The sequence below is a fragment of the Notolepis coatsorum genome, assembly GCF_963971535.1.
Source record: "Notolepis coatsorum genome assembly, chromosome: 5".
NCBI classification, from domain to species: Eukaryota; Metazoa; Chordata; class Actinopteri; order Aulopiformes; family Paralepididae; genus Notolepis; species Notolepis coatsorum.
This window is the reverse complement of record NC_140169.1, coordinates 57637489-57709577: the sequence shown is the minus strand read 5'-3', so window position 1 is coordinate 57709577 and position 72089 is coordinate 57637489. Positions and strand designations below refer to the sequence as shown.

General features: G+C 44.6%; 1 protein-coding gene across 2 annotated transcripts; it reads right to left on the bottom strand.

The window, feature by feature from the left end:
* Positions 1 to 18497: 18497 nt before the first annotated feature.
* On the bottom strand, positions 18498 to 51697 carry LOC311229356 (serine/threonine-protein kinase pdik1l-B). 2 transcript variants are annotated; one of them, XM_084315443.1, is made up of 5 exons: positions 48023 to 48111; positions 38051 to 38080; positions 33916 to 34635; positions 32727 to 32961; positions 18498 to 19575 (listed from the first exon to the last, which is right to left on the bottom strand). In XM_084315443.1, the coding sequence occupies exons 3-5, from the start codon at positions 34588 to 34590 to the stop codon at positions 19313 to 19315; spliced, it is 1173 nt and encodes a 390-aa protein (XP_084171569.1). In that variant the 5' UTR covers positions 34591 to 34635; positions 38051 to 38080; positions 48023 to 48111; the 3' UTR covers positions 18498 to 19312. The 2 variants fall into 2 exon arrangements, with proteins under 2 accessions (XP_084171569.1, XP_084171568.1); XM_084315442.1 differs by lacking the exons at positions 38051 to 38080; positions 48023 to 48111 and adding an exon at positions 51625 to 51697.
* Between the last annotated feature and the right edge of the window lie 20392 nt (positions 51698 to 72089).

The following is a 72089-nucleotide window of genomic DNA, read 5'->3' as shown; positions in this document are numbered from 1 at the left end:
TGTAGAAATACTATACATGGAAACATGTGTTGTTTGCACGTTCCGGTATCTCTGTGTCCAGAACGGACTCTGTAGAGTTATGTGGGACCTCGACCGTCTGAATCACTGCAGGGTTAGACGGTCGGTTCCGCTGACGGAGGAGGAGGGGGAGACAGGAGGTGCTGGGACGTGCAAACAATGATTACGAGTTAGCACAGTGGCAATACTTGTCAACAAAGTAGTAATACAACCAAGCTTTCAATTGAGCAGTATTACAAGCCCTGTCGTAAAATAATAATGATGATGATAATAACAAAATAATTGTTTTTATAGTCTATAAGAGTTCTCCTAGACAATACATTCGGTTTATTACAAACAAGAAGAGATTAACAACTCTTCATGATTACATTTCATATCAACTGGATATAACTAGACCAGTGACTTGAAGTAATCTAGACAGAAATAGTAATTGACTCGAAGAACTTGGCGAGTTTAGCACCTCGCCGGGGGATATCGAGCGGCCGCGGGTTTTATATCTCGAGTAGGTGATTGAGATATATAGAGGCGACCTGTAGCTTTTCAAGTAATAACAATAATAAACAGCAATAATAGACAGGACTTCACATGACAACAACAATGACAACAAATTAAAATAACAAGAATAATAATAAAAACCAAGTATGAAATAAAATAAGTTGCCACAAAATATACCAGTAAAGGAATAGGGAAAATAAAACATTTACTATATAACAGGCTTCCTGAGCCCCCTCCATCTCCAGACCCGGCAGCTGCGAACCCCAACCCCGGAGGACCCACAGTCCGGCGCCCCCAAGAGCCAAAGCATCACACCTCTTTAATGCCTCGACCCGCAGAGCCCCTGAACCACGCCCCCCCCCCAGTCCGAGCCCACGACCACCAGACCCACAGCTAAAGGGGCTAAAAAAAATATACATATTTAAAATTACAAAAAAAAAGAAAAAACAAGTGGACATGGGCACTCGCTCGCTCTCCCCCCCCTCACCCCAGGACCTCAACATGAGTTAAATACATAATATATAATATATTATCCAGCAATCGAAAGTTATATGCGCTCTTTACGTTTTTCAACTGCTGCCAACCAGATTGCAATATTCGACTCGTTAACCCCTAAAACCCGTGCAGTGGATATCTCCAGATATATCACATCGAGATAAGTGAGAATCCATACCTTTGGGCATAGCTTGTCTGGGTGTATCCATCGTGAAGCAATACATTTTTTGGCGGCTGTGAGGCCGGCTAAAATGAGTCTTCACATGTGTAGAGGTCGGTAAGTGAGAAACCTCATTCAATAATAATACAGAAGGCAGAACAGGTATGGTCAGAGAGAAAATATCGGATAGCTGGATGGTAATCTCTTCCCAAAAGAGCTCAACAGGAGGACATTCCCAGTACATATGCATAAATGTTCCGATGGCACCGTTTGGACATAAGGTACATCGAGAGTCAGGTCTGAGACCCATTAGATTCAATCGTCTAGGGGTCAAATAAGTCCTATGAACAAAATTTAGATGAATCTGTTGGTGATCTGGGTTGTGTGAGGACAGCCGGACATTTTCCCATACTGCATCCCAATCAAAATCTACATCCAACTCCGGGACATCCTTTCTCCAAATCGTATCCAGGGGGAGGTCCTTATACGAGGACGTAAGTAAATGGCAATAAAAGTCAGAAACTAAGCCTCTCGATGTCTCTTTGTCATAAAATAATTTGTGAAAGCGGTGACGCTCCAGTGGAACATCCCATGGAAACACCATGAGCCCTCAGGGCTGCTCTTATTTGTAAATAAAAGGAGGTTCCGGGGAGATCATATTCGTTGGATAGATCTTGGAATGAACGGAGACCAGAGTTATCGAAGATATCCCCCAACGTGTGCAATGGTTCTCGAGCCAGCTTGATGTACAATTATACAACGGCATGCAAATTTCTCGATTCTGATTGGCTGAAACAGTCATTTTACACGTCTTTATTGGCAACAATTCCACGCTGCTGGCCCAGGACCCGCCCACAACCGAACCACATCACATCACTCCGCCGGATCACAAGAAGGTGGACAATAATCTTTACAAATGGATATGTTGATAGCGACTAAACGACTAAATATCAAGCGATTCTGTCACAGCGAATGTCTTAGTCGTTTAAACAATGTTGGATGATGTAATTGATGGGTCTTGAATCATTCTGTAACTAAAGAAAAATCGGGAAAAAATGATTGATTGATTAATTTTCAATTTTTTTTTCAATTTTTTTTTCCTTTCGACTGTCAGCGCTCGCTCTAGTCTCCACCCACCGCCACACACCCCCCCCCCACACACACACACACACACACACACACACACACACACACACACTCTGCCTGCAACACGGGGGATAGTCAGAGAGCTGGGTGCTGCGCTGTTCTAAGTGAGCATGGCCTATTGAGTTGATTGATTGATTGATTGATTGCTAATTTTATTACTGTACGCTTGGTTTCCAACTGGTTATGTTTAGGCCCTCTACAGTAGGTTTAAAAAAATAAATAAAAGAATAGGGCGAAGAAAACGTTTTTTTCCTATAGGGCAAAGAAAACTTTTTAATTTGTTTTACCTACTTTATATAGAAGCATCTAAGAATGAAGTTCTATGGAAAGTAGGTCTGCATTCCCTTAACAATTGTGTGTATTGAGCCGTACTGTATTGTACCCATTCTGCATCTGGTAATAAAATTTTCAATCAATCATTCCAATAATACACAGTTGGATGTGTTAGTTGGTTGGATGCACTTCAAGCTGCTTCCACATGAGGCAACTTCTCTCAATCATTCCAATAATACACAGTTGGATGTGTTAGTTTGGTTGGATGCACTTCAAGCTGCTTCCACATGGAGGCAACTTGTCTTTTTTGTAGTTGTGGGAACTACTTTTTCTGGCGGATGGTTTTTTCAATAAATCTTCGATTAATGTGTGTTTATTGTATAGAAATAAGGTTGGATGAATCTGGCAGTTGTATAAAAGCTTTACACCACTTGCAGTCGTGATTTGTGAACAATAAACCATGCCTAGGGGGGTCTAACGACCCTCGGCTGCGCCTCGGGCCTAACGACCACCCCTAGGCATGGTTTATTGTTCACAAACCACTCCTGCGCGTGATGTAATGCTTAAGTACACCCCTTGGACATGACGCTAGTATGTCGCAAGGACTTCCCCCCAAACCAACCCTTGATGCTGAGTGTCAAGCAGGGAGGCTATGGGTACCATTTTTTAAATAGTCTTTGGTATGACTCGGCCAGGGCTTGAACTCCCAGCCTCCCGAACTCAAGGCGGACACTCTACCCACGAGGCCACTGAGCCGGTAGGAATTCAGTGAGCTTCTCTTTAAATTGCAAGTTAAACTCCCCGTTTTTCAGTGTAGAGTTAAAGCGCCATCTAGGGGCATGGGACGTTATTTTACTGAGTGAAACCTTAAGTAGGATACCTTCGTGGTCTGAAAGTGCTATGGGTAATAAGTCAACATCAAAGCTATCAAAGAGTCGTGGGGAAGAAAAAACATAATCAATCCTGGAAAAAGTCTTATGTCTCGATGAGAAGAAGGGATAATCTCTCACGGATGGGTTGAGCGATCGCCACATATCGATTACCCCCGTGTCCTTAGACCAGGCCTGTAGGGCCGTGGTAGCTTGCTTCTGATCAGAGGTTTCAGCGTGACTGGACCTATCAATCAATGGATCCCAAACTGCATTAAAATCCGCTCCTACTATTAATGAGTAATCAGTTAGTTTCAGCATTGCTGCAGTGAGTACATCATAAAAGTTAGCGTCATACAAATTAGGGGCGTAAGCAGGAATTTTTGGTTCGAACATTCTATTTTACCAATAGAGATTCGGCCATCTGCATCGGACCACACATCTAACAGTTTAATATTCAATTTCCGCTTCGCCATTATGGCTACCCCACGGGCCTTGGTGTCAAAAGAAGAATAACTTATGTTATGGTAACATTTATTTACCAGTCTTGCGATATCCGCCAACAAAAGGTGTGTTTCACTCAGTAGTGCAAGGTCCACTTCCTTCCTTTTTAGCCATGTTAGTACACTTGTGCGTTTATGCGGTATATTGAGACCCCCTGTATTCCAGATCAATATATTCAAATTAGCCATAGTCTAAAAAGGCTGCAGTATGACTGAATGTAATTCGTTTGGAGTAGCACATCATAACAGATATATATCCATTTGTTAAGGTCCTATTGAGATCCGAGCGTGAGCATGAAAACAAACATAAACCAGAGCGAGTCGACTGGAAAGAAAAACAAAAAACCACACAATCCCCCATTCCCACCCCCCTCTCCCCCTTCCAAATACTTGTCCGGTATCGATCAAACATCAGTTGGTCAACCCTGACCGAGCACAGCAACCACAACAACAATATGTATCTTAACCATACTAATAACTTGTAAGGTATATTGTAACAAATTAGAGAAGAAGAACCCACTTCACTCAACTGAGAGAAGAAATCTATGCAACGTTCAATGTGCAGTTTAAAGTGCAGACGGTAACAACGGGTGCATTAAAACACAATTCGTCTGAGATGAACTAGAGCAGACAATAAAAAGGCAAATGCGTTAAAAAGCACAGGTCGTCTGAATTATACTTGAAAAAAGTCAGTGTGCAACCGGAGCAAAAGAGCCACAGTAAACACGTGGCGATGGTAATGTTAGCTAGGAGAGCTGGTCAACCGGCAAGCCTTGAGTTTAGCTTAATCAGGCTAAGGCCTGTTAGCCTGATTCACGTAGATATCTCCGCCAAGAGAGGGCCATCCCTCTCGACCGGCAGATACGTTAGCACATAGCTTGTTCGAGTGAAAACTATGAAGTACAGTTCGTCCAAATACAAACTCGAAAAAAGACAATATGCATAACAGTCAATGCGAAGTCCAGTTGCGAAGTTCAATGCTCAGACAATAAAAAGACCAATGCGTTAAAAAGCACAAGTCGTCTGAATTATACTTGAAAATAGTCAATGTGCATACCCATTTCTGGAAATATACAGCATAGATAAACCATGAATGTTACCGTTCTGTTGGACCGAAAGGCCGTGGAGGGCAAGTGGAACGTTAGAGTTAGCTGAAAGAGCCCGATAGTTAGCATAACTTGCGCTTAGCAAACCAAGGCCCCGAGTCCTGTCACTCCCCGGTGCCCGCAGCCTGCCCCGCCGGGGGCGGCTCACCATCCTCGGTCGGGTGGTTGCAGGAGACAGCTCCGCAGCCCTCCTTGATCTTCAGAGTCGCAGGGTATAATAGGTACACTTCTATGCCCCTCTCCCGAGCAATCCCCATAGCCTTAGAGAAGGCCCTGCGACGCCTGGCGGTATGGTCGCTGAAGTCCGCAGCGAATCTGAGGGTATAGTTACCCATTTTTGGAGGGTGTTTTCTGGCCTCGTAGAATAGCCTGACGTGTAGGGAACCGCAGGCAGCAAAAGATGAAAGCGTGTGGACGTCCGGCCTTCTCCGGGGGGCCATTCCTAAAAATTCTATGTGCCCGCTCAATCTCCGGTTTAGGGATGGACGGAAACCAATGTGGAATCATCTTTTCGAGGTATAGAATCGTCGCATCTTCTTCAATGTCCTCAGGCAAGCCGTAAATTCTAACGTTGCACCTTCTATTCCGGTCCTCCAGGTCAGCGATCTTATTTTCGTAAAAAAGCAATTTATCCTCGATCTCAAATCTCCATGGAATTGGTTTCAGTTACGCTTGCCACCTCTGCCACCCTTTCTTCCACCATAGAGAGCCACGTGGTCGCGCTAGCTACCTCCTCCTGGAGCAGCGAGTCCAGTCTGTTGGTTAGCTGGAGCATGCTAGCATCAAGCTCAGCACGGAACAAAGTCCTGATGAATTCACCGGCCACCTCATTTAATGTCCCCTTCTTATTCGATATTTGATTCACCATCTCTGTGAAGTATTATGTGAATGTATGTTGTGAAATTAACGTCGTAATTAATATATAAGTGGAGTGGTCGCTGAGCTCGGAGAAATGACGCCGCAATCCGATCTGAACGTAAACCGCTTCAATCAATAGCTGAAATGAAAAAATTATAATAACCTTCTTATTGTCTTATACTATCATGCACTCTTCCTACTATACTATGTATTTGACTACTATGCACTCAACACTGCAGCACCCAAGTTTCAGCACTGTTTGATTGTTACTCCGCTGAAAGAGTTGTACCCTTCCTGCTGACTTGTCGTACAGAACTTGTAATGTCGCTTTGGATAAAAGCGTCAGCTAAATTACTAAATGTAAATGTAAACAAATGTCAACAAATATTGAACTTGATAACAAATAAAGAATTCTAAGGATCACAGTTGCTCCTCTTCATCCAGAAAAAACAGTCCAGTTTCTCAAAGGATTTTGTCAGTACTATCTTTATTTCATAAGGTCATAATTCGAGTTTCACAGTGGCTCGGAAGCAGTGGCGTCGTTAGCACTGGGCTTCCGGGGCTTTAGCCCCGGATGTTTTTCTCCTCATTTGATCCTATAATTTTTTCATTCACCGATTTGTGGACTTTTTTTTTAGTGTCCTGAAAGGCGCCTTATAAATCAAATGCATTATTATTATTATTATCATCCAGGAGGGAAAAGACACTTTGGATAGTAGGGACTGCATCTCTGCCTGTCCTGACCAGGAAACACTTTGCAACTGTGATCTCCTCTGGCAATAGTTGGATATTGTAATGTGTGGCGAGGGGTTGCAGCAATTCCACTGAGAGAAACTGGTCTGAGGCTGGATAACATGCCTGTATGCCTCTCATAAGTTGTTATCCAACTCATGAGAACCTGCTCTCAAGCTCTTGCAGCATTCTGTCAAGGACTGGATAGAACAGTCTCTGAGCGGAGGTCTGAGCTTGTGCCACAAGATGACTCAACTACATACTCGTCCATCCTTTTCTGCTTCCTCCTTTGGCTGGTAGTATGTTCCTCAATCCAAAGGCCATTACATATGTGATAACCTTTGAGTGTGTCCTGCACTGTGCTTTTAAATAGTACAGATATTGAAGATGTGCACTTTAACGCAGCAGCACCTGGAGCCATCCATACCCATGTCCAGTGTCCTATAATAAGCTTTAATCGAACCTCGGATAGTCCGGTTGGTTTGGGGTGGTGTGAAAGCTCATTCACTCTTGCAAGTGAACCCTGCTGCGGTTCATTTGAGATGTGAATGCAAAGCGGACCAAAGGCAGGAAAAGACCCAAAGATCTAATCTTTTTTTTATGAGAAGACTGAAACATATGTATATAATGAAACACACAATACAGTTTTTTTTCGATTGCCTAAGCATGATTGTGAAAACGGGGCCCGGTGTTTCAAAACACACAATTAGCACAACCACACACACAATTATCAGAACACCTCAGATCCTTTGCTAAATTAAACACTTGTCAAAACCATACACTAATTTTGTTACCATATGAAACACACGTTTCATATGACTTAATTCTGTTTGAACCAGTTACACACACTGCTGTGCTTAACCTAAAACACATTTAGCAATTCTACATCTCAGTGATTAGAGTACTGTAAGTGAAGTACGCAGAGAATGTGCAAATATACAATACATTCACCAAACACTACACAAGACCAATGCTGTAGACTGATGAAAATATAATTTATGTATCTACATATACCCAAATCAATGATGCAGACTGATGAAAAAAATAACATTTTCTCTCCATATACCCAAATCAATGATGCAGACTGATGAAAATATAAATGTTCTCTCCATATAACCAAATCAGTCAACATTTCAACATGGAGAATCACAACAATACATGTCCCAGTTTTCATGCTACTATGTGCATAACACTGTAAGCTCAGCAAATAGACAAACGTAAAATACTGTATCCAGTACAGGTTAAAATTACAGTAACACAATTTTTTTGTTGAAAAAATTTAAACAGAAAATACTAGACATTATCTCTTTGCCTAGCTGGATCTGGCAAGATAATTTTTTGTTGCGATTCTCCATGTTGACATGTTGACTGATTTGGGAAAATGGGAGAAAATGTATATTTTCATCAGTCTGCATCATTGGTTGTCTTGTGTAGTGTTTGGTGAATGTATTGTATATTTTCACGTTCTCTGTGTACAGTACTTCACTCTCCTTCCATTTTGGTTGAAGACAGGTGAACTCACCTGCTGCATTTTTATAGTGCTTAAACCTGATTGGTGTATCTACAATATATGATGTATCTACAAGCAATGGTGTGTTTGTGCATCTGATGGCTGTGTTTAACCAATTGGCTCATATGTGTGGTAATTTGACATTCTGTGTCTATTCTAATGTAATGCAAGTGTGTTTAGTGTTTTGCAAATCACTGTGTATTGTTTTGCAAAAAGTGAGGCTGACATTGTAGGGGTGCAAATCTGGGCCTATATTTTGCTCCTTGAGTGTAAGGTTTTGATAATTGTGTAATACTTTTGATTTGAGTGTTTATGCAATTGAAGAAAACTGTAAAGACTAGAGATGAACTGTTTATTTATTTTGTACATAGGCTGTGCATATGTTTGTTTGTTTGTTTATTTGCTTATGTGTATGATTCTTAACTGTGTTTTTATTTTGTTATTGGTGTATACGTGTATGTATGTACAGTATATGTATATATATTATATATGTATATATATGTGTATATATGTATATTTGTACTCCTGTTGGGGCTTCTTGGACCAGATCAATGTTTTATCTGGCTAAATAAATAAATAAATAAATAAATAAATAAATAAATAAATAAGAAACTGATGATTTGGTCCTGTTAACTTTGAATTTTCTATGGGGACTGCCCAGATCCCTCTCATGGACCTGGACCTCACTTTGAGAACCTCTAATGATTCTAGTTATTCAGTATTCATCTCTAATTACTCTAAAATTGCGTATTTTAAATAAAATGTTATAAAATGTTTTCTAACCCTAAAAACGCCCCTGCTCGGGAGGTAGAGCATGAGTCGTCTGGTAATCCGGAGGTTCCCGATTCGATTCCCGCTCCTCCCGGGCAGCGTGTCGGAAGTGTGCTTGAGCAAGACACTTAACCCCTAACTGCTCCCGATGAGCAGGTTGGCACCTCGCCTCTGCCGTCGGTGTGTGAATGTGAGGAACAAATTGTAAACCACTTTGGATAAAAGCCGTTATATAAATGCACCATTGACCTCGAAAAAAAAAAAAAAAAAGTGCCACAAAGTTCAAAACAAACTCAAAGAGAAAAGATGCCACCCTGGTCAGAGCCAGCGGAGTGCCATCGAGGACACGAAATACCCGGTGGAGAGGTCAAAGGGCACCCGGGGGTGTTATTGGCAAGTCAGTGGAGCGTGAGACAAAAGGCCAGAAGTCGCTCACCAGTAAATGTCAGAGGCCGTTCTTTAAGGACTCACTCGATCAGCAGAGAGCCGGGTGCCGACGCTGGCTGACCTCCTGCCTCTGGCTCTCAACTAACCTGACAGCTGGGGCAGCAGGAGGTTCACCAAGCCATTTATTTGGCAGTTTTATTTCTCTCTTTCAAAATGTTCTAGGGCAGTTGTTGGATCAGATTAAACCGAATATATATATTTATTACTCGATATATATTGTATAATATTTGTATATCGTCTGATATCCTTTGTATATTCTTTGTACATATACACGGAATATCCCTTTACCTAGTACAGACCATAATATTTCGTTCTCCTGGCGGCTAGGTGGTGTAGTGGGCAAGGCACTCGCCACCAGTGTGGAGACGCTAGGATTCGCGTGTTCGAATCCAGCTCTCCACATTGTTTTCAGTTTAGCTGGTCGTCCGCAGTAATACACATTGGCCGTATTACGGGGAGGGAAAACTGAAGGGTGGGGATCGAACGTTGTGAACAAGCGACTCCTACAAGTCGGTTGGTGCGCCTGCGCAGTAGAATCAGGAAGTGTCGGGGGCAGCGTGAGCCTCCCACGCGTTACTCCTCGACACTGAGAGATCGAGCTGCGCAGGTGAAAAGATGCGACTGCTGTTACCTCAAGTACCGGAGGGGACTTGTGCTATGTATGACTTAGTCCACATTGCAGCCGGCTTGTGGGAGGCAAGAAACAGCGTTCGTGACAGGGGAGGGTTGAATTGGATGATACGCAATTGGGATGGGAGAAAATATAGAAAAATGGGAGAAAAAGTGGATAAAAAAAAAATATATAATTCGTTCTCCTATTGGACAGCGGTCCCTTAGGCGCCACTGCCATACCCCCAAGGTCTAGTTCAAAGTCACCGCCAAAGACATGCCTGGACATGACCGGCTCTGCGCAAGAATACGAGACAGGAATAAGGCTGGTACTAGTTTGTTCACCTAACGTATAAATACGGCGCAGGTGAATACAGAAGTAGAGTTACCCAATAAGTGAAGCCTCACACCACGATACAACGTGCTGTGAAGTAGGGCCCGTTTGGCCCCAAAATAGAGCCTTGAGACCGCGTGCGAATTGATAGCTGAAGTATCAGAGTTTAACGCTGTACCGTCGAGTTCGACCTATTCTATTATTTCAGTAATAGTCTATTTATGTATAGTGTATCGTGCGGCTACCGTTCTACAGTGACCAGCATTACCAACGCTTCCTCGTACCAGCTAGTGTGCTTATCCAGGCTGGGCGGCTTAACCTGGTGCCGTCATCCGAGGAGCCCTAGACGAGGACCGTGTGGATATGTACACTGGATAACCTACCCGACGACTACATAGCCCTTTTCGGCTGGATTATATTTGCTTTGGTCCTGTAGCTGATGGAGCGGAGAATCGTCTACACCCACAATTGTGTGGGATTTACCCTGTGAGGAGCAACGTCGAGCCCGCCTCTAGGACGCCTGAGGCTGGCTAGCTTTCTTCCATGCGGAGCTGCATACCGGAGAATAGCTGTTATTCGTCTGCGGATCAAGAGATTATTGCACCGTCTCCTGTACCTGGAGTCTCCTTATTCTTCGTTGACCCAGACTTTCGTTACCGACAAATCCTCCCCCCTGCTGGCCTACAACCGGAGGGACCCTACTAGTATCTCCCGCTGCCCTACTAGTGTACCATAGATATAATTCCTAAGATACAGGTGGTATTCATTATCTCCTGCGTAATATTCTAATGGACTTACGCTCTTGACTTACTCACGCACATTCTTCGCCTTACAAGCGCGACTCTAAGTAAAGTAATGTAATATACTATTATTGCTGCTAATAAATATTATTCTAACCAAGATTTGTGTGGAACCGTGTCATTGTGGAGGTGTTCATCTCATATACCTGTGTACTGTATGGCCAGTAGTAATGTAACGTCACGGTGACCAATTGCAGCCACTCTTATTGTCTGGGACCAAATACGGCCACGCCCCACTCCCAGCAAAAAGTGGGAATCTCTAGAATGGGTTTGGGGCGGCGCTGTATACGGAAGTAGCTCTCAAGGTGACGATTAGACAACACTTTTTTGTTGTCAGTAGATGGCAGCATTGGTTTAAAATTAAAGGCTGAAAATGTTGAGAACTACAACACTGCATTTCCCAAGAGCGTTAGCACAGGTCGCAGGTCACTGGGATGGGTCTATATTCTCCGTCGTGATCTGAACAGCGTTAAACTATTACTGCGACCTCGGTATAGCGACCGCGAATGGCCAACTAATTATCTTAACAAAAGTGCGCTGGTAGCATTACATATGTTGTCTAAAGGGGGACATATGGTACAATTTAAGATTCTAATGATAATCGGCATATAAAGGACAAGATAAAGCATCGTTAATTTGTAAGAAACCTCAATGAAAACGGCGCAGGGTGCTATTGTTATGAAAATGTGATAGAATCCTATAAAAATGTGGACGCACTTGGCCTACGTTCCGTTACATAAGACAGTAGTGGTTTAATGATACCATACTTATTTAATACAGTCAGGGAATTGTACCCCTCAGTTACAGCAGTGGTTCTCAATGTGGGGTCTGGGGGCTCCCAGAGGTCCTTGGGGGCATTAGGCTCAGTTAGCATAGTGATTTCATCACCTCAAAAGCCCAGTTTTTCAAAAAACAACAGGGCTTTTGAGGTGATGAAATCACTGCGCCCAGGCAGCAGTGGTTCGGCAAAAAAGATTTTTCAGAGTATATATCTGCTTAGAAAACAAATGTATTCTCATGTGGTAAATACACAGATCACAACATGTTTACGGGAACGTTTTCGAGTTGTATTTGGAGTGTATTTCGTGACTGTTGGGAACTAGGCTACACTGGCACACCTACTTCCAGTGAATGACGCTAAGCTAGGCTAACGGTGCGGCGGCTGTTCCCTAAGCCTAATGCAGGCACAGAGAAGAAAAGGGTATGCATCTGCTCGTCTAACTCCAGGGTAGATGGCAAATAAGCTAATTTCCCAAAAAGTTGGCGTGTTCCTTTAAGTTTATCTCCGACAAGGCAGTGTATGAAACACAGAAAGCAACCTCGTCAACTGGTCGGTATGAAGAGCACCAGCTGTAGATCTCCATCAGGGTTCCCACAGACATTGCAAAATGAAATTCAAGGACTTTCAAGTACTTTTCCAAGCACTATTTTTCATTTTAAAAGGGCATTTAAAAGGATACAATTCACTTTTAATAAATGCTGTTTTTTTTATAGGAAAATCTGATCCAATACACTTTAAATAAAAAAAGTATATGTATTGATTGAGAAAAATTTCATCATGGATGAACAAAACTTTCAATGCAAAGGGTTGATTTGAATTTCAATTACTTTTTAACCACCTTGTTAAAGAATTGGCTGTTTTCAAGGAATTCCAGGCGTCGACTTTTTTTTGTAAAAAATCAAGCACTTTAATTTAAGCACTTCAAGGACCTTGTGCGAACCCTGCGCAGCGTTTGTGTGTCAAGGTGGTGGCGTGTAGATTAGTCATACCGTAGTAATTACATGAGCAGATGTCTTGGTACGCCGACGACAGGCGACTGTAATCGAACAACAGGCGGTTGTTTGCGAAATGGCATCCGTGAGCGCTGATCCGCGTTTTACGGCATCGCGTCACGTGTCACGAGAATACTATGAATATCAAATAATAATTCACACGCCTGCAGAGTGACGTATGCACTGCTAATCTCACAAGGTGACACACGGCCACCGTTAAACCGTTCCGGGAACACCCGGGATTCTTAACAGCGACGTGAATGACACACTGCTTCTGGGTAACGCTGCGTGGGTGATACAGTACAAGTCCTTGGTTAAGGTCTTGGTATACGAGGAGAGAGGAGGTATAGAGAAGGTTCCCGGTTCGATTCCAGCTCCTCCTGGCAGCGTGTCGAAGTGTCCTTGAGCATGACACTTTCAGGTCTCCCCTGTAAAAGAGATCCTGGATCTCAATTGGGACAAACCTGGTTAAATAAAGGCTAAGAAGAAGAATGGGTGAATGTGAGGCATAAGTTGTAAAGCGCTTTGGATAAAAGCGGTTATATAAATGCAGTCCATTTACCATACTGTATGAAATCTGTGTGGTCATGTGACCCTGGCTGTGCGGCTGAGCGTGACCGATGGCCTGTAATAATAAAGATTATATAAAACTAAAAAGTAACCTAAATGCCTGGCTTTAATTTCCTGTTCATGGATGGATGGTTTAAAAAAAAATATATATATATAAAGAAAAGAAATACCCTTTACAGTATTATGGGCAAAAGACAGAACTAGCATTGTGGGAAAGATTGATTGATTGAACATTTTATTAACAGATTGGAGAATGGGGGCGGCTACATGGTGCAGTGGGCAAGGCGCTCACCACAAATACTGGAGACGCTGGGTTCGCCTGTTCGAGCCCAGCGCTCCACATTGCTTTCAGTTTAGCTGGTCGTTCGTACTAATACACATTGGCCGTATTAGGGGGTGGGAAACTGATGGGTGGGGATCGGGCGTTGTGGACAGCGACTCCTACAGGTCGGTTGGTGCGCCTGCACAGTAGAATCAGGAAGCGATTGGGCCGGCGCCCCTCCAAAGCACAGACCCCTGACGCTGAAAGATCGAGCCGCGCAGGTGGAAAGATGCGACTGCTGTTACCTCGAGTATCGGAGGGGACTCGTGCTATGTATGACTTAGTCCACATTGCAGCCGGCTTGTGGGAGGCAAGAAACGGCGTTCGAGACAGGGGAGGGTTGAATTGGATGATACAAAATTGGGATGGGAGAAAAATAGAAAATGGGAGAAAAAGTGGATAAAAAAAAAAACAGATTGGAGAATGGGTACAAATTCTGACTAGTTATTTTGTATGTTACAAGAGCCTTTTAAGTTTAAGTCGAGCACTTTCATATAATGTTGTTTAAGTTTAAGTCAAGCACTTTGATATATGTTATGTTTAAGTTTAAGAAAGAGTGCAATAAATGATTTTTGAAGAAATAAGAATCGTGTGAGAATCGTGATCTCAATTCTTAGAGAAAAATCGTGATTCACATTTTAGCAAGAATCGTGCAGCCCTAGCTCAGAGTACAGTAGGTTCTACTGATGTAGCTCACAGTACAGTAGGTTCTCCTGACGTAGCTCACAGTACGTTCTCCTGACGTAGCTCACAGTACAGTAGGTTCTCCTGACGTAGCTCACAGTACAGTAGGTTCTCCTGACGCAGCTCACAGTACGTTCTCCTGACGTAGCTCACAGTACGTTCTCCTGACGCAGCTCACAGTACAGTAAGTTCTCCTGACGCAGCTCACAGTACAGTAGGTTCTCCTGACGCAGCTCACAGTACGTTCTCCTGACGCAGCTCACAGTACAGTACGTTCTCCTGACGCAGCTCACAGTACAGTAGGTTCTCCTGACACAGCTCACAGTAGGTTCTCCTGACGTAGCTCACAGTAGGTTCTCCTGACGTAGCTCACAGTAGGTTCTCCTGACACAGCTCACAGTACGTTCTCCTGACACAGCTCACAGTAGGTTCTCCTGACGTAGCTCACAGTACAGTAGGTTCTCCTGACGTAGCTCACAGTACAGTAGGTTCTCCTGACGTAGCTCACAGTACAGTACGTTCTCCTGACGTAGCTCACAGTACGTTCTCCTGACGTAGCTCACAGTACGTTCTCCTGACGTAGCTCACAGTACAGTAGGTTCTCCTGACGTAGCTCACAGTACGTTCTCCTGACGTAGCTCACAGTACGTTCTCCTGACGTAGCTCACAGTACAGTAGGTTCTCCTGACGCAGCTCACAGTACAGTAAGTTCTCCTGACGCAGCTCACAGTACAGTAAGTTCTCCTGACGCAGCTCACAGTACAGTAGGTTCTCCTGACGTAGCTCACAGTACAGTAAGTTCTCCTGACGCAGCTCACAGTACAGTAAGTTCTCCTGACGTAGCTCACAGTACAGTAAGTTCTCCTGACGCAGCTCACAGTACAGTAGGTTCTCCTGACGCAGCTCACAGTACAGTATGTGCTCCTGACGTAGCTCACAGTACAAGTCGAGTAGTTGAAGGAAAAATGTATGGGATGCGAGAGACTCAGAAAATACAGTATTCAGCATTTATTCAAATACATTTTTCTCTGGAATCAAGCCGGAAAATGCCTCCAAATACATCCTTTACAAGACAAGTTGCAGCAGGTATTAATTAACTTCAAGTAGTTTACATGGATGAACATTGGATCAGTGAAATGTTTTTACATGTTGTCATCATGGATCTTAACATAATGGGATAAAAAAACACAATTTTGTAGTCTTAAATTAATCATTAAATAAATATTAAGTCAGATTTATCATTAAATGATTTCTGAAATGATACTGCGCCATGACCCTGCAGGCCAGGATAACAACACCTCCACAACCCACCCCCCGTGACACCCTAATGAGCACCCAGGCCTAATGAGCACCCAGGCTGGTGACTTCTTAAAGCACCGTGGGCAAAAGCAAAAAAAAAAACTCCCATTAAAGTTAATATCAAAAACAACATTTGTCCACTTTAAGCAGCAGCAGCAGTAGTAGCATCCCTCCCTGTATGAGTCAAAGTGCGTCTTTACCCGATCAAGTCCAGTGCTGACAAAATGGGGGGGTTGTCCGTTCAATTCAAGCGAGCTCCATCCACCAAAACACACACAATAAGGATACGACTTTTTTGTTCACTAGTATCACTAACAACGCAGCACTGCAAATCTTTTTCTCAATTTAATCCCTTCCATATAAAGCAGTCTGAATGCCAATGGGCCGTGACAAGAAGAGGACCCAGGAACAATCTCTGGGGTTTTTAAATCAGACGCAATAATGTTTTTAAAATGAAATGCAAACCATTTTAATCCCAAGGTGGCTGTAGTCGTCTAGCACAGTGGTTCTCAAACTACGGGTCGCGACCCAAATTGGGGTCGCGGGTAGGTGACAGTGGGGTTGCGCATTGGAAAGTAAAACAAATTATAATTATTTATTTTTTTACTGTTCTGGCAACATATTTTGGCCAAATATGCCTCGTTTTATAAATGTGTATTGATAAGTGCTGTAATTACATTTTCTAATAAATAATATGCACGATCAAGTTCAACGTGTGCTTTTATTTTGATATTCCTTAATTTGACGCTGAAATTACGCAATGTGGGGTCCCCAAAGAAAATCCTAAATAAAATGGGGTCATGGTATGAAAAGATTTGAGAACCGCTAGCAGGTGGCCGTTACTCCTCTAGCAGGTGGCCGTTACTCGTCTAGCAGGTGGCCGTTACTCGTCTAGCAGGTGGCCGTTACTCATCTAGCAGGTGGCCGTTACTCGTCTAGCAGGTGGCCGTTACTCGTCTAGCAGGTGGCTGTTACTCGTCTAGCAGGTGGCCGTTACTCGTCTAGCAGGTGGCTGTTACTCGTCTAGCAGGTGGCCGTTACTCGTCTAGCAGGTGGCCGTTACTCCTCTAGCAGGTGGCCGTTACTCGTCTAGCAGGTGGCCGTTACTCGTCTAGCAGGTGGCCGTTACTCCTCTAGCAGGTGGCCGTTACTCGTCTAGCAGGTGGCCGTTACTCGTCTAGCAGGTGGCCGTTACTCGTCTAGCAGGTGGCCGTTACTCCTCTAGCAGGTGGCCGTTACTCATCTAGCAGGTGGCCGTTACTCGTCTAGCAGGTGGCCGTTACTCGTCTAGCAGGTGGCCGTTACTCGTCTAGCAGGTGGCCGTTACTCGTCTAGCAGGTGGCCGTTACTCGTCTAGCACAGTGGTTCCCAAAGTCGGGGTCGCGACCCAAAGGTGGGCCGCGAGCAGCCACGGGTGGGCCGCGAACTGATTTAAAAATATTTTTTTTATTTTTTTATTATAATTTTTTTGTCAGGCCACTGAACTTAGAATCAGGCCAGGACAGTGTTTCTAGTTGTATTCTAAAATTCTATTCTATTGTATTCTAAAATGTGACTATATGGTTTTATATTAAGTTAATAAATAAACAAAAATGAAAAATCTACTTATTTCAACGAACATTTCAAACTAAATAACAGATTATGCACATAAAACGCTGAAAACAACCGAAGCAACAATAGTATTTTAATGAGGCTATTATTATTATCATTATTATTTTGCAACAAGTTAGCCCTCTCATAAATAGCACATATAAATGAATAACTAACTTGAACTAACTTAATAGGATTGAAGTGATATTTGGCTTAAAAAATCGGTCGCCTGGCAAAAAAAAAAAAAAAAAAAAGCCTGACGATGTGCATTGGGCCGCGGCTCTCTGACGCCTTATTTTCTGGGCCCTGGCCTGAAAAGTTTGGGAACCCCTGGTCTAGCAGGTGGCCGTTACTCGTCTAGCAGGTGGCCGTTACTCGTCTAGCAGGGCTGGCCGTCATACTGACTCAATTGGCAGAGTCAGTGGGAGGGGAGTCGATGGGTGGTAGTCTGGTCGTTGTAAACAGCGACTCCTACAGGGCGGTCAGGGCGCCTGCACAGCAAAGACAGGAGATGGCGGGGGCAGTGTGAGCCTCCCACACGTTACACCGCGCCAACGAGAGTCCGCGGTGGCAGGTGAAAAGAAGCGACTGGCTACCTTCACATGTATCGGAGGGGACATGCGATGGGCTTCTATCCTCCCTACGACCGGCCAGTGGGGGGGCACATGCGAGCAACGATCAGGACAGGGAGAATTGGCACGAGAGGAAATTGGGATGGGAGAAAAATCACCGAAAAAAGGAGGAGAAAAAGTAGGCAAAAAAATATATATATATATCGAAATCGTGGCACAAAATACATCACCGGTAATATCAAATGAGGGATTCAAATGGTTTAGATTCCAAGCTAACGGTAAAGAAAACGTGTCAGAAGTTGAACCCCATTCAACCGAAGAGTAGTCTCAGTTTGGTGTAGACTAATGGGGATCCACAATAAAACAATAACCGAGACGGCTGCTGGGTCCTCCGCCCGACCTCCCCCCCCGGTCACGACTCACACAGGCTGCAGTCAGTAATGGCCTGCTTTCCGCTCAGGGACCTTTTACAGGGTGAACTATTTAAATTCCCTTCTAAACATTTTTCCTTTTTCTTTGGTGACCTTTCCCCTCCCCTCCCCCCCCTCCCCATGCGTTTGCCTACAAATATTATTCCTATAAGCTGGGCTATCGTTTCAAATAAACCAATAATACTTCTAAATGTTGTCTTCCAAACGTTCCGAGCCACTTAGCACCGGCCCCCCTGCTGAGGGGGAAAGTGGGCTGTATATCGCGTGCGTCTGTATTGGCTGCAGTAGCAGGGGTCCACCACGGGCCCGAGGGGGTGGTATAGCAATGGTGGACAGTAAGTAAATATTTTTACTAGGGATGTCCGATATTATCGGCCGATATTGGCATAAAAATGTGATATCGGAAAATAGCGGTAGGCTATCGGTTTAATTTTTTTTTATTTATTTTTTTACATTTAACCTTTATTTACCCAGGCAAGCAAGTAAGAACTAATTATTATTTTATTTATTGTCAAAGTATGCATAATGTTGTGTTAATTCCACGACAAGATATATGTAATGTTAATTACCTGAAATTATTCAGTTTTGGTGGGGGGAAACCCTGCATATATCGGTATCGGTTGATATCGGTATCAGAAATTACGAGTTGGACAATATCGGTATATCGGTATCGGTAAAAAAGCCAATATCGAGCATCCCTAATTTTTACTCAAGTAATGTTAAGTACAATTTCGAGTATTTTCATTCTAGGGAACTTTACTTTACTCCACTACATTTTCAAAGGAAATATTGTATTTCTTACTCCACTACATTCCGTCTGAACTCGTCAGGTGCCCGTGGACCCGTGGACCCCTGCTGCCGCAGCCAATACAGACACGCGATACAGCCACTTTCCCACAGCGGGGGGGGGGGGCCTCTGCTGCAGCACAACGCACAACACATTTATTAATCCGTGGCCCAACAGCCGTCCTCCTTGGCGGCGGAGCGGACGCGCGCCTCCAGCTGCCCCGCGGTGGGCCTGGCGTCCGGGTCGCAGGCCAGCATGTCCAGCAGCAGGAGGCTGGTGGCCGGGCCCGGCGGGGGGGGCAGCGGGGGGGCCCTGCGGCTGCGGCCCTTCATGGGGATGCTCAGCCGAAGCTTGGGGTTCTCGCACAGCGCCTCGCCCAGCGGGACCAGCCAGCCGGAACCGGCCTTCCACACGTAGCCGCCTGGGGGAGGGGGGGGGGAGAGAGGGGCATTAGTAGGGAACCCCCAGCAGGCAGGACGGCAGCAGCAAACATGGAAACTGCATCCGCCGTGTCGTGAGAGGGGATCACGGGGTCGGTGGGAATAACAACCTCCTATTGGTCAGTGTGGGAAACTAAGGGGTTAAATTGTCGGGGGGGGGGGGGGGGGGGTTCCCCAAAATCTTCCCAGATATTAACACTAGTCTGATATTTTAATTCAGTCATTTCATGCTAATTAAAGATCTCATTTGCCACACAAAACATCCCAACAACAATATTACAGAATGTGAAACTGAGGTATGCCAATCATAATCTCTGGATACTTTTTTTTTATACTAAAAGTATTTGAAGCGCGGAAAAGGATTTACGCTATATTTGTGTTACAAATATAAGCTAATTGCCCCACCAGGACCAGTAACCCTATACCAGGGGATGAATGAGCCTGGCTTAACAACGTATACCAGGAGAATGGGTCACCCAGGGACAGAATCTGCCCCTCAACAATGTTTCTAAAGTCCCTACCCTGCAATAGATCAATGACGTCATGTCGCGAAGTGTATAGAGAGAAACCATCCAGTGCAAGTAGTAAGCATGACCGGACCGAAGTCCCATCAGTGACTTCCTAACTAGATGAATGAGTAACGAACCCTAAAGCCGTTTTTTTTTAACTGCCTCTTGGTAATAGGACCAAAGATCTCACGGCTGGACTGTAATAATCACGCCTCCGACTGGACCAATAAATGAGTCCGCCTGCGGGTCTGAGTCAGGACAATGGAGAATAATGGACCCTTTGAACCAGACCTGGGCATTGTACGGCCCGCGGGATGATTCTGACCGGCCCGCGAAAGATTACATGATAATAAAAAAAAATTTAAAAAAAATTAAAAAATATTTTTTTTTTAATATTTTTTTTAAATTTTTTTTTTACTTTTTTCTTTTCATGTCAACGTTCACACGCTTTTCATGTCAACGTTCACACACTTATACTTATATATACGCTTACCTAGGATTTGACTTGATTCAACAACAAAGCAGTCAGGGCAAGCCGAAAACGGTGGAAAGTGTGGTTATTTGAAGTTTGGATTTCTTTTTTCACAACTGAGGTAGGTAGATTAAATTTTTAGAGACTAAAGTACAGAAAAAAGGTACCGTTGGGTACCGGTATCAATTCACAGGTACCGGTACCGTATCGGTTCAAATGTTAACGGTACCCATCCCTACTGAACACACAACTGCAGGGCAAGGGCATTTTTGCTCATGAAATGCATAGCCATGTGAAAGCCTTCATGACAAAGTTGCAATTAATTTCAAGGCAACTAGGCAGCAACAATCTTAAATACATGAAAACCCTGAAAGAAGTCAAACCATCAGCTGATCACCGGCACAGGTACTCATCCATGTTGGGAGCACTGCATGATGAATTTTCAAGGCGTTTTCAAGATTTCAAAAAGGTTGAGGATGAAATGCAGCTGGTTTCCTCTCCCTTTACCTGCAGTGTTGATAGTGCACCCACTGATGTTCAGCTTGAACTCATTGACCTGCAGTCTGATTCACTTGAAAGAGCACTTTAAGTCAGCATCACTGCTAGAGTTCTACTCTGCTCTCAAGGAGGAGAACTTTCCAAACATGAGGAGACATGCTCAGAAAAGTAAAAAAGGCTACTGGGACACTTTTCTTTACACAGTTCAGTGACATGTCTTGTTTATTTTGGCTATAAGATGATGTGATGTCTTTAGAAAGCTAAGAAAATCCTTGTTTCAATAGTATATGAAACTCAAAATAATAACTTTATTTGTATAGCACCTTTTCATACATGCCCTTTGTTATTAATGTTTCACATTTTGTTTATCATTTTGGAAATAAATTCTATTTGAATAAATTATATTTTTGAAAGCTAACCTCACCTTTTAATTGCCAAATAATAACATACACTCTTACCAGGGGTCAAAACAATGCCATTTACTGCTTTTTATATAGAAATTAAATTTATATTATGCATAATTGAGTTTGGAATTTTGGCCCGGCCCTCCAACATATTTTCAGTTGCTCATTCGGCCCCCCGGGAAAAATAATTGCCCACCCCTGCTTTGAACAGTCTGTGAAACATCTCTCTCTCTCTCCCCCGTTTCACTACCAAAAGATGAGGACTAGGCCCCATTTATTTATTTATTTTCTGTTATTATTATTATTATTATTATTATTATTATTATTATTATTATTATTATTATTATTATTCAGATCCGCCAATAAGTCTTTGGGTCGACTCTTACCCACTTTCCACATTTACATTTAGTTGAACGCTTTTATCCAAAGTGACTTACAAGTTGTGTACAAGTCAGCAGGAAGGGTAAGTAAGGTAACATTGTTCATCAAACAGTGTTGAACTTGAGTGCTACAGTCTTGAGTGTATATTAGCATAGTAGGCAAGGTAGATTGCTTAGTAGCAGACTTACTTGTAAAAGACAGTACAAGGTTCGTTTTTTTCCCTTCAGGTATTGGCTAAAGAAGTGTGTTTTTAGGTCAACAACGGAAGATTGGGCGGGTTTGGGCCGTGGCGGGAAGTTCGGTCCACCGTTGTGGAGCGAGGACTGAGAATAGCCTGCTTCTCTTCTCTTTCAGCCAAACGGAGTAGCGAACAAGGTGGGGAAGGTTCTGAAGGACTAACAGCCTGGGTGTAGATTTTTTTAAAGATGTATTTTTTTGCGTTCATCGCTTTTCATGACCGACAGATGAGGAGGGGATGAACGGGAGAAGAGGCGGGGAAGACATGCGACAAACGGGAGTCACCGGGAGTGGGAAGCGAACCCGGGACGGCCGCTTCGCGACGCAGCGCGATACATGGCGTGCTACTAGAGCGCCCCAGGGTGTAGATATTTTTAAACAAGGTGGGGAAGGTTCTGAAGGACTAAAACCTGGGTGTAGATCTTTTAAGTCAAGGTGGGGAAGGTTCTGAAGGACTAAAACCTGGGTGTAGATCTTTTAAGTCAAGGTGGGGAAGGTTCTAAAGGACTAAAACCTGGGTGTAAAGCTTTTAAGTCAAGGTGGGGAAGGTTTTGAAGGACTAAAACCTGGGTGTAGATCTTTTAAGTCAAGGTGGGGAAGGTTTTGAAGGACTAAAACCTGGGTGTAGATCTTTTAAGTCAAGGTGGGGAAGGTTTTGAAGGACTAAAACCTGGGTGTAGATCTTTTAAGTCAAGGTGGGGAAGGTTTTGAAGGACTAAAAACCTGGGTGTAGATCTTTTAAGTCAAGGTGGGGAAGGTTTTGAAGGACTAAAAACCTGGGTGTAGATATTTTAAAACAAGGTGGGGAAGGTTCTGAAGGACTAAAAACCTGGGTGTAGATATTTTAAAACAAGGTGGGTAAGGTTCTGAAGGACTAAAACCTGGGTGTAGATCTTTTAAAACAAGGTGGGGAAGGTTTTGAAGGACTAAAACCTGGGTGTAGATCTTTTAAAACCGGCACCAGTGCCTGGTCGGGCCCATTGATGTGAATAAAATCGTGTGCATTAGGAGCCATTTTCTTATTGTCCTGCCAGCGGGGGAGGAGGTGGATCCCAGATGGGCCCCTACGCACTCCTGCATTAAGACGCCTCGCCTCCTATCCCCAGCCACCCGGGGTCCTTCTGACAGGCGGACAGGAAAACGTTAATGGTCTTTTTGCCACTATGCCCCCTGGCCAGACATCCCGTGTCTCCCGGAGAGAGGATCTCTTATCTTTCACGTTGCACCCGACTAAGGAGCAGACAGGGTTTATGGGTCCAATCGGCCGTGGAAGCAGAGCTCCGTCGCTGCCGCCTAAACGTCACTTAGAAACAAAAGACGAGCGGCAAAAAGATCAAATCAAGAACCCAGAAGAACGGGGCCGCTTTCAACTCAGAGCCATTTAGACTGTTTTAAAGAATACACTTCTGAACCCATTAAGAGTGCAATGCATCATCACCTGAGCCTGATTTATACCATAGCTCAACCTTGCTGCAGGGATACACATGACTCACCAGCATAGGAACATATAACCCAGTCTAGTGACCACATAGAAACATATAACATAGACCAGTGACCACATAGGAACATATAACATAGACCAGTGACCACATAGGAACATATAACATAGACCAGTGACGACATAGAAACATATAACATAGACCAGTGACGACATAGAAACATATAACATAGACCAGTGACGACATAGAAACATATAACATAGACCAGTGACCACATAGAAACATATAACATAGACCAGTGACCACATAGAAACATATAACATAGACCAGTGACCACATAGAAACATATAACATAGGGGGCGGTTAGGTGGCCGAGCGGAGATTGCGTTCGTCACCAACCCCGGAGCTGTGAGCTGGATTCGCCTGTTCGAATCCAGCTCACAGCTCCGGGGTTGTCACCAGCTTGGCTGGCCGTCTGCACTAATACAATTGGCTGTATTAGAGGGTGGGAGAAGCTGGCGGGGTGGGTCCGGGTCGTTGTAAACAGCGACTCCTACAGTTCGGTCGGGGCGCCTGCTAAGCGCGGATAGGACTTGAGGGGGATAGTGTGGTCCTCCCACACGCTACGCCCTCTCGATGAGAATCCGCGCTGCCAGGTGAAAAGAAGCGGTGATTGGCTGGACGTGTGTCGGAGGAAGCACGTGGTAGCCTCCACTCTCCCAGATGATCTGACTGTGGGGGGTAAGTGCGCAGCGACCAGGAAGGGACTGGGAATTGGCATACGACTAACATTGGGATGGGAGAAAATCGGAGGAAAATGGAGGGGGAAAAAGATCAAAAAAAAAAAAAAAAAAAAACATATAACATAGACCAGTGACCACATAGAAACATATAACATAGACCAGTGACCACATAGAAACATATAACATAGACCAGTGACCACATAGAAACATATAACATAGACCAGTGACCACATAGAAACATATAACATAGACCAGTGACCACATAGAAACATATAACAGACTAGTGACCACATCCTAATTGATAAATTCTCCACATATTTCTTTTTTTTTATCCACTTTTTCTCCCATTTTTTTTTTTTTTTTTTTTATTATTGCAAAACAAAAATGATTAAAAGTCAGTACTCAACACATAATCATAATGAAACTAACAGACAAGGTGGCTAAAATGACATGAAAGTACAGAACAGAAAACAAAAAAAAAGTCTATAATAATATTTTAACGTATATAGTGTATATCCAACGAAATTACCAATTATACAAATGCCTTATACAGGATATACCCCTAATACCTATTTTCTAAAACCCTACACACATATGCTCCAGCTCGAACCCCCCCCTCCCGGACCCCTCCTTGGATAGTACCTCCATTATCCCTCACTCTAACCAGACACTACCATTATAAGCTAGCTTTTATTCTCTCCACCACTTCTAACCACATTGACATTTTGGATTCGTTGAGACCCAGAATTCTTGCTGTAGATATTTCTTGATAAATCACATCGAGATATGTAAGAGACCAAACCTTCCTGCACATTTTTTCCGGTTGAAACCAGCGTGATGCGATCAGTTTTTTTAGCTACTGTGATACCCGATAAAACCAATCTCTTTAGCTGTGGATTTACTGCAAACTCAAAAACATCATTCAATAGTAATACAGAGGGATGTACTGGTATATTCCAAGATACGAGTTTTGATAATTGATGGGTCACATCTTTCCAGAATGCCTTAACTGGTGGGCAGTCCCAATACATGTGCATAAATGTCCCTTCGTCTCCATTTGTACATTGGGAGCATTTTGAGTCTTGTTTAAGGCCCATTCTGTTCAGTCTTACAGGAGTCAAGTATGTCCTGTGAATATAGTTAAGATTGATTTGTTGATGGTCCGGGTTCCTTGATGTAAGACGGACATTTGCCCATGCTTCTTGCCAATCAAAGTCACTTTCCAGGTCTGGTATATCCCTCCTCCAGACAGAGTCTAGTTGGAGGGTTTCATACGAGGACGTTAGTAATTGATAATAAAAACCTGATACAAAACCTCTCAATGTATCTCTTTCATAGAAGAATTTGTGGTATCTGTGGTGTTCAACTGGTATGTCTAATGGAACACCGTGAGACCTCAAACATAGGCGTAACTGTATGTAAAAAAGCCATGTGGACTCGGTGAGGTTAAACTTTGTGCATATTTCTCCATAACTACAAAAACCCTGGTTATTATAAATATCCCCTAATGAGTGTATGCCTTGCTCTTCCCATATAGGGAATCTTATAGGACGTTTTTCCATTAAGAGTGCATTGTTATTGAATATGGGAGTATGATTATGCCATTTTTGAGGGTTAGGATATTTTTTTTGTGTTTCACGCCATATCCGGATTGCATGGGTAATTATGGGGCCAAATTTCCGCTCACAGTGCTTGATTGGTAGTTTAGTGTGTGCTATGTCCTTCAGTCTATGTGGGGCTACTATGTTTTCTTCCAATTTTCTCCAGGATGCCAATGCCTGGGGATCAAAGCATATTGTCAATGGTCTTAATGTGTATGCCTTAAAATATTGGAAAAAATCTGGAACTGCCAAGCCACCGTCTGCTTTATTTCTCTGTGCGGTGGATCTTTTTATGCGAGGTGGTTTGTTATTCCAAATAAATTTGTATGTGGAGGAGTGTAATCTTTTCCAGTAACCCTCTGGAGGGGGTAACGGTAGCATTGAACTGATGAAGTTGATTCTTGGTAGTACATCCATCTTAACTATTGATACCCTTGCCTGTACTGAGTTTTTAAGTTTTGCCCACCTGTCCAGGTCGTCTTTGATTTTGTTCTGTATTTTTGTGTAATTGTGCTTCACCGTTTGTCTTATGGTGGGAAATATTTCCACACCCAAGCATCTAAAATGTTTTACCATGGGTATCTCACCTGGGAGGGTTGTGTCTTTTTTTGCATGGGTGTTAAGTGGAAGGAAAGCCGACTTCGGCCAATTTATTTTAAATCCCGATAAATCACCAAAGTTCTCTATCAACTTGAGTAGATGAGGCAATGTGGTGTTGGGGCTTTGCATGAACAATATTACGTCGTCCGCATATAAACTAATTTTATGTTGTGTGCCCTTGATTACGATTGGTTCTATGTATTGGGATTGTCTTATATATTGTGCTAAAGGCTCTAATGATAGATCGAATAGTCCGGGACTAAGAGGGCAACCCTGTCTGGCTGAGCGTGATACCGGAAAGATTTTAGAGATGAATGTACCTGTTGTAATCATGGCCGATGGGTCTTTGTATAATACTTTAATCATATCAATGAATCCTTTTCCTAACCCCATCCTTTCTAATACTGCCCATAGAAACGACCATTCCAGCCTGTCAAATGCTTTCATAGCATCCAGGGACAGCATCGCCTTAGGTATGGTGTCCTCTTTGTCTGCATCTAGTACGTGCAGTATTCGTCTTATGTTATCATTGATCAGGCGACCTCTTATGAAGCCAGTTTGGTCCGGATGAACTAAAGACGTCATATGCTTTTGTAATCTGATGGCTAATACCTTAGAGTACAGTTTGACATCGGTTCCGAGGAGGCTTAAGGGTCTGTAACTACCGCACTCGGTGGGGTCTTTGTCTTTTTTGAGAAGGACTGAAATGAGTGCAATATTGTCGTGTTTATGGAAGCTCCCCTCCTTGACTGAGTATAAGATCATATTTAGTAATAAGGGTCCAAATATGTCCCAACAAGAAAGGTACATTTCTGATGGGATACCGTCTCTTCCAGGAGCCTTACCATTTTTCATTTTGGATATGGCCTTCTTGAGTTCCTCTAATGTGATCGGTGCTTCTAACTGTTTAGCGTCGTCCTCCGAAAGTTTAGGGAGAATAATTTGATTAAGATATGTGTCCAATTTGTTTTGATCAAAGGTCGTTTCTGATTTATATAAGTCGGAGTAGAATTCTTTGAATGTATCGTTTATTATTTTGGGGTCTGTTACAAGTACTTGTTGTTTTCTAATGGCAGTTATATCTGCAAATTTTGCATTAATTCTTAATCGCATGGCTAATAGGTGACTAGGTTTAGAACCTTGGGAGTACTGCTGTTGTCTTGTGCTGCGTATTTGCATTTCCGATTTTTGTCTGTATATGGCATTGATCTCTGTTTTTAGTACGTTAACTTGATTTTCTAGTCTAGTTGAGTTGTTGTATTTTAAAGAATTAAATAACGTTGAGTAAAGCGTTTCCAGTTCAGACAGTTTTGTGCATTGATTCTTGCGCAATATGGAGGAAAATATATCCGTGAAATCCTTGATCATACCCTTTACCGACATCCATATTATTCTGGGGTCTTGCACCGCGTTTGCATTCTCCCGTAGGAATACTGTGAGAGCTTCTTTGAGTTGTGTAATGAATTCCTTGTTGTTAAGCAGCATCGTATTAAAACGCCATCTTGGGGCCCGGGAAGATAGTATACCAAATGTTGCTTTTAGGAGTAAATAACAGTGATCTGAAAGCGCATTGGGTATCATTTCCACTTCATATTTATCAAATAGTCTCGGGGATGCAAAGACATCATCAATTCTGGATAATGTGTTATGTCTCGTCGATCAACAGGAGTACTTTCGGGTCGTGGGATTAAGTGAACGCCATAAATCATTTACCCCTGTAGTCTTTGACCAATCTTTTAATGCTTTAGATGAATTTTTTTGTTCGCTGGAAAAGGCGAGGTAAGATTTGTCCATCCTTGGATTCCAAATGGCATTAAAATCCGCACCTATTATAAATGAGTACTCGGGATGGTTTAACATTTCATCGGTTAGTGAAGTGAAGAAACCCTCTTCGTACAAATTTGGGGCATATACCGCTGCCAACGCTATTTTCCTGTTATTGTGTACAATCCTAGCTATAGTTATACGCCCCTCAGCATCCGACCATACCCCCTTTAATTCGATATTTAATTTACGTCTGACGACTATGGCTACACCTCGTACCAAAAGAAGAGTGACTAATATTATGGTATGTGTTATCCGCTAACGTATCTATGTCTTCCTCTAAAATGTGCGTTTCGCTTAGTAGAGCCACGTCCACATGTTCTTTTTTCATCAGTGTGAGCACGCTTTTGCGTTTGTGTTGTTTGTTTATCCCACCAGTGTTCCATATCATTATATTCAAACTAGCCATAATCTATGCATGTTTTTGGTAATGCTTCTGGAGTGCGAAGCTACAATAGATTTACATCCAATTATTGAGGTCCCGTTGAGAGCCGAGCTTAAAAACATATATATATACAAATAAAAATCCCCTATTTTCCCCTCACCCAGAGTTGTACAGGCCTGTGTTCCAAAAACACATCCTCCGCGTATGACTCTCTCCCTTAGGCCACCGGATTGCCCAAACTGAGCTTTGTAATCCTAATCTTCCTATGCTAATTGCCATAGGATCTAACATTTTCATTCTAATACAATAGAATGTCGCTTTTGGTCTTGCACCTTCCCTTACTGTAATGAAATATTATGAAAAATGAAAAAAAAGAGAATAAACTTTCATCGACATATTCATTTGAACCTAGAGCTGCCGCGGTATTGATGTTTTCCTTACCGCACAAATTTGCAAAATATTTCCTACCGCCGCGGTTATTACACACAAAAAAAAAAAAAAAGTTTGAATGCATTTTTTTTTGTAGTCTACTCTTTATAGCATATAGCCTGCCTCTAGTCTAAATGTCTATATTTAGAGGATGACTTTGCAGCATGAATATTGTTTGGGATTCGGCATGCACGCATTCGCTATTAAAAGTGAAACACGGATTCGAAGTCTCCCCTCTGTGTCGCGGGCAGGTGTGGTAGCGGCGTGCCCGCCGGTTACCCCCCCGACCCTTTCTTCTTATTATTATTATTATAACGTTACTACTTATGATTACAAAGGCATTCGTTTTGTGGCATTGACGTTATATAGTTACACGTTCGTATTTACCGGACCATAGCAAGGCAAGCGTTACTCAATTCATATCTCAGTTCCTTTCTTTGCTCAGAGCGTGCCGAGTTGTACCCATTCTGCGGTCTGTTAATAAAGTTTTCAATCAGACAAGTGTATAGAACGAAGGGCTTTTATTATAACATTTCGTTGCAGTAAAATCATTATGCCTCGTTCCCTGAGGAGCGACGGTAATCGACTCCGGTCTCCGGTGGGAGCTAACGTACTATCTAGCTAACGTACTACTAGCCGTGTTGTGACTGTGAGCTCTGATCAATGGCTGAGATTCAGGAAGTAAAAGCACTGGAAGATGCTCCAAAGTGTGACGCGTCTCTCTTCTGACCAATCAGTGGTCTGCAATGTTTCACGTGACTTTTCTGGTACCCAATAGGGTCGCTTGGAACCTCGATAGAGGAGTAGGGTATATCTGCAGAGCCGCAAGCCCAACGAGAGGAGGGTACTTTATTTATTATTATAAAAAAACAGCGGTGACGCGGTATTCAGCCTACACTTGCGGTGGACGTGATGTAACAGCGATACCGCGGTAATGCGGTAATCGCGGCAGCTCTATTTGAACCCTCTACTAACTTATGTAGGAAACATCAGGAAAAAGGAAAAGATTGTAGAGAAATATTAACACCTTAATATGAAGAACAATGGAAAAGAACAATGTAAGATAAAGAGAAAAAAAAAAATAACAAAAATAAAAAAAAGATAAAAATAAGGAGTGAGAGATAGAATAATACTCAACGTGAAGAAGCCATTAGAACAGAATTGAGTAATTAGATAAAATAGAAAAACAGAGCCTTTTAGAGCTACAATGTGCCAATCTCTTCATCAGTAGAGTGATTACTTAAATTGTTAGAATAACCTTGTTGTGCTCATACGTTTAGGTGTGGTTGATTTTTTTAAAGTTTTATTAAGGCCTGATTAAACTTCAGTCAATTGATCATATGCTATGTTTATACCCACCGGATGTTAATGTTAGAGTTACAAGCCTTCGTTGTTATGGTGCATTATATTCTAGAAGGTTGTAGAATACACTAGTACTAATAGACTGTTGTTCCAGAATGATCTAAGTGACCCAGAGCAGTCGAGCGATAAGCCCAGAATCTTCCAGATTGTTCTTATTGTCAATGATATGTTCTTGTCCCCACGGAGACCAGAGGTCTGAAAACATAATGCATTACGAATCGTATTATACACAATACGCATTGGTGTAGACGGCCTGCATATCATCTGCTACTTTTGATGAACACAAATAAAGTCATTCTAATACTGATATACACAGAGAAAGAGAGAGATGAGACGGCTTATCTGTTTTCAGACTGTGTTTCGTTCTGCCTTGGGGGTTCTGCTCCATGTCGATTCCAGTATTCCTCAGCTTCTTTAGGTGTGTGTAATCCAATCCTACGGCTGTCCCTGCCCACGATCGATAACAGCGCCGGGTATGTTAGCCTTGGTCTGAGGCCAGACATGAACAATTTCTGCATCACCTCCTTGTAGGGTAGACGTTGAACGATGGCCTCTTTGCTTAGATCCTCATAGATAAATATTGAGTGTTCACCATGTTTCAGCTTCCCCCGTTGGATGCGAGCAATTTTGATGATGTCATCTCTTATTGCCGTCTTCCGCAGAGTAACAATGATGACTCTTGGCCCGTTGCTTCTTTGCTCCCGAGAACCGATTCTGTAAGCTTGGTCCACTTTCGGCACTGTGTTTAGAAAGTTGTTACCCAAAATCACTGATAGCACTGTTGGAAAGTTGTCTCCATCGCTTCATCTTTAACTTCTTGTATTTTCCTCCGGCATGCCTCTTCCACCCTTTCTATCTCTTTTGTCACCTCTGTCATGCCAATGCTGATGGTGTTCTCGTTCACTTTGACTGCCCGTGTAATATCTGTCACCGTATTCTCCACTGTCGTGATTCGCTCGGACTGTACAGCGACCGCTCTCATAACCTCTTCGAGTTTAGCATAGACGTGTGCTTTGAATTCATCTTTGAGTTCCTCGATGTGTAATTTGAAAGCGACCATCTGTTCTTTCATCAGGGTAGTCAATGAGTTGAAGTCGGGTGGTGTAATTGTACTGCTTGTGTCAGTTGGTGGTATGGGTGCAGTGACGGTACCGATGGATTTGTCTTTATCTTCTCAAAATCAACTGCTTTATCTCTCACAGAGCTTGTTCCTGTCGCTCCTGTTATGTTGACAACTATTGTCTCCCTGTCGGGGCCAATAGTCGATGGTCCCGGTGTAATCTCCTCTATATTCCCCTCGTCGGGGCTTGTCGCCAACGGATCTGTAGCAGCGTCGCCTTGAACGTTTCTTTTTGAACGTGTTTCAATCTGCGCCGCTGGAGTTGACGTTTCTTGTTTCTTTCCCGTCTTTTCCCTATCCTTAACCATGTTGTCTTTTGATATAGTTAGTAGAAGGTCTTATCAATACATACGATGTGGTCTAATCTCTTTTGGTATTGTCCAAATAAGGTTTTTAAACTAAATTAACGTTAACGGGAGCGGAGCTATTACCAAATGCGTGCGCTACATATTGCAGCTAAACCAGAAGCTCTTTTTCTCCCATTTTCTATATATTTTCTCCCATCCCAATTTCGTATCATCCAATTCAACCCTCCCCTGTCTCGAACGCTGTTTCTTGCCTCCCACAAGCCGGCTGCAATGTGGACTAAGTCATACATAGCACAAGTCCCCTCCGGTACTTGAGGTAACAGCAGTCGCATCTTTTCACCTGCGCAGCTCGATCTCTCAGTGGCGAGGAGTAACGCGTGGGAGGCTCACGCTGCCCCCGACACTTCCTGATTCCACTGCGCAGGCGCACCAACCGACCTGTAGGAGTCGCTGTCCACAACGCCCGATCCCCACCCATCAGTTTCCCACCCCCTAATACGGCCAATGTGTATTAGTACGGACGACCAGCTAAACTGAAAGCAAATGTGGAGCGCTGGGCTCGAACAGGCAAGCCCAGCGTCTCCAGCATTTCATGGCGAGCGCATTGCCCACTACGCCACGTAGCCGCCCTAAATTCTCCACATATTTCTATGCATGTGCGTTTATAAACCCAACGCTTACATTATCCCCCAACCTTAACCGCACTTGCTGAAATACAGCGAACATTTGGTGGTTGATGTCGTCCGCCTCCTCAGTTTCAATAATTTATCAAAGACTAAAGTTGTGCCACGCGGCCTGAGGTAATCAAAAGGATCCCTACCCAGCTGTTCCTGCGTGGTCCCTTCCTCCACGAAGGTGAGCCTCTCCAGGACGGCCCAGAACATCACGCCCAGGGAGAAGATGTCGGCCTGGGCCGTGTAGCTCAGGCCGCCCCACACCTCCGGGGCCATGTAGAAGTCGGAGCCGCAGGTGGAGGAGAAGTACTGCCGGGTCAGTGGGCCCGCCCCCCCGCCGGCGCCGCACCCGCTCATCTTGCTCAGGCCGAAATCTGCCACCTGCGGGAGGGAGCCGTGGGAGGGGCAGGTGGGTGCAGATCAATAACAAGGAGAAAGCCAGTGGATAAAGACAGTTAGGAACAATTAGATCAGATCGGATTTAATTAGGGATGTCCGATATTATCGGCCGATATTGGCATTCAAATGTAATATGGGAAATTATCGGTATCGGTTAATATTATTATTTTTCTTTTTACATTTATTTAACCTTTATTTACCCAGGCAAGCAAGTAAGAACAAATTCTTATTTTATGTATTGTCAAAAGTATGCATAATGTTGTGTTAATTCCACGACAAGAGATATGTAATGTTAATTACCTGAAAATATAAACCCTGCATATATCGGTATCGGTTGATATCGGTATCGGAAAAAATTAAGAGTTGGACAATATCGGGATATCGGTAAAAAAGCCAATATCGAACATCCCTAGATTTAATGCATAATTATTACATAACTCAGCAGGTTTTTGTTGAATATAAATAAAATAGATAAAAGTGTAATGTATTTCTGGAGTCGCAGCATCTAAATATTACGTTTCATCAAACATCTCTTCTTTGCAACCCCCCCCCCCCCCCCCCAACCAAAAAAGGTGGAAGGTCAGAACAGACTACAAGTACCACAAATGCGTTCAAATCAGAACCCACTCTCGATCCTGTGAGCCTGAGGCTCATTTAATTAATAATTTTTTATTAATTAATTAATTTATCCAAAGCGCTTTACACTTTGTTCCTCACATTTTACCCATTCATTCACACACCGACGGCGGAGGCAACCATGCAAGGTGCCAACCTGCTCATCGGGAGCAGTTACTTAGGGGTTAAGTGTCTCGCTCAAGGACACTTCCGACACGCTGCCCGCCGGAAATCGAACCGGGAACCTCCGGATTTACCAGACGACGGCTCTACCTCCCCGAGCCACTGTCGCCCCCGCCCGAATTAAATTCACCAACCAACCTTGATAACGGGGCCGTCGGGCGCGAGACACACCAGCACGTTGTCGGGCTTCAGGTCGCGGTGCGTGATCCCCAGGCCGTGCAGGAAGGCCAGGGCTCCGCTGAGCTGCAGCACGATGCTGTGGTCGCGCCGGCCGTCGGGGGGCCTGGAGAGCAGGTAGTGGTTCAGGTCGCCCCCGTCACAGTACTCCATCACCAGCCACAGGGCCGAGCAGCGGCGCGGCGCCCCCTCTGCCCGCCGCTCCTCCTCCCCAGCGTCCCCGCTCTGCGCCGGCCTCTTCCTGGGCCTGCCGAGAGGCCTCTGCTGCGGGGGCAAGTTAACCACAGTGGTCGTCTCATCCTGGAGTTTATCCTCGGTACTCTCCGGAGCGCCGACCACGCTCCCCTTCAACACGCTCTCCACCAGATCCACAGGCAGCTTCTGTGGCTTCAGCGGCTGCAGGGTCCTGGGGCCCGTCTGCAGGAGGCAGTCGTGGAGCGTGATGACGTTGGGGTGGTTCTGGGCCGTGGCCCGCATGGCCCACAGCTCCTGCAGGTAGAGCTCGATGCACTCCGGGCTGCCGCAGGGCAGGCGCTTGATGGCCACCCTCTGGCCCGTCTTGGACATGTGCCCCTCGAACACCACCCCGTAGCTGCCTCGCCCCACCTCCCTCTCCAGGGTGTACAGCTCCTCCATGGAGCTGGGCACGGGAAGTTGAATTCTGGACTGATGATGTGATAGCTGACGAGGGAAAAGTAAGTCAAAACATGTATACTTGTTAGATAGCTAATAAGTTCTATATGGCACATTTTATATGGCAAACACAAGCCAGTTGGGTCATAGTCATCCCAAAGGCTGATTGAAAACTTTATTAACAGATTGCAGAATGGGTACAGTACAGCTCAAGTTAAGGGGATGCAGACCAGAGAAAGACTTTCGTCTTGTTTACATCAGGGTCCCCCATTTTCAATTCATCGTAACATATATAACATACATGACATACAGATAGACAGTACTGCTACATCTATACATTTATGACATACCAGATTTGCAAATACAGTACTGTTTGTGATACGAAAAGAGTCCAGAAAAAAAGGTATATACATTTGACATAGAAACTGTTGGAGGAGGTTCGGTGGGGGGGGGGGGGGAGGTTGGGTAGGAGTGGGGGGAGGTTGGGTAGGAGGGGTGGGTGGGGGACACTGTACAACTGTACAAGCAAAACTGTACTGACTGGCTGACTATGGGATATGTTTATTATAGTAAGTTACAAAAGGTGCTGCAAGTGATATTCCATTATTAAATAGCTCTACATTCACGGCAGCCATTGGTCAGTAACATGAGTCTCCCAGTCCCTCCGCTCTGCAGAATCCATTCCCACTTTATCCAAATCAGGAGAGAGAATCCTAGATATTTTCACTTATTTCAAGAAACGTTGCCCGGCCCAGGCCCAATTAGCTTACTGCACTGCCAGACTATTTTACTTGTTGTATGTGCTGTTTTATTACATCTTTTTGTCAGACCATTGTTGCAGTGTAGAGTTCTCTCTCCTGATTAGATAAAGTGGGAACGGGATACCAGAATATGCATTTCCCGTTTACTGCAGAGCATAGGGACTGGGAGAGCCATGTTACTGGGTCTATACAAGTGATTGTTGTTGGAACATAGACCACTTAAATTAACTAAATAAATACCACTTACAGCACCTATAAGTAACTCACCAAGGCTGTGTGTGTGTGTGTGTGTGTGCCCTTGGCCTCACAAGTCAGAGGCCTTTGCTATAGTAGGCTAATGATTTTGATATTTGGTAGTGGCAGGATTACAGACCAGTCAAGGAGAATAATATTAATAACCCAACAGCTTGAAAGATGTTAGTCTATGTGGTAGCCCCTTTCGTGACTTTCGGTTTGCAAGCCTGGGGCTTTTGTGACCGGAGTCACTTGCTCACACGCCCCGATTACCCAGTAGAGAAACGACCAAGCGTCATCAAGGGGCTCGCGGTGTGTCAAGAATACATCAGATCTGAATTTCAAAGATACCCAGCGTACAATATGGGTCTAACACAGCTTCACGATGGGGTCTGGAACAGGGGCGGATTTAGGATTATAGGAGATCCGGGGCTTAGCCCAGATAGGTGCCCCCCCCCCCCCTTTTTTTTCCTTTTTTTTTTATATTTTTTTTTTTTGCAGGCAAGGGGTGGTTTGGAGAGGGTCAGGCACAACCCCCTCCATGGCAGATTTTCTTTTAATTTAATTAACCTGTACGTGCAATTTCCTGCAATATAGAGCCTTCAATCTTGACCAATAAAGCTGCTCTTTTCACTATAAAACTCAGTTATCCATAACGTAGTTATGGTTAAATTTATATATTGGGGGGGGATATATCATATTTTTCATATGATCAAAAAGTGGTGGAGCAAGAGCATACCTTTGCTCCCCCAAGTTCAATAGTGGGAGAGCAGAGATGCTCCGAATGCTCTTATGGCCAGGCGTCTATGATTCACTGATACAAAGTAAAATAGTGCAGTGCAATAAAATAGTTAGTAAAATAGAATAAAATAATGCAATAGTGCATTGCAATAAAATAGTTATCATCGTATTTCTTCGGGAGGCCGGTAAGGAGTGCATTACAGTAGTCGAGTTGGCTTGAGATAAAGGCATGGATCTGGTTTTCAGCGTCCTTTTGATTTATAAATGGCCGTACTTTAGCTATGTTTCTAAGGTGGAAGAATTACGTTTTTGTCAACTTGTTGATTGTGATTTAAAGCTTAGGTCTGAGTCTACCATGACACCAAGACTTAACTCACTCAAATACAGTTAGCAGCTGGATAGACCACAGATGGAAATTAGCTTCTGCTAAATCTGGTGCAAACATATTTTCATGTAACAATGATGAATTGTCAAAAAAAAAAAAAAAAAAAAATTTAAATAGATTCGGGGCTTTTCAGAAAACATTCGGGGCTTGAGCCCCAGTAGCCACCCCCTAGATCCGCCCCTGGTGCCAACCTGCTCATCGGGAGCAGTTAGGGGTCAAGCGTCTTGCTCACATGTCGCAGGGAGGAGCCGGAACCGATCCGGGAACCTTTTTACGATTACCAGACCGCTCTACCTCCTGAGCCACTGTCGCTAAGAGTGCATCTACACTAGTAGCTCATCAGAAATCCAGTTATCTCTTCTATCCAGAGTCACCTCCTTGTGGTCAGTAGACATGCGAAGGAAATGCACCTCGCAAGGGTCACTGTCTAGTCTACCTGGGTAAGAATGCCAAGTCTAGTCTACACACTCTACCTGGGTAAGAATGCCACGTCTAGTCTACACACTCTACCTGGGTAAGAATGCCAAGTCTAGTCTACACACTCTACCTGGGTAAGAATGCCAAGTCTAGTCTACACACTCTACCTGGGTAAGAATGCCAAGTCTAGTCTACACACTCTACCTGGGTAAGAATGCCAAGTCTAGTCTACACACTCTACCTGGGTATGAATGCCAAGTCTAGTATACACACTCTACCTGGGTATGAATGCCAAGTCTAGTCTACACACTCTACCTGGGTAAGAATGCCAAGTCTATTCTAGACACTCTACCTGGGTAAGAATGCCAAGTCTAGTAGACACTCTACCTGGGTATGAATGCCAAGTCTAGTTCTGGGACTTAGCCAAACATCTTCCTGTGAGAAATGCACCCCCTGCACAGGAAACACATGTCTCCTAGACTCCACCAGGGTGGGAAATGAACCACTACCAGACCACCTGGCAATGGAGTGCAGGTTTGCTTGCGCCGGTCTGCTTCCCTGCCCTTTTTATAATCACACTTAGAGCTGATCTTTATCATGGGTAAGGTATTTTATAACAATAATAATAATAATAATAATAATAATAATAATAATAATAATAATAATAATAATAATAATAATAATAAACGAGCCATCCTCGGAGCTGTACATTTAATAATATTGATCTCTGCAGTCGGCTGTGAGGCAAGTGCGCAGCCAGGGACCGTCTAAAAAGTGCAACACCGAAAAGAGACACTACAAAAAGATTCAATAACTTCACTGTCATACAATATGGTCTGATATTAACATTCAGTATTCAATATTGTCTGATTCAATATTAACATTCAGTATTCAAGTAGAACAGCTAGCTGTTGTGGACACTCACCTTTCCACAGCAAAACGGTAAGCACAGGACCTTGGTTGAGAAATGCAGGTTTCAGTCTATGTGTTGTAGGATAGACAGTCGTATCTATCCTGTCTCAAGATGAGAATTCTTGAATATATATACCGGTAGAACACAAATGTTCTAGAATGTACTATTATAACATCATGTGACATCACAAATGTTCTAGAATGTTTGATTATGACATCATACTGTGACATCACAAATGTTCTAGAATGTTTGATTATGACATCATACTGTGACATCACAAATGTTCTAGAATGTTCTATTATGACATACTGTGACATCACAAATGTTCTAGAATGTTCTATTATGACATCATACTGTGACACAAATGTTCTAGAATGTTCTATTATGACATCATCTGTGACATCACAAATGTTCTAGAATGTTATATTATGACATCATACTGTGACATCACAAATGTTCTAGAATGTTATATTATGACATCATCTGTGACATCACAAATGTTCTAGAATGTTTGATTATGACATCATACTGTGACATCACAAATGTTCTAGAATGTACTATTATGACATCATACTGTGACATCAAAAATGTTCTAGAATGTTTGATTATGCCATCATACTGTGACATCACAAATGTCCTAGAATGTTCTATTGTGACATCATACTGTGACATCACAAATGTTCTAGAATGTTCTATTATGACATACTGTGATATCACAAATGTTCTAGAATGTTCTATTATGACATCATACTGTGACACAAATGTTCTAGATTGTCCTATTATGACATACTGTGACGAGTTCCAAACCTTCGTTTTTAATTAAAAAAAAAAAACATATACTATTTTAAAAATTATTATTATATATCCTCAAACTAAATCCTCAATTTGAATAGTTATTCAAACTTCGTCAGGGTTTTTCGAACGGACGTTCGAACATTCGTTTTTAATAATTTTCTTTTAATAAAAATAAATAACTCATTTCTTTTTATAAATTCTTTTTTATATATATATATATCCTCAAACTAAATCCTCAATTTGAATAAAGTGATTAATCTGATTAAATGAGTTGAACCTTCGTTTTTCTTTTTTCTTTTCTTTTGTTAGTGATGTAATGAAAAATAACACTTGGAACAAAAAAAACGATAATATACGATTGGTAAACAGTATGACCGATATTATCGGCCGATATTGGCATAAAAATGTGATATCGGAAAATATCGGTATCTGTTTTCAAATTATTATTATTTTTTACATTTATTTAACCTTTATTTACCCAGGCAAGCAAGTAAGAACAAATTATTATTTTATTTATTGTCAAAGTATGCATAATGTTGTGTTAATTACACGACAAGAGATATGTAATGTTAATTACCTGAAATTATTCCGTTTTTTTTGGGGGGGGGGGGGGGAACCCTGCATATATCGGTATCGGTTGATATACTGTGACATCACAAATGTTCTAGAATGTCCTATTATGACATCATACTGTGGCATCACAACGGAACATGTTTGAGTTCCATTTGAATAATATAAATAATGTGTTTGGTAAGGCTGTCCCCGAAGCCTGTTTTTGGGATTCAAACTTCGTCAGGGTTCTTCGAACGGACGTTCGAACCTTAGTTTTTTTTAAGCGAAATAAACACAAAGGACACCTCTTTCCTATCGTAGTAAGGTAGACAATGAGCTACAGCCTTATTTTCACCTAAACGAGCCGTCCTCGGAGCTGTACATTTAATAATTGTAACTGAGGGGTACAATTCCCTGACTGTATTACTAGATATGATACTTACTACCACTACCTTTGTACTTAATATTCGGCCACCCAGTACACGGCATAAATATATTATGATGAACACTGTCACGTAGATGAAACGGATCCAACACAAATGTACGAATTAGAAATAGGTCTTTATTTCTACACAACGATGGTGTGTAGAGCAAGCACTTAATCAAATCAATCACATTTATGAATGGGAATTAGTATGCACTTTTATGGCAAGAGTATTCGTCGGTATATCAATAGAGAATGTCCAATCTCTGAAGGCGCAGGTGGTACATATACGACCTGGAATAGTTTAAGGAATAACAGCAATGATACTTCAATGATTATATACTGGATACACTAGGGGGGGTTAATCCGGTCGCTTGTAAGCCAACAGGAGTAGGAGGGGGGGGGGGGGTAGAATCCGGCTGCCTCATCCGGCCAAGGGTATCCCAGGTGAACCCACTGTAGTGCCGTTCAATGCGCCGGCGATCCTTGGACCACAGATGAAAGCAGGTGGACTCTTTGTGGGCCGGCGTCATCCGGTCCACGGAGGAGAGACGTGAAGCGACCTCGTCTTGCAGAGCGTCTCCTCACCTTGTGTCCTCTCCAGGGGGGGGGGTTCCAACACACGGCAGTGTCGGGGGTCTTTATCCATGGAATAATCAAAGTATACAAAGCATAATCCGTGCCTGGGAAGGCGGGCTGTCGTCGGTAGAATAATCCGGTATACAGGTCCACTCGCTCGTCGGCTCTGGAGCTCCTCGGGTGCAGCTTCACGTGGGGTCAACCACCCTGGATAAGCAGCCAGTTCTCTGCCCGAAACGATGGGGTACTGACTACGGTAGTATTCTCACCGCACGAAGCACTATATATTAACAGACTATTATTAGCTTAATAGACTACGTCCAACTCGACGATATAGTGCCAAATATGACTATTCAAATATTAATATACACGATGTCTCAATACCGATGGTAGGCGAACTTGGCCTTACTCCCACACGTGGCGTCGCGGGGAGGCTTTACGTCTGTGACTCTATTGGAGGGTAAGAAACTGGACTGAAAAGGAAGTCCTACTTTAGTAGCGCAGTATATATACGCACTATGAACAAATAGTCCCATTAGTGGTGCGGTAGTCAGATTCCTACGCGGAACTAGGACTTGTTCGTACATGTGGAGCGGTACGTTTGAACTGGGTCTGAGGGGTATGGCAGCCTGGCACCAAGGTCTCGACCAATAGTAGAATGGAGACTATTATGGGATGTTCAGTAGGCTAGAATGGATATTCAATGCATATTGTACAAGGAATATACAAGGGATATCAGGGAATATTAGAGAATATACAAATACAATTAAATATATATATATAAATAAATATATATATTCGGTTTAATCTGGCCCTTCACAACAGCCACCCCCTGATTGGTCCCAGACCTAATCAGTTAAACAGAGACAGATTAATCGCGTTGTCTATTTACACATAAGGGTTTGCTGTAGGGGTCAGTCAACTTCACAAAGTCATAGGGTTATAGGGTCATGGTCATCATCGATTGTGTCTGGGAGTCGGGGCAGTTCTATGAGCCTCGCCACGGGACGGGTGTAAGTGCGACCCTGGACGAGCACTTCAGCTGCTCGGACCTTGCCGTCGGCACCGGTGATCACTTTGCTTACGCGGCCGGCCGGCCACATAGCTCTGGGCAGTGATTGATCAATAATCATGACGACTGTTCCTTCTGTCAAATTGTCTCTCTGGGCTCGCTGCAGTAGAAGCAATTCTGCTTCCTCGTAGTTAGCTGCTGACATATCAGCGGGGGACTTGCACTCCGGGTGGTACCGCAGGAATGTTCTTTGTTGTGCACTCTCTCTGGACGTGCAATCGTCTATGTTAGGGTCGGTGGAGGCTACGGTGCTCAATCCACAGAACACAGACTTCTTATTTTCCACCTCCTCTGGACTTGCTTCCCTCGGGATAGGCATGGGCCACTGTCCTTCCGGGAGTCTTAGGAATGCGGGGCCGTCACTGTAGACATTGCGACGGGTGAGGTCATCCAGGGGCATCCCCCGGGTGATGACGTCAGCTGGGTTCTGTTTTGTATCAACGTAGCGCCACTCTGTTTCTCCGGTTAACTCTTCGGTTAAGTCTTGAATCTCGGTGACTCTGACTCCCACGAAGACTTTGTACTTGCATGAGTCCGATTTGATCCAGGCGAGTACCGTCGTGGAATCTGACCACAGGATTGTTCTAGACACCGGTATGGTGAGCTCACGTTGGATGAGCGTGGCTAGGTGCGCTCCGGCTAGGGCTGCGCAGAGCTCTAGACGTGGGATAGATTGTTGCTTGCGTGGGGCTATTCTCGAGCGGGCGAGGACAAATGCTGTGTAGATCTCTCCCCCCTTCTCTTGGGCCCGCAAGTAGGCTACTGATCCGTATGCGACCTCTGAGGCGTCACTGAAGACGTGTAAGTCCATTTTACATGTCTCTGGCCTCACCGTGGGTGGGAAGTAGCTTCGGCGCATATTAACGCCTGGGAGTGAGTGGAGCTCCATCTCCCACTCTCTCCAGGTGGATGCAAGGTGTGCGGGAATGGGGTCGTCCCAGCCCTGGTCCTTGTCCCACAATGCTCGTACAATCATTTTTGCCCTGGTGGTGTACGGTAGAATACATCCTAGCGGGTCATATTGTCGGGCGAGTGTTGTGTACACACTCCGTCTGGTGGTCGGCGCCGCCGCCGGCCTTCCCTGCTCCGTAGTCAGGGGCTTGTGTCTGTAGTGAAGCGAATCTGTTTTGAATCGCCACACCAATCCCAGGGTCATCTCCTGGGCTTCTCCCGGGATTGTAGCCATCCAGGTCTCGCTGCTGGCTGCCTTGTCCTCGGAGGAGAGGCTGCGCAGTACTTGCGGATCGCTGCTGGCCCACTGCCTGAGATCAAAGCCGCCTTTGATCAATGAGGCGCGGAGTTTAATCAGGAGAGCCTCGGCTTCTTCCTGGGTTGAAAGGCTTTGTAGACAGTTGTCTACGTAGAAGCTGTTCTTTACGCTGTGTCGGACCTCTTCGTCCGCTGCTGGGTCCTCTGCTACATGTTTCTGTAGTGCAAATGTCGCACAGCAGGGGCTGCACGTCGTTCCGAAGGGGAGGACTTCCCATTGGTAGATGGCTGGGTGCTCATCTCCTGGCTTCTCTCTCCATAGGAACCGTAACAGGGGCTTGTCCGCCTCTACTAATCTCACCTGCAGGAACATTCCTTTAATGTCCCCGCTGATGGCCACCTTTTCCTGGCGGAAGCGGAGTAGAACGCCGAGTAGGGAGGGGCCGAGTGTGGGACCGGGCAGTAACTCTTTATTCAGATTTTGGGATCCGATCTGGTAGCTGCAGTTAAATACTATGCGGTCTTTACCGTTGTGATGGACCTTGTGGTGGGGCACGTACCACGATTCAGTGGTCTGGTCAGCCTCTTTAATGTCCATCTTTGTGACGTGTCCCGCTGTGATGAGCTTCTCAATCTCAGCGCGGTATACACTCTCTTGGGCGGGGTTCTTGGCTAAGCGCCGCTCCGTGTTCAGCAGGTACCGTTCTGTGGCGTCTGTCTTGGCGTGGAAAGTAGGCATTCCTTCTCGCCGCAGGAGTGGCGTGGCGTATCTCAACACGCCGTTGACCGGGACTCTCTTGGTCCCTGTCTCGAGGAGGTGAATGGCGTAAATGTCATCTTTAGAGCGAATGTCTTTCTTTCCGTTCTTAAAGGGCATTTGTTCCAAGGTCCATAACCGCTCTACGTGTTGCAGGAGTGCGGTTTCTCCCTCTGTGACTCGGGAGTGGAGACATCTAGTGGCTGTACTTCGGTTGAGAGATTTGGCGAGCGGGCCTTGGAGAGTCCATCCCAAACGGGTCTCGACTGCTGCAGGACAGCCTCGGGGTCCGGTATGAACCCGGTCTATCGGGACAATGAGGTCTGCATGGTCGGAGCCTATCAACAGGGTCGGCATAGCATTGTCTATGAGCGGGATCGGTAACTTGCGCAGATGTGCATATTTCTCCATCAGCTTGGCGACGGGGTATGTGTACCGCGACAGTCCTATTTCTTGGCTGGTGAAAGCGTCTGTAATCTGGTACCGTCGCTCAGGCTGGCCGCTTGCTGCGATAGAGAATGAGACATTTTCGCCCTTTATCGTCTTCAAATCTCGTCTTATTGTCCGAATTGTCATTTGGGTTTCGCTTCCCCACAGCCCTAGCTGGGCCGCAGCGGAGGCGAGCAGCAGGGTCTTCTCTGACCCGTCATCGAGGACGGCGTAAGTGTCCAGGACTTTATTCTGGTAGCTTAGTGTCACACTCACTACTTTTAGGAGTACTCGGGCTCCACTGCTGCTGGCGGGATCGATGTACATGACGCTCGCTTTGCTGCTGGATGGTGCGGGTGAAGGGCGCCGTCTGTTACTGTCGTGAAGTATGTCCAGATGGGCTCCATCGCACTTGGTGCACCTTTTCTTTAAGCGGCATTCGGCTGCCATGTGTGAGCGCGCACAGCGAAAACAGCGCTTGTTGGACTTTATCCATTGACTTGCTTCCTCCGCGTTCAGCTTGGGGAAGGAGTCACATTGCGCTAGCCAGTGTTCTTTCTCACAGTAGGGGCACACTATCTTCCACTTCTCCGTTCTGGAGGGGGTACTGTGGCTCCTGCTGCTCGGTACTGACTCCGATTGGTGCATCACAGTCACCGATCTTCTTCCATCATTTAGTCGTCTGGTTCCTTCTCTGGAGCCAGGGGTGCTCCGTCCGAATGTATCTAGCCGTAGGCTGCTGACTTCTCTCGCCAGGAAGTCTGCTAGATCGAGGAGGTTCGGTTCGGGGCCATTCGGGTCTCGGTGGTCCCTCTGTCGCCTAAAACGCTCCTGTCGAGCGGGCGGCAGCTTCTCCAAGATCCTTTCCACATTTGAGTTGGCGTAAAGTTCATGCCTCCCCTTCTCTCTCTGCGCTCCCAACATCCCTACCAGGGACTGCACTCTGATGGACAGGTCGTCCAGTGCTCGATTGTCTATTGCTGGGGTTAAGCGGTCGATGTGTCGGATCTCCTGGATCACGTAATCCCATATGCGCCCATACCTCTGGTCCAATGCTACCAGCGCTGCTGTGTATGGGGTGGTGGAAGTCGCGTAGGCGAGCGCTATATTATGTGCGCGGGGTACCTTTAAGTGCTTCAGTAGGATGGCGTATTTGTGGCGTTCATCCAATACATCCACCAACATGGTCTCCAGACACATGCGGAGTTCTGTATACTGGGCCCGGTTCTCTTGGGTGAAGTCGGGTACCATAGGCGTGCCAATGTATGACGCTGACTGTGGATACATCGGCGAGCGTTGGGGGAGAGGCCTCCTAGGCGAGTCTCCTCCCGCTCCTTGGTATGGGCTGGTACTGGCAGTGTACCATGGCCCGCTTGTCCAGGTGCTGTTCCTCGGTGCGGGTCGTGCGTCGTGCTCACCCGTGTATAGAGTCGGGGGTCTGTAGCGCAGCTCCGCGGGAGTATAGCCTGGGCTGTACCGGACCTCCTGGTCCGGTAGAGTACTGTGCTGTCGTCGGGCGTGGTTCTCCTCCTCTTCCTCTTCGTCTTCAGTTAGGTCATCCAGTGCTTGTAGTCTCTGGTTTAGCCTCTCCACAGGATATGCTGCTCCTTCCCGGTTGCTAGGTCTCGCTTGGACCGGTGGGGGGAGGTGGTCTGTGGGGGGTATAGACCTCGTCTGTTGGTCAAGTTCAGGGTTGTTTACTCGGCTAGGGGATGCCGCCCTGGAGGTGTGTCTAGACGAGTTCCTGGAGCCTCTGGCGGAGGGAGAGGGTGTTGTCCGTCTGATCAGCTGTTCTATTAGTTGCGCTTGCTGTCTGTCGCGCTCTGCGTCCCGTAGAGCACCAGCAGCTTCTCGCTGGCTGTCTGCTCGGTCTCGGGCCACATTCTCTTCTCTCTGAATGCGTCTTAGTTCTAGACGTATATGCTCTTCTTCGCTCCGCTGCTGGATCTGCAGTCGGTCGCGTTCAGCAGCGGCGTTCAGGCTGATGAGGAAGGCCTGCTGTAGGGTCCTCTCTGCCTCGCTGGGAGAAGGCGGTTGTATAGGGGAGCCTTCCCTCGGGGTACTCCTTGCGGAGCCTTGGAGCTCTATCTCCACGGTGCTCTCCCCGTCTTCTTCCGTGCCGAGTTCTCTCTCGGTAGCGTTGTATTCCTCCCGGGACTCATCGGGGACTACTTCTTCAGTACTGGCGGGGTGTGAAGTCATGTCTGGTTCCCACTGGTCCCCACCGTGCACTTGGTCAGTTACATTAGAGCCCGTAGGGGCCTCTATGGTCGGGGTAGTCTGGGCGTTGGGGTTAGACATACTTTTACTTTCTAGTTTTACCGCGTTTACTGTTAGTAGAAGACTAGGTTGTTGACTGACAGCGTAAGCCTCTAAGTACTGAGGGAGCCGTCGTTCGCGCTGCGGGCGTTGGTTAGGAGGATCGTTTCGTGGAGTGTTCATCATAGGCCATTTCAATATTAATAACACTATATTAATATTACACTAATTACGCTCCGGCTCGAAGGACCAATTGTAACTGAGGGGTACAATTCCCTGACTGTATTACTAGATATGATACTTACTACCACTACCTTTGTACTTAATATTCGGCCACCCAGTACACGGCATAAATATATTATGATGAACACTGTCACGTAGATGAAACGGATCCAACACAAATGTACGAATTAGAAATAGGTCTTTATTTCTACACAGCGATGGTGTGTAGAGCAAGCACTTAATCAAATCAATCACATTTATGAATGGGAATTAGTATGCACTTTTATGGCAAGAGTATTCGTCGGTATATCAATAGAGAATGTCCAATCTCTGAAGGCGCAGGTGGTACATATACGACCTGGAATAGTTTAAGGAATAACAGCAATGATACTTCAATGATTATATACTGGATACACTAGGGGGGGTTAATCCGGTCGCTTGTAAGCCGACAGGAGTAGGAGGGGGGGGGGGGGGTAGAATCCGGCTGCCTCATCCGGCCAAGGGTATCCCAGGTGAACCCACTGTAGTGCCGTTCAATGCGCCGGCGATCCTTGGACCACAGATGAAAGCAGGTGGACTCTTTGTGGGCCGGCGTCATCCGGTCCACGGAGGAGAGACGTGAAGCGACCTCGTCTTGCAGAGCGTCTCCTCACCTTGCGTCCTCTCCAGGGGGGGGGGTTCCAACACACGGCAGTGTCGGGGGTCTTTATCCATGGAATAATCAAAGTATACAAAGCATAATCCGTGCCTGGGAAGGCGGGCTGTCGTCGGTAGAATAATCCGGTATACAGGTCCACTCGCTCGTCGGCTCTGGGGCTCCTCGGGTGCAGCTTCACGTGGGGTCAACCACCCTGGATAAGCAGCCAGTTCTCTGCCCGAAACGATGGGGTACTGACTACGGTAGTATTCTCACCGCACGAAGCACTATATATTAACAGACTATTATTAGCTTAATAGACTACGTCCAACTCGACGATATAGTGCCAAATATGACTATTCAAATATTAATATACACGATGTCTCAATACCGATGGTAGGCGAACTTGGCCTTACTCCCACACGTGGCGTCGCGGGGAGGCTTTACGTCTGTGACTCTATTGGAGGGTAAGAAACTGGACTGAAAAGGAAGTCCTACTTTAGTAGCGCAGTATATATACGCACTATGAACAAATAGTCCCATTAGTGGTGCGGTAGTCAGATTCCTACGCGGAACTAGGACTTGTTCGTACATGTGGAGCGGTACGTTTGAACTGGGTCTGAGGGGTATGGCAGCCTGGCACCAAGGTCTCGACCAATAGTAGAATGGAGACTATTATGGGATGTTCAGTAGGCTAGAATGGATATTCAATGCATATTGTACAAGGAATATACAAGGGATATCAGGGAATATTAGAGAATATACAAATACAATTAAATATATATATATAAATAAATATATATATTCGGTTTAATCTGGCCCTTCACAACAATAATATTGATCTCTATGTGCAGTCGGCTGTGAGGCAAGTGCGCAGCCAGGGACGTCTAAAAAGTGCAACACCGAAAAGAGACACTACAAAAAGATTCAATAACTTCACTGTCATACAATATGGTCTGATATTAACATTCAGTATTCAATATTGTCTGATTCAATATTAACATTCAGTATTCAAGTAGAACAGCTAGCTAGCTGTTGTGGACACTCACCTTTCCACAGCAAACCGGTAGGCAAGGCACCTTGGTTGAGAAATGCAGGTTTCAGTCTATGTGTTGTAGGATAGACAGTCTTCTCTATCCTGTCTCAAGATGCACAATTGTTGAATATATATAGAACACAAATGTTCTAGAATGTACCATTATGACATCATGCGACATCAAAAATTTTCTAGAATGTTTGATTATGACATCATACTGTGACATCACAAATGTTCTAGAATGTTTGATTATGACATCATACTGTGAGATCACAAATGTTCGAGAATGTTCTATTATGACATACTGTGACATCACAAATGTTCTAGAATGTTCTATTATGACATCATACTGTGACACAAATGTTCTAGAATGTCCTATCATGACATCATACTGTGACGAGTTCCAAACCTTCGTTTTTAATAAAAAAAAAATAAAAAAAAAACCTATACTTTTTTTTAAATTATTATTATATATCCTCAAACTAAATCCTCAATTTGAATAGTTATTCAAACTTCGTCAGGGTTTTTCGAACGGACATTCGAACCTTCGTTTTTAATAATTTTTTTTAAATAAAAATAAATAATTCTCTTTCTTTTTATAAATTCTTTATATATATATATATATAAATCCTCAATTTGAATAAAGTGATTAATCTGATTAAATGAGTCTTTTTTCTTTTATTATTTTGTTAGTGATGTAATCAAAAATAACACTTGGAACAAAAAAAACGATAATATACGATTGGTAAACAGTATGTCCGATATTATCGGCCTACCCGATATTGGCATAGAAATGTGATATCGGAAAATATCGGTATCGGTTTTCAAATTATTATTATTTTTTACTTAAGCATTACATCACACGCAGGAGTGGTTTGTGAACAATAAACCATGCCAAGGAGTGGTTATTAGGCCCGAGGCGCAGCCGAGGGTCGTTAGACCCCCCTAGGCATGGTTTATTGTTCACAAATCACGACTGCAAGTGGTGTAAAGCTTTTATACAACTGCCACATTCATCCAACCTTATTTCTATACAATAAACACACATTAATCGAAGATTTATTGAAAAAACCATCCGCCAGAAAAAGTTGTTCCCACAACTACAAAAAAGACAATTTGCCTCCATGTGGAAGCAGATCGGAAGTGCATCCAACCAACTAACACATCCAACTGTGTATTATTGGAATGATTGAGAGAAGTTGCCTCATGTGGAAGCAGCTTGAAGTGCATCCAACCAACTAACACATCCAACTCAGGGGCGGATTTAGGATTGTAGGAGATCCGGGGCTTAGCCCAGATGGGCCCCCTTTTTTTAATTTTTTTTTTATTTATTTATTTTTATTTATTTATTTATTTATTTTTTGGGCAGGCAAGGGGTGGTTTGGATGGGCTCAGGCAAGACCCCCTCCACGACAGATTTGAATTTAATGAACCTGTACGTGCAATTTCCTGCAATATAGAGCCTTCAATCTTGACCAATAAAGCTGCTCTTTTCACTATAAAACTCAGTTAACCATAACGTAGTTATGGTTAGATTTATATATTGGGGGGGGATATATCATATTTTTCATATAATCAAAAAGTGGTTCAATAGTGGGAGAGCAGAGATGCTCCGAATGCTCTTATGACCAGGCGTCTATGATTCACTGATACAAAGTAAAATAGTGCAGTGCAATAAAATAGTTAGTAAAATAGAATAAAATAATGCAATAGTGCATTGCAATAAAATAGTTATCATCGTATTTAATCGGGAGGCCGGTAAGGAGTGCATTACAGTAGTCGAGTTGGCTTGAGATAAAGGCATGGATCTGGTTTTCAGCGTCCTTTTGATTTATAAATGGCCGTACTTTAGCTATGTTTCTAAGGTGGAAGAATTAAGTTTTTGTCAACTTGTTGATTGTGATTTAAAGCTTAGGTCTGAGTCTACCATAACACCAAGACTTAACTCACTCAAATACAGTTAGCAGCTGGATAGACCACAGATGGAAATTAGCTTCTGCTAAATCTGGTGCAAACATATTTTCATGTAACAATGATGAATTAATTTTTTTTTTTTTTTTTTTTTTTAAATAGATTCGGGGCTTTTCAGAATACATCCGGGGCTTGAGCCCAGGTAGCCACCCCCTAGCTCCGCCCCTGGTCTGGAAGCTCGGAGTTGCTAATAAACAGTTTAAAACATTGTTACTTGACGAGTGGTATTTACAGACCGAACGTCCATCTCCGCCGTTGGTGTCACAGCGCATGCGCACCAGGCAGCTAAAGCCGCGTTCACGTTACTGGGAAGAAGCGGAAGAACCAGAGGACATCTCGTTGCTACAACTAGGAAGCCTTCACGCTTTGACTCTATATATATCTATGGATGAAACGCCCACATCCATACTTCCGCAATTCGTGACGCGAAGTGGGAGATATGGGGTCTATAAAAGAATCCCATATGTCCTAGTAGGAATTACCACTAGGAGGCTGACGTGAATGGTTTTTCCCAGTCGGAAGCTGGTTCTTCCGCTTCTTCCCAGTAACGTGAACGCGGCATGGTGCGCATGCGCTGTGACACCAACGGCGGAGATGGACGTTCGGTCTGTAAATACCACTCGTCGAGTAACAATGTTTTAAACTGTTTATTAGCAACTCCGAGCTTCCAGACCCCATCGTGAAGCTGTGTTAGACCCATATTGTACGCTGGGTATCTTTGAAATTCAGATCTGATGTATTCTTGACACACCGCGAGCCCCTTGATGACGCCTCAGACCTACTCCTATCCAAGCTCCGGGAGGGTCATCAAAGAGAAGTCGCCTATTCTCAGTCCTTGCCCCACAATGGTGGAATGAACTACCCACCCCAGTTAGGACAGCCGAAACACGTCCAATCTTTCGCCGTCGACTAAAGACGCACTTCTTCAACCATTATCTGAATAAAAAAAAAAAAAAAAAAATCTAACCCTAACTAACCATACTGTCATGCACTTGTCCTAATAAACTAACCTACACTGTAGCACTCAACACTTTGATGAACATTGTTACTCAGCTGATAGAGTTGTGCTCTTCCTGATGGCTTGTCGTACAGAACTTGTAAGTCGCTTTGGATAAAAGCGTCAGCTAAATGACTAAATGTAAATGTAAATGTAAATGCTTGGTCGTTTCTCTACTGGGTAATCGGGGCGTGTGAGCAAGTGACTCCGGTCACAAAAGCCCCAGGCTTGCAAACCGAAAGTCACGAAAGGGGCTATCTATGTGGTATCTCTGCTCCGACTACTGTACATGTGATATTGATGTGCTAATATTTAAAGTGTGTGTGTGTGTGTGTGTGTGTGTGTGTGTGTACTGTAGCTGATGTAAACAAGACGAAAGTCTTTCTCTGGTCTGCATCCCCTTAACAATTTATTGAGCTGTACTGTACTGTACCCATTCTGCAATCTGTTAATAAACTTTTCAATCAATCAATCAATCAAGCTAATGTTATTAGTAGAAGGGGGCGCTACTACTCGCAAAATTATTTAGTTTAGCTCGATTTCCGTAACGTTAACTTAGCCAGGTACTACTAAGATATGCAGAGCAACAAGAAAATGTTTACCAAACAAAGAGAAAAACACAACAAATTATAAATTTTCAAACTTACCATGCCACTTACCTGTCCACCACAATGTATCAACTTAGAAGGTAGTGGTTATTATGTCCAAAACACATGATACATGCTAAAATGTGTTGTAGCTTGAAAACAAAACAAAACAAAAAAAAAAGTCGAACTTCCTGTTTTGAGCCTCCTGCCTCTGTGGGAACGTGCGTCCCGATTGGCCACGCAAATAGACTCGCACGTCCTGATTGGCTGTATTTTTAAAAAAGAGAGAGAGATCACGTGGGCCTGTACGCCACGCGTGATTTTCTTTCCGTAGTCTATGTTTGCGAAGACGCTCCCTGATTGGCTAGCCGCGTACAGCGAAGACCCTCTCTGATTGGTTTAGCGCCGAAGGGTCTCTTCCGCCTTGTACATATTCTCTGCTTCAAAGTGGTTATGCTTTGGCCCTCTTTCGAAGTGGATTTTGCTTAGAGTTAGGGTTAAGGTTAGGGTTAGGGAAGAACATATCAATTGTTGTTAAATATGCGGAAGAGACCCTTCGGCGCTAAACCAATCAGAGGGGTCTGCGCTGTACGCGGCTAGCCAATCAGAGAGCGTCTTCGCAAACATAGGCTACGGAAAAATATCACGCGTACGCCACAGCCTGCTCAAACGGAACGTGAATGATGAATGATGAATGAATGAATGAAAACTTTATTTAACAGATTGCAGAATGGGTACAATACAGTACGGCTCAATACACACAATTGTTAAGGGGATGCAGACCAGAGAAAGACTTTCATCTTGTTGAATTTTTGAGAATTTCCCCAAGGGGATCAATAAAGGAAAATGTAACAGTAAGTACTATATACTATATACCTGTATGTCATGTATGTCCTCCCTATGCCATAAATGTCATGATGTCATGTATGTTGTGTATGTCATAAATAAATGTCCCTCTGAATTGAAAATGGGGGACCCTGATGTAAACAAGACGAAAGTCTTTCTCTGGTCTGCATCCCCTTAACAATTGTGTGTATTGAGCTGTACTGTATTGTACCCATTCTGCAATCTGTTAATAAAGTTTTCAATCAATCAATCAAATCGAGAGAGTTGAACCTGGTGTTACTTTTGACAGGATTAAGGCCACAATAACATTGTTCAATGAGTCATCTAACCGACACATAAACCTGTACATAAGGTTTCTTACAAGTGCCTTAAATGTAGGTATACCCAGGGCGGCTAAGTGGCGCAGTGGGCAAGGCGCTCGCCACTAATGCAGGAGATGCTGGGTTCGAGCCCAGCTCTCTGCGTTGCTACCAGCTTGGCAGGCCGTTCATACTAACACAATTGGCAGTGTTAGGGGTGGAAAGCTGGTGGGTGGGGATCGGACGTTGTGGACAGCGACTCCTACAGGTCCGTTGGTGCGCCTGCGCAGCAGAATCAGGAAGCGACGGGGGCGGCGTGTCCCTCCCACGCAGACCCTCGCCGCTGAGAGATCACGCTGTGCAGGTGAAAAGATGCGACGGCTGCCTCCTCGTGTACCGGAGGTATAAAAATGTAGGTATATACCCATACTGACAAACAGCTGGCTGGCACTGTGCCATCTAGGGACACGCAAGTAGAGCGTCACTATAAGCCACATTTCGTCTTAGCATGCTGTTATTCCTGTAGCTGACCCACAGGTGAGCAGCATACAGCGGCGTACAATACGCTCTGAACAGTGAGATTTTGACATCTGAAGTGCACATATGAAATGTACGTATCAGCATGTTTCCCTGTCTGTATAGTTTACAACGCTGTCTCTGAATGTCTTTATCATCAGACAAATCATCTGTAATACAATGGCAGAGGTATTTAATCTCATAACACACTTCAAGAACAGTGTTACTCAGAGGTGGCTGGGTAGCCCAGCTGACTAAGCGCCTGCCTACCACCGCAGAGACACTGGTATCGAATCCAGCTGTCGGCGGTGCCTCCGGCTTGGTCGGTCGTCCATACTAACACAATTGGCAGTGTCAGCGGGAGGGAAGCCGGCGGGGTGTGTATCCTGGTCGTTGTAAACAGCGACTTCTACAGGTCGGTCGGGGCGCCTGCTCAGCGAGGGGAGGGAACTGGGGGAAGTAGTGTGAGCCTCCCACGCGTTACGCTCCCCCAGTGAGAGTCCTCGCTGTCAGGTGAAAAGAAGCGGCTGGTTGACTCCACATGCATCTATCAACCCTCCCTAGACCACCAAGTGGGGGGGGGAATGCGCGCAACGACCAGGAAGGGGAGGGGGGAATTGGCATAACGACAAAAAATTGGGATGGGAGAAAAAAACAGAAAAAGGAGGAGAAAAAGTAGAAAAAAAGAACAGTGTTACTCAGATAAAAATCAGGAAAAACTGCCTTTCGATCTTCTTTACAATGTACAATCATAATGTTACTCTTCTTGGCGTTGTATTGGATGTCACATTCTATACCGTACTGGGAACATATCTTAAGTAGCTGTTGTAAGCCAGCTTGCACTATACGGAGAGAACACAACCAAGTCATCTGCATACATAAGATGATTAAAAACAGTATTTCCGACAGCACAGCCAGTTGTACACATATTAACATACACATATATGTACAGATATAGCTATCGTATCTACAGATATGCAAAAGGATTATGTGCAGGTATGTACAGACAGATGTGGATAGAAATATATACGGTAAAAATAAATATATAGATACGGTATATACACAGCATTATTGTACATGCTATCATACAGAGTTATATGGGTTATATGCAAGTGTATAAGTAGGTATATAGAAGGATGATATAGAATAGAATAGAATAGAAATACTTTAATCATCCCGAAATTTGACAATATGCTGGTATATTCAGACAGATATGGATATATATATATATACATTTATATATATGTTTACAGCATATATATATATATATATATGCTGTAAACATATATATAAATGTATATATATACGGTATATACAGCATTATTGTACATGCTATCATACAGAGTTATATGGGTAAACTATGTTCTTAGACTCAGAGTAAACATTGTTCTTAGAGAAAACACTCTGCCCTAAATAGCCAGAGGCAGCGCCACAGGAGGTAAAGTACAGGCCATTCAACGTACGTATTTGTCTCTCAAAGCCCAATGTTTCTACTTATTTACCTTTCCCCCTTTTCTATTGCATTCTCTCTCCCTCTCCCCTCTCTTTCTCTCTCTCTCTCTGTCCTTCCAGACTGCCAGGGCGCAGGCTGACATTTAGACAATTATAACACTGATTCAATATAATTCATTATAGCAAAAGCTGTAGCATTTCACCTGCATCTCAAGTCAACCTGACACCCGCTCGTCACCCCCCCCCCCCATCCCATCATTTTAGCATTGCTTTCATAATATAGTTTAATCAACTTCCTGAAAATCATATCTGTTGATTAGCTTTATGAAATTATCTTTGGTTTGATTGGCATAATGTACAATAAGAGGAGCATGGTTGGTGTGACATTTAACCTCATATCAACCCGCTCAACATTTATAAACAAGCACACGCACGGTCACACACATGCACACACACACACACACACACACACACACACACACACACACACACACACACACACACACACGTGCAATTAAGCATTGTTGCTTGCGGCATTGGTATTGTTGTGTTATTCCACAAGTATACACACGTGACTCCTCTGTATTTGAACGTGAGTGTCTTTATTTCGCTAGCTCCGTAGCTCCACAATACAGGTCTGTCATTCTCCGGTCCTGGTCTAATCTACCTGTACGTGACGTCAGTACGGTGGCATACGGACTCTGTGTCGTATTAACGCACACACATTAACAATAACACAACACCACAGTCATCAACTGTTCTTGTAGAAGCAGTGGAGCTGGAGGGGACCCGTTTTGTCTGTCTGCGTGTCGTCCTGCATTTGTCCCTCTGATCGTACGGGACGAGCCTCCGCGATGACTCACTGTACTGGAGTTCACTGTGAAAGAGGAGAGAACAACCCCAATAGCTCAGAGATTTGAGTGTGAGTGTGAGTGTGAGTGTGTGTGTGAGTGTGTGTGTGTGCGTGTGTGCGTGTGTGTGTGTGTGTGTGTGTGTGTGTGCGTGCACGTTGCGTGTGCATGAGCCGTAGCCATTGTCAACGATCCCAATCATGAATATTGTTCATTACCGCAGGGAGATGGAGGCTGTCACACCTGACTTGTTTTTATCTGTGAGGCAATGCCCGCCATTCTATTACCATACCTCAAGCCGCTTTGACAGATGTCTCCATAGACACATAGAACTTAATATAATATATTCCAAATAGGAATGACGCAAGGATTCATTAGGATATCTTTTTTTAGTCGTTGAATAAAGTGTTCAGGAGCACAACAGGAGGACAAAGAAACATAATGACTCTGATAAGAGTTATATTTCTAATCAGTTCTGTTTCTCCAGACTTAATGGTCATGGCCAGGGGGGGGGGGGGTTGGACATCGCTTGCTAATTACAGAGGTCACCAGCAGAAGGCAGCATCTGTAATTGTTTCACTGATTGAGGTCAAACGCCCACTTACTCGCTCCATTCGGAATAGGTCTGGTTTCAGATCGCCTCTGGGAACAACAAGACTGATAGCCTAAAAGCCCTGCTTAGCGCCCCCTAGAGGCCATGCTGCTTACATACACCCAACTGGACCAAAGGGGTTGAACCAACCAACCAACCAACCAACCAACCAACCGAGCAAGCGACCGACTGAGCGGTTGACCTGAGCATGGCCGTCTTCAGAGCCCTGCGTTCTCGCTAGTGTTTTTGCACCTCTCTTTATAAAGCCTTATTACATGGCGTTTTCACATTCGCCGAAATGCTTGCTTGTGATTGGTCAATAGCCCCCCGACTGCGGTCATTATTTTTCAATAATGACCGCAGAGCGCAGCTGTTCGCAATCAAGCCCACTGACACACTGTTTCAGTGCAATTAGACACTGCCGTGCCGGCGATGACAGGGGGCGGAGCGACGAGCGGAGCCAGAACACAGCGGAGCCAGAACACAGAGGCTGCCCGCGATAATAATAATCACTTTATTTGGGCTGACAGAGCCACAGAACAACTGCGATTTGTCAAATGAATTAGGTATATTGTTAGTAAGTTAGCCATGTAATAAGCGGGATAATGTATAGCCTACTCGGTCATTGTCGCAAAATAATTGACCTTCACTACGTTTAAAACACCTCGCAGAGGCGGCTCGGTATTTTAAACTACGTGTCGGTCAATTATTTTGCGACAATGACCTCGTAGCCATACATTATCCCTTACTTATTTCCCCCCTGGGGGTCATGAATGTGTTCACGTCAGATTTTGTGACTGTATGACTAACGTGGTCATGAGAAACGTTTACCGGAAGATTCTGGCCTGATGGTGGCACTAGATGTCATGGGGTCACCAAGGTCATGGGGTCACCAAAATCAATAGGTGTCTTCCTGTAGGTAGGGGGTCATGAATGTTCTCAGCAAATTGTATGGCAATCCTGTCATCACTTCAGTGGGTCAGGAGATCCAGATGTTTCATTTGAAAAATGAACGTTTGGCTTAACCCTTTCACTACCACACTACAGAAGGTTAACCCTTTCACTACCACACTACAGAAGGTTAACCCTTTCACTACCACACTGCAGAAGGTTAACCCTTTCACTACCACACTACAGAAGGTTAACCCTTTCACTACCACACTACAGCAGGTTAACCCTTTCACTACCACACTACAGACGGTTAATCCTTTCACTACCACACTACAGAAGGTTAACCCTTTCACTACCACACTACAGACGGTTGAAAGGGTTAACCCTTTGTCGTGTGGCAGTGAAAGGGTTAATGGTGGTGCTAGAGGAATGGTCACGGGGTCACCAAAACCAAAACGGTTTCAAAAACAGAACATGGACAGAAATGATTCTAATTATTTATAACAATCTTGCACACATACAAATAAAAACAGCACCCATAAGTTAATTTCCTTTTCTTTTTTTAAGGGCCATTCACATCCTTCTTTCAATTTAAATGATGCAAAGGCTGGCCTTGTGGGCCCCCCCCCCACCTCTCCTCAAACCTCTCCCTCTGTTGTCTCAATGCATACGGCAGTCTCTCCATCACATAGATCTCACGGATCACGTCCGTCCATTCTGCCTCCATCAGCACCACCTGACTCATCCACTTCCTTGTTGTTTACATCTTTTTATTCTAGTGAAATTCACTTCTCATTCCCACGTCTCCTTTTTTTTTATCTACTTTTTTCTCCCATTTTAAATTTTTCTCCCATCCCAATTTCGTATCGTCCAATTCTACCCTCCCCTGTCTCGAACATTGTTTGGCCATGCCTCCCACTGGCCGGCTGCAATGTGGACCAAGCCTTGCATCACGTGTCCCCTCCGGTACTCGAGGAAGCAGCCGTCGCATCTTTTCACCTGCACAGCGTGATCTTTCAGCATCGGGGGTCTGCGTGGGAGGGCACGCCGCCCTCGTCGCTTCCCGTTTCTGCTGCGCAGAGCGCACCAACTGACCTGTAGGAGTCGCTGTCCACAACGTCCGGTCCCCACCCATCAGCTTCCCACCCCCTAATAGTGCCAATTGTATTAGTATGAACGACCAGCCAAGCTGATAGCAATGCGGAGAGCTGGGCTCGAACCCAGCGTCTCCTGCATTGGTGGTGAGCGCCTTGCCCACTGCACCACCTAGCCGCCCCCATTCCCACTTCTCCTTGATATAAGCTCATGGCCAGACAGCACAGAGAGACTAGGATCAGATGGAGCTTCTATCCCCAGGCCATCAGCATGCTCAATGACAATGACACCATGTAACTAACAACCCATCCACATGCACACGCTCACTTTAAACAAACAAACAAACACTCACCTTACCACTCACTTTACTCACTTTAGACACTTTAACACACTTTATATTTATCTATTATTAAAGAGATTTGCACTACATGCATGCCTCATTTGCACCCTACTCTAAGTTTTGTACCTCATCTCATTTTTGCATTCTACCTCACTGTTGCTCATTTTACTCTGTATTGTATATATATTATTATGTATATTGACTGAACATTCCTTTACTTACTTTTTTACTTACTTCTTAATAACTTTTCTTTACTGTATGTAGCACACTCTCAGGGGCTCATACAGAAACAAGCATTTCATCATAAAGTATTCTGTATTTTGTTGTGACAATAAACAAACTTGAACTTGAAACTACCGGTATATCAATTTCTGTAAAAGTTCTGTAGTCTATTGTGTACTCTCGCTATAATCCTTCTACGCGGTTCCGAATTGTATGCTGCTATGAATACCTTCAATACGCCTTCTTCTATGGTTCTTATTATGTTCTTTTGTAATGGTTTAATCTAAATAGTGACGTACTTGGAGATATTTATAGAAATCATGATTATCCAATCCATGTCTCAATTCCAGCCCTATTAGCTCTATCTGGAAGCACTCTATTAACCCCTTGGTATACAGTTTATAATGGAATGTCAGACCTTTCTTTTGCTTCCATCTCTCAACCCCCCCCCCTCCCTCCCGAGTCCCACCCCCCATCTCCAAGTCCTAGTCCATCTCAACACCGTTCTCTCGTCTTTAATATTTGGCTCCAGATCTTGAGTGTTAATTTGATCCATGGGTTTTCTTTATCAGTCAGATTCTTCAGATCAGGCTCCTGTCTCCAATCCATGCCAGAGGGGTTGTAGTTAAAGGTGAGGTATTTTTTTAATGTTTTTATTTTTACATTCAATTTGTACCCTGATTATGAAGATACATTTGAGTTTTTTTTGCCATACATTTTTTAGATATAAAGATAAACACACACACAAACCAAAGCAAGAAAATGAAAACGAAAAAAGACTACAAAAGTAGAATTTGTTTTAAATATACAACAAAGACTACACAAGTAGAACAACATTTAACCCTTTCACTGCCGCACTACCAAAACGGTTAACCCTTTCATTGCAACAATTCACAGGTTAACCCTTTCACTGCCACACAACAGCCTGTTAACCCGGCGACCGTCGGTTGTGTGATAGAAGTAAAGGGTTAACCTTTTGTCGTGTGGCAGTGAAAGGGTTAAATATACAACAAAGACTACACAAGTAGAACAACATTTAAATATACAACAAAGACTACACACGTAGACATTTATTTAAATATACAACAAAGACTACACACGTAGACATTTCTTTAAATATACAACAAAGACTACACACATAGACATTTCTTTAAATATACAACAAAGACTACACATGTAGACATTTCTTTAAATATACAACAAAGACTACACACGTAGACATTTCTTTAAATATACAACAAAGACTACACACGTAGACATTTCTTTAAATATACAACAAAGACTACACATGTAGACATTTCTTTAAATATACAACAAAGACTACACACGTAGAAGAAAAAGGGGAAAACCCCACCGAGAACCCCCCACTGGGGGGCACTACCACAGACCAGCCACTGGGGGACACTACCACAGACCAGCCACTGGGGGACACTACCACAGACCAGCCACTGGGGGGCACTACCAGAGACCAGCCACTGGGGGACACTACCACAGACCAGCCACTGGGGGACACTACCACAGACCAGCCACTGGGGGACACTACCACAGACCAGCCACTGGGGGGCACTACCAGAGACCAGCCACTGGGGGACAGTACCACAGACCAGCCACTGGGGGGCACTACCACAGACCAGCCACTGGGGGGCACTACCACAGACCAGCCACTGGGGGACACTACCATAGATATCTATATCTATGGACACTACCACAGACCAGCCACTGGGGGGACAGTACCACAGACCAGCCACTGGGGGACAGTACCACAGACCAGCCACTGGGGGACACTACCAGAACCCAGCCACTGGGGGACAGTACCACAGACCAGCCACTGGGGGGCACTACCAGAACCCAGTCACTGGGTTTCCCAGAAACTAGCCACCTCACGTTCTCTCGTCTAGACCTCACGTTCTTTCGTCTAGACCTCACGTTCTCTCGACTAGACCTCTCATTCTCTATTCATAATAATAATAATAATAATAATAATAATAATAATAATAATAATAATTCATTACATTTATATAGCGCTTTTCTAGACACTCAAAGCGCTCCCCACAATCGAGGGTGGAAATTGCTTCCTTCACCACCACTGGTAGCACCCAACCTTGGGCTACTACACAGGCTCAATGGCTGCCATACACTGGCACCAGGTACACGTCACACTACACACAATGGCTGAACGGCTCAGGAGACAGGGATTGATATCAGCCAATTAAGGGGGGGGATGATTAGGTGGCCTTGATGTCAGAGACCTGATTGGAAATTTGGCCAGGAAAGTCGGGGAACCCCCTATACTCTTTGCGATAAGCGCCCTGGGTTCTTTAACGACCGAATTCAGTCATATTGTTCCCTCTCCTCGCCTCCTTCAGTCCTTTCTTCCGCTTCCGTCACTCTCTCTTCCAAGCCTTCTATGTCGCCAGCTTGCTTTTCTATTTTCCGCCTAATTTCATCTCTGAAGACCCTAATTTCTTGTCTCATCAGCCGTCTGCTGTGCCTCGATGTTGACGTCGCTAATGTCTTCATCTGGTCCATCATAGCTCACTCTCTCCTCCACCCGCTCCTCTCTCTCCCTCCGTACCTCCTACCCTCTCTCCTCCACTCGCTCCTCTCTCTCCCTCCGTACCTCCTACCCTCTCTCCTCCACTCGCTCCTCTCTCTCCCTCCGTACCTCCTACCCTCTCTCCTCCACTCGCTCCTCTCTCTCCCTCCGTACCTCCTACCCTCTCTCCTCCACTCGCTCCTCTCTCTCCCTCCGTACCTCCTACCCTCTCTCCTCCACTCGCTCCTCTCTCTCCCTCCGTACCTCCTACCCTCTCTCCTCCACTCGCTCCTCTCTCTCCCTCCGTACCTCCTACCCTCTCTCCTCCACTCGCTCCTCTCTCCCTCCGTACCTCCTACCCTCTCTCCTCCACTCGCTCCTCTCTCTCCCTCCGTATCTCCTACCCTCTCTCCTCCACTCGCTCCTCTCTCTCCCTCCGTACCTCCTACCCTCTCTCCTCCACTCGCTCCTCTCTCTCCCTCCGTACCTCCTACCCTCTCTCCTCCACTCGCTCCTCTCTCTCCCTCCGTACCTCCTACCCTCTCTCCTCCACTCGCTCCTCTCTCTCCCTCCGTACCTCCTACCCTCTCTCCTCCACTCGCTCCTCTCTCTCCCTCCGTATCTCCTACCCTCTCTCCTCCACTCGCTCCTCTCTCTCCCTCCGTACCTCCTACCCTCTCTCCTCCACTCGCTCCTCTCTCTCCCTCCGTACCTCCTACCCTCTCTCCTCCACTCGCTCCTCTCTCTCCCTCCGTACCTCCTACCCTCTCTCCTCCACTCGCTCCTCTCTCTCCCTCCGTACCTCCTACCCTCTCTCCTCCACTCGCTCCTCTCTCTCCCTCCGTACCTCCTACCCTCTCTCTCAAAAGGTCAGTAATTAGGGGGGTATCTCAGCCGGTCCAGGGTTCGGTACACAAAGAACTCCTATCTCGCTTTCTCCTCTCCTCTACTTCCTCTCACCGTCGCAACTCTGAACAATAATATCTCTCTCTCTCTACGCCAACACTCCAACACCATACTCCGCTCAACTCAACTCTCTTCCTCTCAGGGTTAATGTAATGTGTGAGATGCTTGTGAGTGCAGTGCACATGGGGTGTGTCTCTACTAATTATGTGCAGGTGTACTATATCAGTGCTAATCAGCATGTGAGGTGGATGTGCCTAAATGCTGTGCAGGTGTGTTACATCAGTCCTAATCAGCTACCTAAGTGATGGATATATCTCGCTTCATTCACGTATCCCAAGGAGGGGGGAGGAGATCTGTCACAATTATCTACTATGCTAATATGTCTATACTACTACCTACTATGCTAATATGTCTTTACTATTACCTACTATGCTACTATGTCTTTACTACTACCTACTATGCTAATATGTCTTTACCTACTATGCTAATATGTCTCTACTACTATGCACTCAAGATTGCAGCACTCAAGTTCAACACTGTTTGAACAATAGTAACAATCTCACTGACCCTTAGCTGCCAGAGTTGTACCCTTCCTGCTGACTTGTTGTACACAACTTGTAAGTCGCTTTGGTTAAAAGCGTTCAGCTAATGACTAAATGTAGACGTAATGTAAATGTAAATGAGATGTCGGGACACGTCAGCGGCCGGAGATGTCGGCAGTAAAACAGACAACTAGATGTATAGGCTACTTAAAGTGACTATACTGTCTGAATTTAGAAGTCTGATAGCCGAGGGGATGAAAGATTTAGAGTAACGGTTGGTCTTACTCAAAGGAACGTCATAACGGCGGCCAGAAGGCAACAGCGAAAACCACTGAGACAGAGCGTGGAGAGGTTGGTTACTGATGCTCATCCCGCCTTCTTGACCACCTGGTCCGTCCAGAGAGACTCTGTTTGACTCCAATTATTTTGGAGCACACTCTAACTATGTTCTGTAGGCTGTTCTTATCTTTAATAGATAGACCACTGAACAAAACAGATCAAAGAAAATGTTAAGACGCTTTCAATAAAAGAACCATAAAAACCATCTTCTCACTAACATTAAAATAGTTCAGCGTTCTCACCAAGTAGATCCTCTGCTGACCTCTTGATCACAACGGACTCTGTATTTATGTTGTTGAAATGGTCAGAAAACAAATTGTCCTCTCAGCAATGCATGCATGCTCCATTTAATACCAAACATCATTTCATGAATCATAACCCTTCCCCTCCACTCTGTGGAAGCAATAGGTTTTCATCAAGAAAATGCATAACAGCTAACTTTCTGCCACTACCGACCTTTCATTTGACTGAAGTTCTTCTTCCCCACAGACAACAAATGTGACGGTGTGGCTATGAATCTGGCGCTATGGTCGGTGATATCTTGCTAGATCAGCTTGGATTTCACGATGCGTGCCGTGGTTTATTATATCAAAACTAAATTCAGTGTTGAGTATTGTAATAAAAAATGTTTTTTAATACTTATGGAACCAGCAAACATTATAATGTTCATTAACCATCTAGGAAACAAGATACGAGACGAGAGCAAATGTTGAAAGGTTGAATGCTTGTCAACTACCAAAGTAAAAAACTATTGCTTTAAAGGCAAAGGTATGGATGATCCAAAACCGATGATATTATATCATATCTATATTATCATAAATATACTGTATATATTATTATTATATTATACACTTAAAAGTTGTACAAAAAGAAAAAGTTCTACTGTAACTCTGCTAAGTGTCCTGAATATCCCGCCTCTATATCCTGAATATCCTGCCTCTATATCCTGAATATCCTGCCTCTATATCCATGGAAACAACATGTTAACTATATTCAAGGAAAAATATCTAAGTCAGTAGCAATATTGTATAAATGTAAGGATATATTAAACTACAAAGCCTTGCACATAATTTACTGCTCACTTATACTTCCTTACATTTCTTACTGTGTGGAAGTATGGGGGTCGACATTTAAAAATACAGTAAATCCAATAGTCGTACTGCAAAAGCGGGCCATTCGGAACCTTTTCAAGGCTGGTTACTATGAACACACAAATCCATTGTTTATAAAGTCTCATATTATGAAATTTAATGATTTGGTTTACTATAAAAATATGCAAATAATGTACAGAGCTAAAGCAACGTTACTCCCAGGTGGGGTGCAAAGGTTTTTTTTCAACACATGAAAGAAAATATGATTTGAGAGATATTTGTAAATTTACTGTTCAGAAAGCTAAGAAAGGGATTAAAAGGAGGTGTATTTCTATTATTGGGGTTAACTTGTGGAACAATGCGGATATACAGTTAAGAATGAGTAATTCGATTTTGGTTTTTAAGAAAAAGGTTTGTAAAGCAATTTTTGAAAAATACAAGGGTGAATAACACTGTTTTGTTTTCTTTTTTTTTCTTTTAGAATACTGTTTTTGAATCTACATTTTTGTATATATATATATATTTTTTTTTTAATGCTAAATTTTGAAAAACTACAAGGGTGAAAAACACTGTTTTGCTTGCTTTTTTTCTTTTCTTTAGAATACTGTTTGAGTAAAAAAAATAATTCTTTTGGTAAGAATATAGGACAGGCACATATAAGCACTATGCTTCAGTCTGTACCTTTTTCAGTCACTGTAAATAATCAAATATTGATAAATGTTGATAAATGATGATGTATATTGTACTTTTTTTGATGACTGAAAAAAAATAAACTACTACTACTACTATATCCTGAATATCCTGCCTCTACGTCCTCAGATTTTAATGTTGCATCACTCCATAGTTACTGGACTCCAGACGCATCACTGAAGTGAGTTTAGATGAAAGTGTCTCACCACCAGTCCTCATTGCAGACAAATCCACTGCAGGACGAAACACGACAACCTCTCGGCCTCCGAAATGCAACTCCGTCTGGAGTGTGTCGATGTATTCCTGGGACAAATTAATTAAAGGGCCGCTGTTAATAATGATCGGTTAGGTCCTGACAAGCAGGCGCACCGAGCGGCCCCATAAAGCATCACAGCGATGCCCGCGTTGACGTCGGTTCCGCGCCATTGGCTTTCATTGTTGAGGAAGACCGTAAAACACCAGAGCCGGGCGAGACGGAGAGAGAGCCGGCTGTCGTCTGACAGACATAGGGGGGGGGGGGGGGGGGTGCACCCCGAGTCCAGAGCACTGGTGAAGGAGGAATACATGCTCACGCGATAACGGCCTTTTCTCCTCTCGCTGTGCGCGCTTTCGTTCAACGCCATTTGCGTGATTAAGGCGAGACACTGCAGGTGAATAGTCAAATATACTTTTTTTGTTGATTTTGAGATTGTTATATTTTGCTTCCTAAACATGTCTTCTATGAAACTAGTGACAATAAAACGTCAATAACACACATTTAGTTGTTTATTTTACATCATTTTGCCTTATTGCATCCATAAATGTGCACATATTTAATGGGGAAGTGCCTCATTTGCATATATAAACATACATTTCCGAAAACTTGCAATATATTTTTTCTTAGTTTATATGTACATAACAAATTGGGAAAGTTTCATAGTGATATCTATTCAAATATGTTTTGCCTATTAGGGGGTACTACACTGTTTGTAGCCTGTGTGTAGTTCTGTTCAGTTCAATAACATCATTATTATTATTCAGTTATCAGGCATGTGTTTAGGTTGTCTATTACTAATGGTTTGATTAGGTATTGTGTTTGTAAATATCTGTTTAAAAAAAAAGTATGGCATTTTACAATACAGAACTTTGAAGGCGTTTTCCCAAAAATGAGTTTTAAGAGTTTTTCCTCATACTCTGAGCCAGAAATCTCCACTTCAGTAGCACTCACATACACCAAACCTTCCAGTTCTATTCATATCTATGTTCTGAAGGTATTTACAGAAGGGTTTGTTGATATCGCATTCATACCCTGATTTATATCACATTTTATTCCTAAAAACATGGCGAAATATGGAATTTTACCATAAAATGGACTGAATGGAGTATTTTCTGATTTATGGAGTGATAAAAAGAGATATCCAAAATCCCCTCTGTAATAACCTTTGGCTCTAATATGTCAACAAAATGAAACTATAATTTTGAAAATGGCTTTATCCAATGTTCAGATTTCTGTCAAATTAGTGCATATTTAAGTAGATCATGCCTCATTTGCATATTTAAACATACAATTTCAGAAAACTTGTAATACAAAAAAGTCTTGTCTTAATATAAGTAATCAACTGGGGAAGTTTCATTGTGATATCTATTAGTACATTTTTTACCCTATTCACCTGCAGTGTCTCCCCTTAAATAAGCAATTGGATGCTGGAGTATGTCTATTGTGCGTCTACAAAAAGAAAAGAAAAACATTTTTCAAATGTAGCCAAAAGTAAAGACCTTAATCCTATCAAAACAGCAGTCAAAGTGTATATTTTCAGCACTACGTTTGTTTACCGATGTTTTTAAGATTGACCAAAAATAAGAATTAAATGCTAATTATATCTGTAACTGAGGGGTACAATTCCCTGACTGTATTGATAAGTATGGTATCATTAAACCACTACCGTCTTATGTACATTCCTACTGGCCATACAGTACACAGGTATCTAATGATGAACACTTCCCACAATGACTCGGTTCCACACAAAACTGGATTTAAGTATTTATTAGCAGTAATGATAGTACATAATATACTTTACTTTGGATGCGCTTATAAGGCAAAGGAATGTGCGTAGGCAAATCAATAACGTATGTCCATTCTCATATTACGCAGGAGATAATAATACAACCTGAATCTTAGGAATTATATCTATGGTACACTAGTAATATAGCGGGAGATACTGGTAGGGTCCCCCCGGTTGTAAGCCAGCAAGGGTAGAGGATTTGTCGGTAGTAGAGTCTGGGTCAACGATGATAAAGAGACTCCAAGTACAGGAGACGGTGCAATAAGATCTTGATCCGCAGACGAATACAGCTGTTCTCCGTAGCATGCAGCTCAGCATGGAAGAAAGCTAGCCGGCCTCAGGCTTCTGAGAGGCAGACTCGACGTGGCTCCTCACAGGGTAAATCCCACACAATTGTGGGTGTCTGCGATTCTCCGCTCCATCAATTACAGGACCAAAAGCAAATATAATCCAGCCGAAAAGGGCTATGCAGTCGTCTGTAGGTTATCCAGTGTACATAATCCACACGGTCCTCGTCTAGGGCCCCTCGGGTGAAAGCGCCATGGTAAGCAGCCCAGCCTGGATAAGCACTCTAGCTGGTACGAGGAAACGTTGGTGATGCTGGTCACTGTAGAACTTTAGCCGCATGATACACTATACACAAATAGACTATTACTGACTTAATGGAATCGGTCGAACTCGACGGTACAGCGTTAAACTCTGATACTTCAGTTATTAATTCGCACGCGGTCTCAATGCTCTATTTGGGGCCAAACAGGCCATACTTCACCACACGTTGTATCGTGGGTGAGGCTTCAACTTATTGGTAACTCTACTTCTGTATTCACCTGCGCCGTATTTATACGTTTAGGTGAACAAACTAGTACCAGCTTTATTCCTGTCTCATATCCTTGCGCAGAACCGTTCATGTCCAGGCAAGTCCCCGGCGGTGACTTTGAACCCGACCTTGGAGGTATGGCTATGGCGCCTGTGGACCGCTGTCCAATAGGAGAATGAAATATTATGGTCTGTATTAGGCTAAAGGGATATTCCGTGTATATGTACAAGGAATATACAAGGGATATCAAACGATATACAAATATTATGCAATATATATCAATCAATAAATATATATATTCGGTTTAATCTGATCCTTCGTAACAGCCACCTCCTAATTAGTCCCACCTAATTAGATAAGCAGATACAGATTAACCGCACTGTCCACTACTCAATGTCTGTTGGGAGGGTAGGGCAGTTCACAAAGTCAGGGGGTCATGGTCGTCATCAATAGTATCGGGGAGCCTTGGCAACTCTATTAGCCTCGCCACGGGTCGGGTGTAGATCCGCCCTTGGACGAGCACTTCTGCCGCTCTGACCTTTCCGTCGGCACCGGTGATCACTTTGCTTATGCGGCCGGCCGGCCACATAGCTCGGGGTAGTGACTGGTCGATAATCATGACGACTGTTCCTTCTGTCAAATTGTCTCTCTCTTTCACCCATTTCTGGCGGGTCTGTAGAGACGGTAGATAGTGGAGTAGGAAACTGTTCCAAAACTTGTCAGCCAATACTTGATTGTACCTCCACATTCTTCGGCCGTTCGCTTCTTCAGGCCTGTACACTGTCTGTGGTAGCGCGGGGTCCAGCCGCCCCATCAAGAGAGTGTTGGGGGTGACTGGGTCGACATCTGCTACATCACTTGAGACGTAACCGAGGGGCTTTGAGTTCAATACTCCCTCGATCTCCGTAAGGACTGTCGTTAGGACTTCTTCCGCCACGGTCTGGGCCCCAAGCACGGCGTACAGGGCTGTCTTTATTGAACGTACTTCTCGTTCCCAAGTTCCACCGAAGTGAGGTGCATTCGGGGGATTAAACTGGAAATCAATCTGGTATGGAGCGAGGTGGGTCTTAAGTTCTGGGCCCATAGCTTGGAAGCTCTCTCTCAGCTCTCTTTCTCCGCCTTTGAAGTTTGTCCCGTGATCAGACAATAATATAGACGGTTTCCCTTTTCGCGATGTGAATCTTCGGAAGGCCATAAGGAATGAGTCTGTGCTCATGGTTGGAAGGAGTTCCCAACGGGTCATATTGTCTGGCGAGTGTTCTGTATACACTCCGTCTTGTGGTCGGTAGTGCAGTCGACCTTCCCTGCTCCTTGGTCAGGGGTGTGTGTTTATAATGGAGCGAGTCTGTTTTGAAGCGCCAGACTAGTCCTAATGTCATTTCTTGGGCTTCTCCTGGGATGGTCGCCATCCAGGTCTCGCTGCTTGCTGCCTTGTCCTCTGGGGAGAGGCTGCGCAATACTTGAGGGTCGCTGCTAGCCCACTGCCTGAGATCAAAGCCGCCTTTGATCAGGGAGGCGCGGAGCTTGAGTAGGAGGGCCTCGGCTTCTTCTGGCGTCGAGACGCTTTGCAGACAGTTGTCCACGTAGAAACTATTTCCTACACTTTGTCGGACCTCTTCATCAGCTGCTGGGTCCTCTGCGACGTGTTTTTGCAGTGCAAACGTAGCACAGGATGGGTTGCATGTGATTCCGAAAAGGAGGACTTCCCATTGATAGATGGTTGGTTGCTCGTCCCCGATCCTCTCTCTCCATAGGAACCGCAGCAGGGGCTTGTCCTCCTCCACTAGTCGCACCTGCAGGAACATCCCTTTGATGTCGCCGCTGACGGCCACCTTGTCTTGGCGTAAACGTAGTAACACGCCTAGTAGAGAGGGGCCGAGTGTTGGGCCGGGCAAGAGCTCTTTATTCAGATTTTGTGATCCGATCTGGTAGCTGCAGTTGAACACAATACGATCCTTGCCGTTGTGGTGGACTTTGTGGTGCGGCACGTACCATGATTCGGTCGTCTGATCGGCCTCTTTAATGTCAATTTTCTTTATGTGTCCCGCTGTGATTAGCTTGTCAATCTCACCGCGGTACACAGTCTCTTGAGCGGGGTCTCTGGCTAGGCGCCGCTCTGTGTTCAATAGATACCGCTCCGTCGCTTCTTTTGGGGCGTGGAAGGTAGGCATACCCTCTCGCCTCAGGAGTGGAGTTGCGTATCTCATCACTCCGTTGACTTTGACTCTCTTTGTACCCCGCTCGAGGAGGGCTATAGCATAAATGTCTTCCTTGGAACGAATGTCTTTCTTTTCGTTCTTAAAGGGCATTGTCTCTAGTGTCCATAGCCTCTCGACATGCTGTAGGAGGGTGGTGTCTTCTTCTGTCACTCTGGAGTGGAGGCAGCTAGTGGCTGCTGTTCGGTTAAGAGACCTAGCGAGGGGGCCTTGTAGTGTCCATCCTAGGCGGGTCTCGACTGCTGCAGGACAGCCTCTGGGCCCTGTGTGGACCCGGTCCATCGGGACGATGAGGTCTGCATGGTCGGAGCCTATCAGCAGGGTCGGGGTGGCACCGTCTATGAGCGGTATAGGTAGTTGACGCAGGTGCACATATTTATCCATCAGCTTGGCGATGGGGTAGGTGTACTGCGACAGGCCTATGTCTTGGCTGGTGAAAGCGTTAGTGATCCTATACCGTCTCTCTGGCTGCCCGCTTGCTGCGATAGTGAAGGAGACATTCTCGCCCTTTATCGTCTTTAGGTCTCTTCTTATTGTCCGAATCGTCATCTGGTCTTCGCTCCCCCGCAGCCCCAGCTGGGCCGCAGCAAACGCGAGGAGGAGGGTCTTCTCTGACCCGTCGTCAAGGACGGCGTAGGTGTCCATGACCTTGTCTTGGTAACTCAATGTTACGCGGACCACCTTTAAGAGCACCCGGGCGCCCCCGCTGCTGGCGGGGTCAATGTACATAACACTTGCCTTTGTGCTGCTTGAGGGTGCAGGCTTTCTTCTGTTACTGTCATGTAGGACGTCCAAGTGGGCTCCGTCACACCGACTACACCTCTTCTTTAAGCGGCAATCGGCTGCCATGTGACTGCGTGCACATCGGTAACAGCGTCGGTTGGACTTTATCCATTGACTCACCTCGTCGGCGGTCATCTTCTTGAACGTGTCACAGTGTGACAGCCAGTGTTCCTTTTTGCAGTACGGGCACACCATCTTCCACTTCTCTTTCATCGAGGGGGTACTGTGGTTCTTGTTGCTCGGTACTGATTCTGCTTGGTGCATGACGGTCACCAATCTGCGGCCATCGTTTGCTCTCCTAGGTCCCTCTCTGGAGCTTGGTGTGCTCCGCACGAACGTATCCAACCTTAGGCTGTTGACTTCTCTCGCCAGGAAGTCGGCTAGGTCTAGGAGGGATGGCTCGGGACCGTTAGGATCACGGTGGTCTCTTTGCCGCCTGAAGCGCTCTTGTCGGGCGGGCGGAAGCTTCTCTAAAATCCTCTCGACATTAGAGTTTGCGTGTAGTTTGTACATAACCTTTTTCTTTTGCGCCCCCAGCATCCCTACCAGGGATTGTACCTTGATAGACAGGTCATCTAGTGAGCGATTGTCTGTGGCTGGGGGTAGACGGTCAATATTCCTTATCTCTTGTATTACGTAGTCCCATATGCGTCCATATCTTTGGTCGAGTGCTGCTAGAGCCGCGGTGTATGGGGTAGTAGAGGTGGAATATGCCAGCGCTATATTGTGCGCTCGGGGCACCTTGAGGTGCTTGAGTAGGATAGCATATTTGTACGGTTCATCAGCTACATCGGACATCATTGTCTCTAAGCACATTCGTAGCTCTGTGTACTGTGCTCTGTTCTCATGTGTGAAGTCCGGGAACGTCGGTGTGCCAAGGTACGATGCCATGGATGGCTGGCACATCGGTGAGCGTTGGAGGAGAGGCCTCCTAGGCGAGTCTCCTCTTACGTGTCGTGGTGGGCTGGTACCTGCTGGGTACCAAGGCCCGCGTACCCAGGTGCTGTTCCTCGGGGCTGGTCGTGCGTCAAGTTCACCCGTGAATTGAGTCGGGGGTCTGTAGCGCAGAGCCGCGGGGGTAAAGCCTGGGCTGTACTGGACCTCCTGGTCCTGTGGAGTACTGTGCTGCTGTTGGGCTTGACTCTCCTCCTCTTCTTCTTCCTCTGGCAGGTCATCTAGATCCTGTAGTCGTCTATTTAGCCTCTCCGCGGTATAGACCGGTTCTTCCCTGTAGCTGGGTCTCGCTTGGACCGGTCGGGGAAGGGGTTCGGAGAGGGGTATAGGCTCTCTCTGGTGGTCGGGCTCAGGGTCGCTTGATCGGGTAGGGGAGGGTGCCCTTGACCCTTGTCTTGACGAGGCCCTGGAGCCCCGTGCGGAGGGAGGGGGGGTTGCCCTGGTAATCAGCTGCTCCATTATCTGCGCTTGTAATCGGTCGCGCTCGGCTTCGCGCTTGGTGAGA

Excerpts from the sequence above, each read along its gene's own strand:
- LOC311229356 (XM_084315442.1), bottom strand. Across the intron at positions 32,962-33,915 it reads CCGACGGCCCCGTTATCAAG|GTGGCAGATTTCGGCCTGAG; the intron begins GTTGGTTGGTGA and ends TCCCTCCCGCAG. Across the intron at positions 19,576-32,726 it reads GACCACGCAGGAACAGCTGG|GCGGCTACGTGTGGAAGGCC; the intron begins GTAGGGATCCTT and ends CCCCTCCCCCAG.